This window comes from Vicia villosa, linkage group LG5, assembly GCF_029867415.1.
Source record: "Vicia villosa cultivar HV-30 ecotype Madison, WI linkage group LG5, Vvil1.0, whole genome shotgun sequence".
NCBI lineage: Eukaryota > Viridiplantae > Streptophyta > Magnoliopsida > Fabales > Fabaceae > Vicia > Vicia villosa.
In genome coordinates, this window is record NC_081184.1 from 25,987,820 (window position 1) to 26,056,461 (window position 68,642).

Genomic DNA, 68,642 nt, shown 5'->3' on the forward strand with positions numbered 1-68,642 from the left:
GTTTAATTTTAACTTCTTAGAGTGTTCATGGCAAAATAAAAGGCAACATGTGTTAATGTATAACTAGATGTGAAATTACCTGACATTCCTGAAAATATACAAATCCTTTACAAATTGAGAAGAATGTCCATGCGATGTTCGCAATAAGATTTTAAAAGAAGCATGGAATATGTGAACCAGCCGTGCGACTTATAACCATTGGACAAAGCCAGTCGTAAGAAGATATTAGAACTACCAAAACGAATTTAAAATTAAGAATGAAGTACATGGTTATTGCTCCATGAAGTATGATAACATGTCAGAATAGCAGTTTTACAGTGATTTTGCGAACAACACCGAGCATGAACCTATAGCCCCAAACACTACAACAAAAGAAAATGGCAATAGCATATTCCACGGAGAGTGTTGGTTATTTGTTTGCTAATAAACCGAACTACTGGTGTGCAGGTATGTTCCTTTATGTTTTATGCCGATTTTTTGCTATTGTATCTTTCTGTTTTCTGATATGCTTTAGAAGAATTGCTGCTATTGTTTGTTAATTTGGCTTTCTAAACTATTTATTAGGGTCTTTGAAATTTATTATCTTAGGGTCTTGCTTGGTATATTATGAGTAATAATTTTTGTCTAAACTATTGCTTCTATTAATGTTGAAAGAAATGTAAACCTTTCGCGTCGGTTTTGCACTTCCATCTCTTCTTAAATCTCTCCAAAGTTAACAAAGAAACCATTTTGAGAAGAATACTGGCCACCAAATTTGTGGCACAATCGTACCAATGCAGTAAATGGCGTAATGCTGGCCCAATTTCAGCCGGAAACTATTAGAGTTTTGTGTCTCTAGTTAATGAGACCAGGTTTAGTCGATATCCAGTTTCAGGAATTCAGTCTGATGCAGAACCAGTGTTCCAAGTGCAGCGTTGATCTCATTCGTGTCGGTTCTATTTTCTGTCATTCTGACATTGTGCTGCGGGAGTGTTCTTTCCATGCAGCTGAGGTTCGGAGCGACTGCGGTATCGATTGAGACCGACTTTGAATTTTGGTATTTATCAGTCCGTTTAGATTGTGTCTTGTGTTGCAGCCCAATGATTCATGTTTTTGGAGTTATGGTTGGTTCGAGGCTGGTATTCTGATGTATTGGCGTCGGTTCGCTAGATGTTCCATGTTTGTTTTGTACCTCTTGCTGTGTTCACTTTAGGTTGCTATGTCTAATTTTACTTCAGTTCAATTTTCCTGTATTTTAGGTCTGCAGTTTTAACGTCTAATGCAGTGGTCTGGTGTATTTTAGTTCTAATGGTTTTTGTTGTTTTAATTTGGAATGTTGTAAACTTTTATGGAGGCATTTCTTGTGCCTTTCTATTTTAATATATTACTTCTTTTGGCCTTTTCAAAAAAAAGAAAAGAAAAGTGAGATCAAGTTAACAATTATGCCAAGTGGGCTATGTGTATTACGCATGTTGAATCCATGGTGTTTACATATGATGTTAATGAACTTTAAGTTCTGAAATATATATACCCTAATTGAGTCATATTTCATCAAAGTAGGAGTAGTTGTTCATTTTTTATCTACAATAGTTTGATTTTAACTTCTTAGAGTGTTCATGGCAAAAGAAAAGGCAACATGTGTTAATGTATAACTAGATGTGAAATTACCTGACATTCCTAAAATTATATTAATCCATTACAAATTGAGAAGAATGTCCATGCGATGTTCGCAATAAGATTTTAAAAGAAGCATGGAATATGTGAACCAGTCGTGCGACTTATAACCATTGGACAAAGCCAGTCGTAAGAAGATATTAGAACTACCCAAAATGAATTTAAAATTAAGAATGAAGTACATGGTTATTGCTCCATGAAGTATGATAACATGTCAGAATAGCAGTTTTACAGTGATTTTGCGAACAACACCGAGCATGAACCTATAGCCCCAAACACTACAACAAAAGAAAATGGCAATAGCATATTCCACGGAGAGTGTTGGTTATTTGTTTTCTAATAAACCGAAATATTGATGCGCAGGTATGTTCCTTTATGTTTTATGCCGATTTTTTGCTATTGTATCTTTCTGTTTTTTGATTTGCTTTAGAAAAGTTGCTGCTAATGTTTGTTAATTTGGCTTTCTAAACTGTTTATTAGGGTCTTTGAAATTTATTTTCTTATGTTCTTGCTTGGTAAATTATGAGTAATAATTTTTGTTTAAACTATTGCTTCTATTAATAATTAAAGAAATGCAAACCTTTCGCGTCGGTTTTGCACTTCCAACTCTTCTTAAATCTCTCCATTGTTAACAAAGAAACCCTTATGAGAAAAATATTGGCCACCAATTTTATGGCACATTCGTACCAATGCAGCTAATGGCGCAATACTGGCCCGATTTCAGCCGGAAACTATTAGAGTTTTGTGTCTCTAGTTGATGAAACCAGGTTTAGTCGACATCCAGTTTCAGGAATTCATTCTGATGCACAACCTGTATTCCAAGCGCAGCGTTGATCTGATTCGTGTCGGTTCTATTTTCCGTCATTCTGACATTGTGCTGCGGGAGTGTTCTTTCCATGCAGGTGAGGTTCGGAACGACTGCGGTATCGATTGAGACCGGCTTTGAATTTTGGTATTTATCAGTCCGTTTAGATTGTGTCTTGTGCTGCAGCCCTATGATTCATGTTTTTGGAGTTATGGTTGGTTCGAGGCTGGTATTCTGATGTATTGGCGTCGGTTCGCTAGATGTTCCATGTTTGTTTTGTACCTCTTGTTGTGTTCACTTTAGGGGGTTATGTCTAATTTTACTTCAGTTCCATTTTCCTGCATTTTAGGTCTGCATTTTAACGTCTAATGCAGTGGTCTGGTGTATTTTAGTTCTAATGGATTATGTTGTTTTAATTTGGAATGTTGTAAACTTTTATGGAGGTATTTCTTGTGCCTTTCTATTTTAATATATTACTTCTTTTGTCCTCTTCAAAAAAAAGAAAAGAAAAGTGAGATCAAGTTAACAATTATGTCAAGTGGGCTATGTGTATTACGCATTTTGAATCCATGGTGTTTACATATGATGTTTATGAACTTTAAGTTCTGAAATATATATACCCTAATTGAGTCATATTTCATCAAAGTATGAGTAGTTGTTCATTTTTTATCTACAATAGTTTAATTTTAACTTCTTAGAGTGTTCATGGCAAAATAAAAGGCAACATGTGTTAATGTATAACTAGATGTGAAATTACCTGACATTCCTGAAAATATACAAATCCTTTACAAATTGAGAAGAATGTCCATGCGATGTTCGCAATAAGATTTTAAAAGAAGCATGGAATATGTGAACCAGCCGTGCGACTTATAACCATTGGACAAAGCCAGTCGTAAGAAGATATTAGAACTACCAAAACGAATTTAAAATTAAGAATGAAGTACATGGTTATTGCTCCATGAAGTATGATAACATGTCAGAATAGCAGTTTTACAGTGATTTTGCGAACAACACCGAGCATGAACCTATAGCCCCAAACACTACAACAAAAGAAAATGGCAATAGCATATTCCACGGAGAGTGTTGGTTATTTGTTTGCTAATAAACCGAACTACTGGTGTGCAGGTATGTTCCTTTATGTTTTATGCCGATTTTTTGCTATTGTATCTTTCTGTTTTCTGATATGCTTTAGAAGAATTGCTGCTATTGTTTGTTAATTTGGCTTTCTAAACTATTTATTAGGGTCTTTGAAATTTATTATCTTAGGGTCTTGCTTGGTATATTATGAGTAATAATTTTTGTCTAAACTATTGCTTCTATTAATGTTGAAAGAAATGTAAACCTTTCGCGTCGGTTTTGCACTTCCATCTCTTCTTAAATCTCTCCAAAGTTAACAAAGAAACCATTTTGAGAAGAATACTGGCCACCAAATTTGTGGCACAATCGTACCAATGCAGTAAATGGCGTAATGCTGGCCCAATTTCAGCCGGAAACTATTGGAGTTTTGTGTCTCTAGTTAATGAGACCAGGTTTAGTCGATATCCAGTTTCAGGAATTCAGTCTGATGCAGAACCAGTGTTCCAAGCGCATTGTTGATCTGATTCGTGTCGGTTGTATTCTCTGTCATTCTGACATTGCGCTGCGGGAGTGTTCTTTCCATGCAGCTGAGGTTCGGAGCGACTGCGGTATCGATTGAGACCGGCTTTGAATTTTGGTATTTATCAGTCCGTTTAGATTGTGTCTTGTGCTGCAGCCCAATGATTCATGTTTTTGGAGTTATGGTTGGTTCGAGGCTGGTATTCTGATGTATTGGCGTCGGTTCGCTAGATGTTCCATGTTTGTTTTGTACCTCTTGCTGTGTTCACTTTAGGTTGCTATGTCTAATTTTACTTCAGTTCAATTTTCCTGCATTTTAGGTCTGCAGTTTTAACGTCTAATGCAGTGGTCTGGTGTATTTCAGTTCTAATGGTTTTTGTTGTTTTAATTTGGAATGTTGTAAACTTTTATGGAGGCATTTCGTGTGCCTTTCTATTTTAATATATTACTTCTTTTGGCCTTTTCAAAAAAAAGAAAAGAAAAGTGAGATCAAGTTAACAATTATGTCAAGTGGGCTATGTGTATTACGCATGTTGAATCCATGGTGTTTACATATGATGTTTATGAACTTTAAGTTCTGAAATATATATACCCTAATTGAGTCATATTTCATCAAAGTATGAGTAGTTGTTCATTTTTTATCTACAATAGTTTGATTTTAACTTCTTAGAGTGTTCATGGCAAAAGAAAAGGCAACATGTGTTAATGTATAACTAGATGTGAAATTACCTGACATTCCTGAAATTATATAAATCCATTACAAATTGAGAAGAATGTCCATGCGATGTTCGCAATAAGATTTTAAATGAAGCATGGAATATGTGAACCAGTCGTGCGACTTATAACCATTGGACAAAGCCAGTCGTAAGAAGATATTAGAACTACCCAAAATGAATTTAAAATTAAGAATGAAGTACATGGTTATTGCTCCATGAAGTATGATAACATGTCAGAATAACAGTTTTACAGTGATTTTGCGAACAACACCGAGCATGAACCTATAGCCCCAAACACTACAACAAAAGAAAATGGCAATAGCATATTCCACGGAGAGTGTTGGTTATTTGTTTTCTAATAAACCGAAATATTGATGCGCAGGTATGTTCCTTTATGTTTTATGCCGATTTTTTGCTATTGTATCTTTCTGTTTTTTGATTTGCTTTAGAAAAGTTGCTGCTAATGTTTGTTAATTTGGCTTTCTAAACTGTTTATTAGGGTCTTTGAAATTTATTTTCTTATGTTCTTGCTTGGTAAATTATGAGTAATAATTTTTGTTTAAACTATTGCTTCTATTAATAATTAAAGAAATGCAAACCTTTCGCGTCGGTTTTGCACTTCCAACTCTTCTTAAATCTCTCCATTGTTAACAAAGAAACCCTTATGAGAAAAGTATTGGCCACCAATTTTATGGCACATTCGTACCAATGCAGCTAATGGCGCAATACTGGCCCGATTTCAGCCGGAAACTATTAGAGTTTTGTGTCTCTAGTTGATGAAACCAGGTTTAGTCGACATCCAGTTTCAGGAATTCATTCTGATGCACAACCTGTATTCCAAGCGCAGCGTTGATCTGATTCGTGTCGGTTCTATTTTCCGTCATTCTGACATTGTGCTGCGGGAGTGTTCTTTCCATGCAGGTGAGGTTCGGAACGACTGCGGTATCGATTGAGACCGGCTTTGAATTTTGGTATTTATCAGTCCGTTTAGATTGTGTCTTGTGCTGCAGCCCTATGATTCATGTTTTTGGAGTTATGGTTGGTTCGAGGCTGGTATTCTGATGTATTGGCGTCGGTTCGCTAGATGTTCCATGTTTGTTTTGTACCTCTTGTTGTGTTCACTTTAGGGGGTTATGTCTAATTTTACTTCAGTTCCATTTTCCTGCATTTTAGGTCTGCATTTTAACGTCTAATGCAGTGGTCTGGTGTATTTTAGTTCTAATGGATTATGTTGTTTTAATTTGGAATGTTGTAAACTTTTATGGAGGTATTTCTTGTGCCTTTCTATTTTAATATATTACTTCTTTTGTCCTCTTCAAAAAAAAGAAAAGAAAAGTGAGATCAAGTTAACAATTATGTCAAGTGGGCTATGTGTATTACGCATTTTGAATCCATGGTGTTTACATATGATGTTTATGAACTTTAAGTTCTGAAATATATATACCCTAATTGAGTCATATTTCATCAAAGTATGAGTAGTTGTTCATTTTTTATCTACAATAGTTTAATTTTAACTTCTTAGAGTGTTCATGGCAAAATAAAAGGCAACATGTGTTAATGTATAACTAGATGTGAAATTACCTGACATTCCTGAAAATATACAAATCCTTTACAAATTGAGAAGAATGTCCATGCGATGTTCGCAATAAGATTTTAAAAGAAGCATGGAATATGTGAACCAGCCGTGCGACTTATAACCATTGGACAAAGCCAGTCGTAAGAAGATATTAGAACTACCAAAACGAATTTAAAATTAAGAATGAAGTACATGGTTATTGCTCCATGAAGTATGATAACATGTCAGAATAGCAGTTTTACAGTGATTTTGCGAACAACACCGAGCATGAACCTATAGCCCCAAACACTACAACAAAAGAAAATGGCAATAGCATATTCCACGGAGAGTGTTGGTTATTTGTTTGCTAATAAACCGAACTACTGGTGTGCAGGTATGTTCCTTTATGTTTTATGCCGATTTTTTGCTATTGTATCTTTCTGTTTTCTGATATGCTTTAGAAGAATTGCTGCTATTGTTTGTTAATTTGGCTTTCTAAACTATTTATTAGGGTCTTTGAAATTTATTATCTTAGGTTCTTGCTTGGTATATTATGAGTAATAATTTTTGTCTAAACTATTGCTTCTATTAATGTTGAAAGAAATGTAAACCTTTCGCGTCGGTTTTGCACTTCCATCTCTTCTTAAATCTCTCCAAAGTTAACAAAGAAACCATTTTGAGAAGAATACTGGCCACCAAATTTGTGGCACAATCGTACCAATGCAGTAAATGGCGTAATGCTGGCCCAATTTTAGCCGGAAACTATTGGAGTTTTGTGTCTCTAGTTAATGAGACCAGGTTTAGTCGATATCCAGTTTCAGGAATTCAGTCTGATGCAGAACCAGTGTTCCAAGCGCAGTGTTGATCTGATTCGTGTCGGTTGTATTCTCTGTCATTCTGACATTGCGCTGCGGGAGTGTTCTTTCCATGCAGCTGAGGTTCGGAGCGACTGCGGTATCGATTGAGACCGGCTTTGAATTTTGGTATTTATCAGTCCGTTTAGATTGTGTCTTGTGCTGCAGCCCAATGATTCATGTTTTTGGAGTTATGGTTGGTTCGAGGCTGGTATTCTGATGTATTTGCGTCGGTTCGCTAGATGTTCCATGTTTGTTTTGTACCTCTTGCTGTGTTCACTTTAGGTTGCTATGTCTAATTTTACTTCAGTTCAATTTTCCTGCATTTTAGGTCTGCAGTTTTAACGTCTAATGCAGTGGTCTGGTGTATTTCAGTTCTAATGGTTTTTGTTGTTTTAATTTGGAATGTTGTAAACTTTTATGGAGGCATTTCGTGTGCCTTTCTATTTTAATATATTACTTCTTTTGGCCTTTTCAAAAAAAAGAAAAGAAAAGTGAGATCAAGTTAACAATTATGTCAAGTGGGCTATGTGTATTACGCATGTTGAATCCATGGTGTTTACATATGATGTTTATGAACTTTAAGTTCTGAAATATATATACCCTAATTGAGTCATATTTCATCAAAGTATGAGTAGTTGTTCATTTTTTATCTACAATAGTTTGATTTTAACTTCTTAGAGTGTACATGGCAAAAGAAAAGGCAACATGTGTTAATGTATAACTAGATGTGAAATTACCTGACATTCCTGAAATTATATAAATCCATTACAAATTGAGAAGAATGTCCATGCGATGTTCGCAATAAGATTTTAAATGAAGCATGGAATATGTGAACCAGTCGTGCGACTTATAACCATTGGACAAAGCCAGTCGTAAGAAGATATTAGAACTACCCAAAATGAATTTAAAATTAAGAATGAAGTACATGGTTATTGCTCCATGAAGTATGATAACATGTCAGAATAACAGTTTTACAGTGATTTTGCGAACAACACCGAGCATGAACCTATAGCCCCAAACTCTACAACAAAAGAAAATGGCAATAGCATATTCCACGGAGAGTGTTGGTTATTTGTTTTCTAATAAACCGAAATATTGATACGCAGGTATGTTCCTTTATGTTTTATGCCGATTTTTTGCTATTGTATCTTTCTGTTTTTTGATTTGCTTTAGAAAAGTTGCTGCTAATATTTGTTAATTTGGCTTTCTAAACTGTTTATTAGGGTCTTTGAAATTTATTATCTTAGGTTCTTGCTTGGTAAATTATGAGTAATAATTTTTGTCTAAACTATTGCTTCTATTAATGTTGAAAGAAATGTAAACCTTTCGCGTCGGTTTTGCACTTCCATCTCTTCTTAAATCTCTCCAAAGTTAACAAAGAAACCATTTTGAGAAGAATACTGGCCACCAAATTTGTGGCACAATCGTACCAATACAGTAAATGGCGTAATGCTGGCCCAATTTCAGCCGGAAACTATTGGAGTTTTGTGTCTCTAGTTAATGAAACCAGGTTTAGTCGACATCGAGTTTCAGGAATTCAGTCTGATGCAGAACTTGTGTTCCAAGCGCAGCGTTGATCTGATTCGTGTCGGTTCTATTTTCTGTCATTCTGACATTGTGCTGCGGGAGTGTTCTTTCCATGCAGGAATTTGGAATGTTGTAAACTTTTATGGAGGCATTTCTTGTGCCTTTCTATTTTAATATATTACTTCTTTTGGCCTTTTCAAAAAAAAGAAAAGAAAAGTGAGATCAAGTTAACAATTATGTCAAGTGGGCTATGTGTATTAAGCATGTTGAATCCATGGTGTTTACATATGATGTTTATGAACTTTAAGTTCTGAAATATATATACCCTAACTGAGTCATATTTCATCAAAGTATGAGTAGTTGTTCATTTTTTTATCTACAATAGTTTAATTTTAACTTCTTAGAGTGTTCATGGCAAAATAAGAGGCAACATGTGTTAATGTATAACTAGATGTGAAATTACCTGACATTCCTTAAAATATACAAATCCTTTACAAATTGAGAAGAATGTCCATGCGATGTTCGCAATAAGATTTTAAAAGAAGCATGGAATATGTGAACCAGCCGTGCGACTTATAACTATTGGACAAAGCCAGTCGTAAGAAGATATTAGAACTACCAAAACGAATTTAAAATTAAGAATGAAGTACATCTTTATTGCTCCATGAAGTATGATAACATGTCAGAATAGCAGTTTTACAGTGATTTTGCGAACAACACCGAGCATGAACCTATAGCCGCAAACACTACAACAAAAGAAAATGGCAATAGCATATTCCACGGAGAGTGTTGGTTATTTGTTTGCTAATAAACCGAACTACTAGTGCGCAAGTATGTTCCTTTATGTTTTATGCCGATGTTTTGCTGCTGTATCTTTCTGTTTTCTGATTTGCTTTAGAAGACTTGCTGCTATTGTTTGTTGATTTGGCTTTCTAAACTGTTTATTAGGGTCTTTGAAACTTGTTATCTTAGGTTCTAGCTTGGTATATTATGAGTAATAAATTTCGTCTGAACTATTGATTATATTAATGTTGAAATAAATGAAAACCTTTCGCGTCGGTTTTGCACTTCCATCTCTTCTTAAATCTCTCCAATGTTAACAAAGATACCCTTTTGAGAAAAATATTAGCCACCAATTTTATAGCACATTCGTACCAGTGCAGCTAATGGCGCAATGCTGGCCCGATTTCAGCCGGAAACTATTGGAGTTTTGTGTCTCTGGTTGATGAAACCTTGTTTAGTCGACATCCAGTTTCAGGAATTCAGTCTGATGCAGAACCTGTGTTCCAAGCGCAGCGTTGATCTGATTCGTGTCGGTTCTATTTTCCGTCATTCTGACATTGTGCTGCGGGAGTGTTCTTTCCATGCAGCTGAGGTTCGGAGCGACTGCGGTATCGATTGAGACCGGCTTTGAATTTTGGTATTTATGAGTCCGTTTAGATTGTGTCTTGTGCTGCAGCCCAATGATTCATGTTTTTGGAGTTATGGTTGGTTCGAGGCTAGTATTCTGATGTGTTGGCGTCGGTTCGCAAGATGTTCCATGTTTGTTTTGTACCTCTTGCTGTGTTCTGTTTAGGGGGTTGTTTCTAATTTTACTTCAGTTCCATTTTCCTGCATTTTAGGTCTGCAGTTTTAACGTCTAATGCAGTGGTCTGGTGTATTTTAGTTCTAGAGGTTTTTGTTGTTTTAATTTGCAATGTTGTAAACTTTTACGGAGGCATTTCTTGTGCCTTTCTATTTTAATATATTACTTCTTTTGGCCTCTTCAAAAAAAGAAAAAGAAAAGTGAGATCAAGTTAACAATTATGTCAAGTGGGCTATGTGTATTACGCATGTTGAATCCATGGTGTTTACATATGATGTTTATGAACTTTAAGTTCTGAAATATATATACCCTATTTGAGTCATATTTCATGAAAGTATGAGTAGTTGTTCATTTTTTATCTACAATAGTTTGATTTTAACTTCTTAGAGTGTTCATGGCAAAAGAAAAGGCAACATGTGTTAATGTATAACTAGATGTGAAATTACCTGACATTCCTAAAAAAATATATAAATCCTGTACAAATTGAGAAGAATTTCCATGCGATGTTCACAATAAGAATTTAAAAGAAGCATGGAATATGTGAATCAGCTGTGCAATTGATAACCATTGGACAAAGCCAGTCGTAAGAAGATATTAGAACTACAAAAATGAATTTAAAATTAAGAATGAAGTACATGGTTATTGCTCCATGAAGCATGATAACATGTCAGAATAGCAGTTTTACAGTGATTTTGCGAACAACACCGAGCATGAACCTATAGCCCCAAACACTACAACATAAGAAAATGGCAATAGCATATTCCATGGAGAGTGTTGGTTATTTGTATGCTATTAAACCAAACTACTATTGCGCAGGTATGTTCCTTTATGTTTTATGCCGATGTTTTGCTACTGTATCTTTCTGTTTTCTGATTTGCTTTAGAAGACTTGCTGCTATTGTTTGTTGATTTGGCTTTCTAAAGTGTTTATTAGGGTATTTGAAACTTGTTATCTTAGGTTCTAGCTTGGTAAATTATGAATAATAAATTTCGTCTGAACTATTGCTTCTATTAATGTTGAAATAAATGAAAACCTTTCGCGTCGGTTTTGCACTTCTATCTCTTCTTAAATCTCTCCAATGTTAACAAAGATACCCTTATGAGAAAAATATTGGCCACCAATTTTATGGCACATTCGTACCAATGCAGCTAATGGCGCAATGCTGGCCCGATTTCAGGCGGAAACTATTGGAGTTTTGTGTCTCTGGTTGATGAAACCTGGTTTAGTCGACATCTAGTTTCAGGAATTCAGTCTGATGCAGAACATGTGTTCCAAGCGCAGCGTTGATCTGATTCGTGTTGGCTCTATTTTCTGTCATTCTGACATTGTGCTGCGGGAGTGTTCTTTCCATGCATGTGAGGTTTGGAGCGACTGTTGTATTAACTAAAATCGGCTTTGAATTTGGGTATTTATCAGTCCGTTTAGATTGTATCTTGTGTTACAGCCCAATGATTCATGTTTTTGGAGTTATGGTTGGTTCGAGGCTGGTATTCTGATGTGTTGACGTCGTTTCACAAGATGTTCCATGTTTGTTTTGTAGCTCCTGGTGTGTTCTGTTTAGGGGGCTGTTTCTAATTTTACTTCTGTTCTATTTGCCTGCATTTTAGGTCTGCAGTTTAAACGTATAATGCAGTGGTCTGGTGTATTTTAGTTCTAGAGGTTTTTCCTGTTTTAATTTGGAATGTTTTAAACTTTTATAGAGGCATTTCTTGTGCCTCTCTATTTTAATATATTACTTCTTTTGGCCTCTTCAAAAAAAAAGAGAAGAAGAAAAGTGAGATCAAGTTAACAATTATGTCAAGTGGGCTATGTGTATTACGCATGTTGAATCCGTGGTGTTTACATATGATGTTTATGAACTTTAAGTTATGAAATATATACCATAATTAAGTTATATTTCATCAAAGTAGGAGTAGTTGTTCATTATTTATCTACAATAGTTTGATTTTAACTTCTTAGAGTGTTCATGGCAAAAGAAAAGGCAACATGTGTTAATGTATAACTAGATGTGAAATTACCGGACATTCCTTAAAATATATAAATCCTGTACAAATTGAGAAGAATCTCCATGCGATGTTGACAATTAGAATTTAAAAGAAGCATGGAATATGTGAACCAGTTGTGCGATTGATAACCATTGGACAATGCCAGTCGTAAGAAGAGATTAGAAATGCCAAAATGAATTTAAAATTAGGAATGAAGTACATGGTTATTGCTCCATGAAGTGATAACATGTCATAATAGCAGTTTTACAGTGATTTAGCGAACAACACCGAGCATGAACCTATATCCCCAGACACTATAGCATATGAAAATGGCAATAGCATATTCCATGGAGAGTGTTGGTTATTTGTATGCTATTAAACCATACTACTGGTGCGCAGGTATGTTCCTTTATGTTTTAGGCCGATGTTTTGCTGTTGTATCTTTCTGTTTTCTGATTTGCTTTAGAAGACTTGTTGCTATTGTTTGTTAATTTGGCTTTCTAAACTGTTTATTAGAGTCTTTGAAACTTATTATCTTAGGTTATAGCTTGGTAAATTATGAGTAATAAATTTCGTCTGAACTATTGATTCTATTAATGTTGAAAGAAATGTAAACCTTTCACGTCGGAAATGCACTTCCATCTCTTCTTAAATCTCTCCAATGTTAACAAAGAAACCCTTTTGAGAAGAGTAGTGGCCACCAATTTCGTGGCACATTCGTACCAATGCAGCTTATGGCGCAATGCTGGCCTGATTTCAGCCAGAAACTATCAGAGTTTTGTGTCTCTAGTTTATGAAATCTGGTTTAGTCGACATCCAGTTTCAGGAATTCAGTCTGATGAAGAACTCGTGTTCCAAGCGCAGCGTTGATCTGATTCGTGTCGGTTTTATTTCTGTCATTCTGACATTGTGCTGCGGGAGTGTTCTTTCCATGCAGGTGAGGTTTGGAACGACTGCTGTATCGAATGAAACTGGCTTTTAATTTTGGTATTTACCTGTCCGTTTAGATTGTGTCTTGTGTTGCAGCCTAATGACTCGTGTTTTTGGAGTTATGGTTGGTTCGAGGCTGGTATTCTGATGTGTTGGCGTTGGTTAGCTAGATGTTCCATGTTTGTTTTGTAGCTCCTGTTGTGTTCAATTTAGGGAGTTGTGTCTAATTTTACTTCAGTTCCATTTGCTTGCATTTTAGGTCTGTTGTTTTAACGTCTAATGCAGTGGTCTGGTGTATTTTAGTTCTAGAGGTTTTTGCTATTTTGATTTGGAATGTTGTAAACTTTTATAGAGGCATTTCTTTTGCCTTTCTATTTTAATATATTACTTCTTTTGGCCTCTTCAAAAAAAAGAAGAAGAAAAGTGAGATCAAGTTAACAATTATGACAAGTGGGCTACGTGTATTACGTATGTTGAATCCGTGGTGTTTACATATGATGTTTATGAACTTTAAGTTCTGAAATATATACCATAATTAAGTCATATTTCATCAAAGTAGGAGTATTTGTTCATTTTTTATCTACAATAGTTTGATTTTAACTTCTTAGAGTGTTAATGGCAAAAGAAAAGGCAACATGTGTTAATGTATAACTAGATGTGAAATTACCGGACATTCCTTAAAATATATAAATCCTGTACAAATTGAGAAGAATGTTCATGCGATGTTCACAATAAGAATTTAAAAGAAGCATGGAATATGTGAACCAGCTATGCGATTGATAACCATTGGACAAAGCCTGTCATAAGAAGAGATTAGAACTGTCAAAACGAATTTAAAATTTGGAATGAAGTACATGGTTATTGCTCCATGAAGTGATAACATGACAGAATAGCAGTTTTACAGTGATTTAGAGAACAACACCGAGCATGAACCTATAGCCCCAGACACTACAACATAAGAAAATGGCAATAGCATATTCCATGGAGAGTGTTAGTTATTTGTATGCTATTAAACCGAACTATTGGTGCGCAGGTACGTTCCTTTATGTTTTATGTCAATATTTTGCTGCTGTATCTTTCTGTTTTCTGATTTTCTTATGAAGACTTGATGCTATTGTTTGTTGATCTGGCTTTCTAAACTGTTTATTAGGGTCTTTGAAACTTATTATCTTAGGTTCTTGCTTGGTAAATTATGAGTAATAATTTTCGTCTGAACTATTGCTTCTATTAATGTTGAAAGAAATGTAAACCTTTCTCGTCAGTTTTGCACTTCCATCTCTTCTTAAATCTCTCCAATGTTATCATAGAAACCCTTTTGAGAAGAATAGTGGCCACCTATTTGATGCAAACTCCGTTCTACAGTATTCTGTTTGGACAGGTTTTATTGCATTGGCACATATTGTTCACTTGTCCGTAACACAACCATCCTGTAGTTCTATAGAGAAATTTCGTGCCTGGAACAAAGTTATTTCTAAATTAGTTATTAAAAAATGGCTAACATATTCCGAACAGTTGAGTTTTTAGATATAGAGATCTGTTTACAATTATTGGAAACTTTTGCAAACTCAGCTAATAAGAGAATAGACTGCAGGTGATTGATTATAACATCCACTCAGCTTTTAGTGTTATTGCAAATTTGATGTTTCTCTTCCAGAACTTTTTTGTCATTTGACTTGTCATAGTTATAAATATATTTCTTCTATGATACTATAGATAATCAATTGGATAAAACTGTCCACTTGGTATAAATTATAACCCACCATGAAATGAATCTAGCTGAGCTTTTTGTATACCATTAATATAACTAAAAGCTTATTGTATTCGAGCAGGTTGCTCTGTTGCTTCCAGGAATGGGATCGGCTTTAAGCGATGTTTTCAGAATGGTAATGACATAGAGATTACTGAGTCATTTATATTTTTTATTTATCTTTTATTTCCTCTATAACATGATCTAACCATACTATTATAATAATATGATAGGCGAATACCCGATGGGAGAAAAGGCAATTAAACTTCTTGGTAAGAACTTGCTAACATTCACCTTATTTTATTAACAATATAGGAAAGAAATATTTGGAGGCTCCACAATTTAAGATAATTCAACATTTATCTTAACAGTTCCTTCCCGTTACTTGATTTCCAGCATTTGATACAGATTCCTTGGTTAAATTAGGTGTTAGGAATGTTGATAGTTTCATTTGATGCTCCTCAGGTGACAACACCAACACTAGAGATGTTTAGTCTTCTCCTTGCTCATGCAATGGGAGTGACTTTCATCATATGCACAAAAGTAGTTGTCGAGAATTAAGCAGACAAAGTTCTAATATAATGATATGAGAATGAATTATAACATAAGCTAACTTAATAGGTAAGAATAGAAACTTTGGTACCCAATACAACTATAACATGGAAATGAAAATCCAACAACAGATCTCACATCAGAGGTACTTCTTACTGCTGCTAATTACAAGCATAAATTTTAGAAGAAACACTCACACACATTCATATAATTGTTTGAGCTGACAGCTTATTAGCATCTTTATTCATATCACTTCATTTGGAAGTTGCTTTTCTCCAAAAGCATACCACCCCATGAAAACTCCACTGATTAATGTAACAAAAACTTTGATGATTTAAGATGCATCAAAATGACCTAAAATATAAGCATAGCTTTCCGCGTATGAGTGAATATTGCACCAACAAGAATCATTACAGCTACAACACAAGCAAACACCATAAAACCGAACAACCCGAGCGAGGACGGCCAGATGGAAAGCCGATGATCGTGTTGTTTTTGCAGTGGCTGGACACTGATACTTAATAATAGGCTTGTCCATATGTTGTATAAAATACCTAGAAAGACAGTAGTTGAGACTATAAATGATAAAATACATCTCACGATTTCCTTACGTATATGCTGATTGTACTTGTAGGTATAGTCTTGCTAAAGCTTTGTGTCTCTTGGTGCGTATATATTGTACCAATCGAAACCAAACACAGGAGCAACACATGATCCATTGTTATCCAGTAATGCTATTTTGTTTCACTTTTTCAAACAAGTTCTTTCGATCTTACTTCCAACGAATGTTGTAAAACTGATTGGTGAACACTCTTTTAAAGCACTCAGTAAATAACACTGCATAGCATGAAACAACATAAATAAATAATAATTGCATTTCATATATATAATACGGTGAACTGACTTTTTATCGAGATGTTGCGGTAAAGCATGAGTCGCCACCGACTTTTGTTTTATCCAAACAAGTTAGAAAGGCTAAAAGAAACAGGAAAAACCTTTTAAATAAAATAGGGTTCGGGGGTAATTATGCAAAGGGAAGGTGTAAGGCACCCATTGCATCCATGGTTTTCCATGGGCTCTTAATTGCTTTGCTCTTTGTTTGAAAAGAAATGTAGAAGAAAAAAGAATAGGGACTTTAGCTCGTAAATGAGTGTAGCCCTTTTGAAGGATTATAAGAAAGAATATAAAAAGTTTAGAGCAAGGCAAAGCAAATAGGGGCAATTACCTTAAACTTAGATGATAGGTTTCTTTTAGCCTTTCAGGATGAAAGGGTCTATCCATGCCATGAGGGGGCAGGAAACCTTTTGTTTGGATGTAAACGGGTCATCGCATTATCGTTCGCCATAGGACTGACCCATGCCATAGAGAGACAGGTAGTCTAAGGGGAAGGATCAGAATAGCCTTTTTCGTAGGCAGCCAAAGGATACCTCAACCTTTTCGAAGGCAACTTACGAGGGTCGAGATCATGTATATCGAAGGCAGCATCATTAGGGACCATGATCTTTAATCGAGGCAACATGGCTGAGGTATCCTCGTATTCGAGGGACTGGCTATTCTGCAAAGAAACACAAGGCAACAAGGCAACAGGCAACAGACAACAGGCAACAGGCAACAGGCAACAGAGAGGTTTACCCAAAAGTGTGTGTGTGCACCAATCACGTGATTATATTCAGTTATACTATCTTGTAAATAGGTGATTCTAATTCAATTAACAAGTTGCACTCCCTGGAATTACTAACCCCAACAATTAATATTAACAGTGAGAATGGGGGAAGGGAAATTGCAACCAGCGGAGGAGAGGGGAATTGAAACCAGCGGGATAAAAATAAGACAAATAGGTTTGAAACAAGTAATAATATAATTGAGATTAGGGTTTAGAGTTACCGATACTCGATGCTTTGGCAATTGATAAACCCTGAAAAGGTGGGAAAAATGGCAAACAAAAATAGGGTGAGTGCATTATCGGTTCGGAGGCGAACATTGTTAACCCTAAAAATAAAAAGATAAAGAAATTCAAAATAAATAACATATAAGTACTTAGCTTTGAATTTGATCTGACATGGTTGGCGGTCGGAGGAAACCTCGGGGCTAACCTTAGCTTCGGATTCTGAAGGTTGATGGGCAAAGATTTGCCTTGAGCCTTAAGCATTGACCCTGACCATCTGAGAATTGACAGCAAAATGACAAACAGTGAGTGTATGACCATTCTTCATTAACAGAGCAGAACGAATATTTAAAAAGAATAAAGGAAAAATAATATTGTATTAAATATAAAAGAAATAATAAAATTAATCGGGACCTTTATGAAAGGCGTGGCGCACAGTCGGAAGGTATCTGAAGTTTGCCCTGAAAAGAATGCACAAAGAAATATTTTTTCAGTGTATGGCAAATTCTCGTAAACCCTGATTCGGGCGTAAATTGACTAAGTTTAATAGAAAAAATAAAATCAATTTACTTAATCATTGGTTTTCAACCTAATTAATTAAATCAGTGACAATAAAATTTCGACTAAATATTTAGCCCCAATGTATTTTAATCAATTAATTAGCAAATTTAAACAAATGATTTAAATAAATTAAATTAATTTAAAGAAACAAATAAAATGAGTAATAAGTAAAATAAATATATTTATATTTTAATACATTTTTGTAAAAAAAACATAAGTTTGAAATAAGTCTTGTAAAAAAAAATAAAAGGATTTTATTATTAAAAAAAAAATGTAAAAAAAAAGGGAAACAAGTTAAGAAAAACAGAAAACTCAGCTCGGATTCAGTGAGGCACGCGCATGAGAGTCCATGGTGGTTCTTCAGTCTTCGTATGTGTTGGATTAGAATTGCCCAGATCTGAGTGGTTGATTTCGTGAGGGTGCGTGATGGTCCCTCGTTACCGAGACACATGGAACTTGCATGGTGAATCCTTTGAAACAAAATAAAACAAAAGGTCAGGGATGGGGATCGAACCCATGCCCCTTGAGTGAACAATGAAGCGTCTCTCCACCGGTGCTGCGCTTGTTAGTTGATATAAACGTGACATGAATATAATATAACATAAAAACAAGTTATGAAAATTTGAAAAGAAAGAGAATTCGCGCTCAGAGCCTTCGTCTTCCTCGTGAAGGTTTTTTCAAGAACATCTACTTTTGCCCACGATTTTGAAGCGTGGCCACATCCCTGCGAAAATCAAATCCGTCATAAAAACACAATAAATCGCGGCCAACGACCCAGATCTATTGGAACATACAAATCAAATTAAGGTTTCTTTAATGGGGAGAAATGATCAATTGAAGAAGATGAAGATTAAAGAATGAATAGAAATAATAGAGAGAGAGTAATTGAGGGTGAGATAGTGAATTGGCATTAACAACAACATAGGAGTAGTGAGCTCCTTATATAGTACAAGTTACAAAATGATTGGAATGATTTAAAACACCCTAAAACAAACAGAAAAACAGTTGGGCTTCAGTGTAACCGGTTACGGAAAACAGCGTAACCGGTTACGCAAACGCAACATCTACAGTAAATCTGTTTTACGGGTTCGTAACCGGTTACGGTAACAGGCGTAACCGGTTACGCCAACTGAAGTGCTAAAAACAGCAGTTTCAACACACCACCTCACTTCAGTTGGTCCAAGTCCACCATGCTCAGCTTCCTTCTCAGCCTCTTGAACACCTCATTGGTCACACCCTTGGTCAATATGTCAGCTACTTGATCTTCGCTTCGACAATACCCCAATCGTAACTTTCCATCGCTCACTAACTCCCTCAAATAATGAAACCGCATCTCTATGTGCTTGCTTCTTCCATGTGCAATCGGATTCTTCGCAAGGTTGATCGCGGAGACATTGTCGACAAGGAGAGTAATAGCCTCACCCTCACTACTATTAAGCTCCTTCAATAGATTCATAAGCCACATGGCTTGGCAAGCACACAACGATGCCGCAATATACTCGGCCTCACAAGATGAGAGTGCTACCACCGGTTCCTTTTTTGAACACCAAGAGATTGGGGTTCTACCTAGCATAAAGATGTATCCAGCTGTTGACTTTCTATCATCCTTATCACCACACCAATTGGAATCGGTGAAACCAAGTAAATCACACTTTCGGCTCGTATCCGATGCCGGAAAGAGAATTCCACAACCAAGAGTCCCTTTAATATATCTAAGGATCCTCTTGATAGCTGCCATATGAGATACCTTTGGTCTCTCCATGAATCTACTCGCAATACCGACACTAAATGCCAAGTCCGGTCGCGTATTGCACAAATACCGCAATGATCCAATCAATCTTCGATATTGAGTTGGATCAACATCTTGCTCATCCTCACTTTTGGACAGCTGTAGCCTTGCTTCACATGGTGTAATGGCAACATTGCAATGTTCCATTTCACACCTCTTCAAGATCTCAAGTGCATACCTCCTTTAGTGCATGAGCAGTCCCGTTTTTGACCTTTGGAACTCTATGCCAAGGAAGTATTTCATGATTCCAAGGTCCGTCATCTCAAACTCACTCATGAGTTCCTTCTTGAACCTTGAAATACTCTCCTCACAGCTGCCGGTAATCAAAAGATCATCCACATATAAGCAAAGAATTATCACTCCATCCTTAGCATTTGATCTCACATATACACCATGTTCGGACACACACCGCTTGAAATCAATGTCAATAAGGAAGCCATCTATGCGTTTGTTCCAAGCTCTTGGAGCTTGTTTCAAACCATACAAGGCTTTATGCAACTTGTAGTATCTCATCTCTTGATTCTTTACTTCAAAACCAGGGGGCTGTCCAACATAAACTTCCTCATCAAGTGGACCGTTCAAAAACGCAGATTTGACGTCCATTTGATAAACGCTCCAATTGTTGTTGTTTGCAATACCAACAACCAATCGGATGGTCTCAAGTCTAGCCACAAGAGCAAACACCTCCTCAAAGTCTATTCCTTCACGTTGCAAAAACCCTTTCGCTACTAATCGAGCCTTATACTTGATTATCTCGCCCTTCGGATTTGCTTTCACTTTAAAAACCCAACGGACACCAATTGGCATTTTACCATGAGGTAGATCAACTAACTCCCAAGTACCATTTTTCTCGATTGATTCCAGCTCCTCTTTCATTGCACAAATCCATTTTGGATCCCTTAGAGCCTCCTCCGTATTCACCGGTTCGGATTCGGCCATAAGCGCAAAATGAACGAAATCACCTTCATTATTAACTTCGTTATCTTGGAATCTCTCACATTCTTGGAGTCTAGAAGGCAACACTCTTTGCCTTGTTGATCTTCTACGGTGTCCTTCAGTTTGAACATCATTCGGAGGCTGCGGAACTGTTTCGGGACTGACTGGATCATCAAAAAGTACAGCAGTTGGGATTCTGTTCTGCTCGTAACCGGTTACGCCTGTATGTACTGGCTGGCCGTAACCGGTTACGCTGTTCCCTGCAGAATTCTGACTCTGTTTTTCCTGTCCGTAACCGGTTACGCCAGTTTGTATTGGCTGGCCGTAACCGGTTACGCTGAGACTGCTGCTGTTATTTTCTTCAAAAGTAACATCTCGACTAATTTGAATCTTCCGATTTCTCGCATCGAACAGTTTGTAACCTCCTGTAGAGTGATATCCAACGAATATCATTTCTTCTCCTTTATCGTCCAACTTCTTTCTCAATTGTCCCGGCACATGTTTATAAGCCACCGAACCGAATACACGCAAATGACTTAGATTCGGTTTGAATCCACACCAAGCCTCTTCCGGTGTAAGCTTTTCAAGCTTCTTTGTAGGACAACGATTCAATAAGTATGTGGCTGTAGAGACCGCTTCTCCCCATAGTTCCTTTGGTAGGCTTTTACCGCTTAACATGCTTCGAACCATGTTCATAATCGAACGATTTTTCCTCTCGGCAATACCATTTTGCTGCGGCGTATAGGGTGGTACAACCTCACGCACTATACCCTCATCATCACAATACTTCCCAAACGCAACCGAGGTATACTCACCTCCACCGTCCGTTTTGAGAACTTTCAACTTGCGACCGCATTGCCTCTCCGCCATGGACTTAAACCTCTTGAATACATCAAACACCTCATCCTTTCTCTTGATGACGTAAGTCCACAACTTTCTACTAAAATCGTCAATGAATGTGACAAAATATCGATTGCCACCAAATGTGTCCACTTGCATAGGTCCACAAACATCGGAATACACCACCTCAAGGTGTGCATTGGTCCTATGACCTGCATCCTTGCTAAAACTTCCTTTGTGTTGTTTTCCTTTCACACATTCCTCACACAACTCAGCTGGAATGTTAATGTGTGGCAGCCCGGTAACCATACCTTCTTGTTGCAACGCTTTGAGATCACAAAAATTCAAGTGACCGAGACGATAATGCCATAACCACTCCTCTCTACTTGCAGCTGTAGCTAAGCACCTATGCTCCAATACTTTCAGCTCAACCTTGAAAGTCCTATTGGTAGCCATGGGAGCCTTTAGGATCAACACTCCACTAGCATCAACAACCCGCAAGATCTTATCTTCCAACCGTATATTGTAACCTTTTTCGAGCAATTGACCAATACTCAAAAGATTACACTTAATACCTGGAATATATAGCACATCCTTAATCATAGAATGTCCACCATCCTTTTTCTCGATCAACACATCACCGACACCTTCGGCCATGAGAGTGGAATCGTCCGCAAACTTCACTTTGTTTTTCGCCACTTGATTGATTTGCACAAACCAATCTCTTCTTCCCGTCATATGCGTTGAACATCCGGAGTCTAAGTACCACTCCTCTTTGCCTTGAGTTCCATCACGAACCGAAATCATCACATTTTGTTCCGAACTCAAAACTGTCGCTTTTTCTGCACTGCTGCAGCTGCTGTCCCGTGACTTGCAGCTGCTGTCCAGCACCTCTGTCATGCCTTCGCACTCATCGGTAATCATCATTAAGAGTGTGGCTTCATCATCCACCTCTTGCCTAGCAACCTTGGCTTCATCCCCTTTAGTTTCAAGCTGTTTAGCACCACACTTTGCTTGAATATGCCCAAGTTTCCTGCATTTCCAGCATTGTATTTTGTTCATGTCTCTTGGTTTTCCACCTCTCGCGTTGCTTAGATCACCATAACTGTTTGAGCTGCTGCTCTCACCCTTTTGTCCCTTCGAATGTTTAGGTTCACCATCGCCTTGCTTCCCTTTCGAAGGCCATTTCCCTTTCGAACCTTTACTCCTTTCATTGAAACGAGCTTGCAAAGCTAATTCCGCCTTTGCTTTATCGCTTCCTCTCTCGTCCATTCTTTGTTCATGTGCTTCTAGGGAACTTTGAAGCTCATCCTTGCTCAGCGACGTAAGGTCCTTCGACTCTTCAATAGCAACCACAATGTTGTCGAATCTTGACGTCAACGAACGTAAGATTTTTGACACAACATTCTGCTCTAAGATCGTTTCCCCACACGACTTGATTTGATTCACTAAGCGCGTAATGCGCGTCACATAATCGTTGATCGTTTCCTTCTCTTCCATTTGCGTTAACTCGAATTGCCTCTTGTGAGTTTGTAACCTCACAATCTTTGCCTTCGCATCCCCAGCATATGCTTTCTCAAGAATTAACCAAGCTTGCCTCGCGGACTCGCAATCACCGACCTTTTCGAAGTTATCACCATCGACGCAAGAGTGTATCAAGAAGAGAGCTTTGTAATCTTTCTTCTTCTCTTCCCTGAAAGTGGCTTGATGTGCAGCTGTAGGTTCAGCCCCAAGAGGTGTGACTCCATTGTTGACGATATCGAGAACTTCTTGATATCCAAACAAGACCTTCATTTGCTTAGACCACTTGTCGTAATTCTTCGAATCAAGAATCGGTAAATTGGATGGGATTCGATCATTGGTACTCATTGTTGCAGCGGAATCGGATCAGAACCAGAGCTCTTGATGCCAAATGTTGGAACATACAAATCAAATTAAGGTTTCTTTAATGGGGAGAAATGATCAATTGAAGAAGATGAAGATTAAAGAATGAATAGAAATAATAGAGAGAGAGTAATTGAGGGTGAGATAGTGAATTGGCATTAACAACAACATAGGAGTAGTGAGCTCCTTATATAGTACAAGTTACAAAATGATTGGAATGATTTAAAACACCCTAAAACAAATAGAAAAACAGTTGGGCTTCAGTGTAACCGGTTACGGCAAACAGCGTAACCGGTTACGCAAACGCAACATCTACAGTAAATCTGTTTTACGGGTTCGTAACCGGTTACGGTAACAGGCGTAACCGGTTACGCCAACTGAAGTGCTAAAAACAGCAGTTTCAACAAGATCGACTATAAACGGTGCCACAAATCTAATGATCCCATTTATTTTGTCTGAAATCGCCCCTATACGAAACCCCCATTTGAGAAACAAGGAACCCTAGAAATGGCGTTTTGTAATCCCTGCATCAAAACTCAAGGCCAACAATCCAGAAAGTTTCTACACATCTATGTGAACACAAATATGCAATTAACATGTATTCATGATGCGTAAATTCACGGAATCGAATCAAACAAAATAAAAGAAAACCGTGAGGAATATGAGGGTGCTCCGGCCACTTCAGGATCTGATAACGAATGGAAAAGCTCCAGGGACACTCGAAGAACGTTTATGAATCACCAAATCCTCTTGAATTCTCTTGCAAGATTGAATCCGAAATTGATTTTTCTTTAAATCTTCAAGAACTCAATTAGGGTTCTTATTGCTTAGAAAAACCAACCCTTTGCCTCTAGAATGACTAGATACTTATAGGTAAATGAAATAGGTTAACAAATATGGAGAGAATCTACTTGAATCTTGATTTGCAAGTTGTGAAATTTTGATTGAAATTTGGTTCATAATCTTTCTATTTTGGTCCAAATTTTGATTCAATATCACCACACCCAATTTGCACGAATTATATTGATAAAATCACTTTAATGATGATTGAATTTGATCCATATAGTATCTCTAATCAAATATTTGATTTTTCTTTGATTTTCTTAATTTTAATCATCTTTTAAATGAATAAAAATCCATATAAAATCAAATAAAGCTCAATAATTCGTGGGAGTTGGATGGGATGTCTTTGATAACTTGGGAAACAAGATTGGGCCATAAAACGTTGGACTCCTTTGCAAAAAAAATCAATTTGAAGCCTTTTGTTTCACATTTTCCCTCTCAAAATCGACCAACTCTGACAAGGCATATCTCCCTCAATTTTTAGGGTATGTAGGAGTTCTAGGACTTTTTGGAAACCTCAAGGTGTCCTCTACAAGCCACTTTGGAAGCTTTTTTCAATTTGAAGAATTTATCTTGATGATATAGGCTTTGAAAAAAAACTGCTTTTGGTTGACTTTCAAAAAGGACCTATAATGTTTTGATCCATATCTCTCAAATGAAGCATTTTTAGACTTGGCATGTGAGAGACAAAATTGTAGAGAATTCAGTTTCCTTCAAAATGAGATTTGGATGGAAAATTTCTGACGTTCCATGTGAGAGTTATGGCTAGTCAAAGTTCAGTTGACTTTCTCCTATACAAACCTTAATTTGGGAACCTTTTGATTTGTTGATTTTCGATCTTTCTTTGATGAACCATGATCAATTCTTGATCAAATGGTGAATGATACTTCAATATGAGGATCTTGACAAAAAATCAGGAGTTTTGACTTTACTTTGACCACAGTTGCCTTCTAGGTTAACTTAGTCGACTGTTGACTTTCTGAACAATTGAGTGACCAATCCTTTGAATTGAGACTTGATACTTGTCATGGAAATGATATGAGATATATTGAGCCATATGAGATGCCTTGGAGCCATTGATTCACTGATTTTCCTTTTAATAAGTCAAACCCTAATTTATGAGCCTTGCATAGGAGAATGTGTCTAGGAGTTTTAGATATTGATTTGAACTTGTATAAGAGAAGTAGTGTGGGCAAATTTTGGGGTATGACAATATATAGCATATTTGATTGTAAGCCGGATTATGCCACTCTGCATCTTTAGAATGAAAAATTCACATAGCATAAAACTACTACTAATGGAATGATAAATCTCATATCAGTATCAGAATCATTAAACATTACAAAACAAATAAGAGTAAGATATTTGTGACAAAAAACAATTAGATTCGAAGGTGAATAAGATAAGTTACCGAATTATCTTCATTGTTATGAGGAAGACGAGCCGCTTGGTGAAGGGGTGAATCGATGCTACTACAAACCAGTTTATCACAGGTTTGTTGTTCTCATCGGGTTGGCACATGGTACTGAGGCATGTTGCTTGGCTTTTATTTATCTGAAAGTTGAGATCTGAACATGTTGGTTTTAGTAGTGCATATAACAGTTTTTCTTGTAGATTGTGGTAATGGAAAACAGGATGATGAAGATGGAAGACTTTAGGTGTATAGAATACTATGTTATTTTAGCTTTTAACATTTTATGAATTTGTATAATCTATATCATTGCTTGTGTACTTTATACCAAAGCACATAGTCAGAAATATTCGCTATATTTTATCACTATAGCTGTATTGTATTAGCAGTTTCCAAAATCAATCATATCTGTTCGTGGACTGCTAAGAGCCTACCATCTGCGTGTTCACTTGCTACCATAGCTTGGACTCTTACACTTATTGCCATGGGGTAATCTACTCTCTATGATCTATTTTCTTCACTTTATGCACTATAATTATAGTGATCTAACAAGAGTTCAATTTTCTGCAGCTTTGCGTGGAAAGAGATTGAGCTTTAAATTAGAAACGCGCGTCTGGTAAGCTAAGAAAAAAAATCATCTGACAACTTTTATTCTCTCCCTTGGTGAAATAGAGTGTTCCGTAGGTGCATCTACGGAACAATCTGTTTTTTTAATTCATGTCATTTTCATGACGAAACTCCATGTTTAAAGACATACATTTTCCAGATTCAGTAATGCAATTTAAAGACAACAATAGGTAGACCAATAAAAATACAATATATAAATAATTTCGGTCAAAGTGTCGAGTACATCATCAAATACAAACAAAAATAAAATATAAATACATCATCAAATATAACTACTGAGTATGCCGTGCGTCCTCCCGCGTACCATCATGGGCATCCCCTTCGAATCCACGAAGGGATCTGCTGGCTCTACCCATAGCATCAAGTGTCCCACGGGTCCTAGCACGATGTCGATGGTAGGGAAATGCACTCTCTGCCATCTTGATCATATCATCCAACACACGCCTAGAAGCAGTACCCTCAGGGAATAAACCCTCTACAATGGCTCCGATGCCCCTGTCAGCTATCTGACGACACAGAGGAAAAAGATCCTCAGTGTGGTCCAACTGAGCCTGATGCGCACGGAGAATCTCCTCGTGGGCTGGTATGGGAGAAACTCCCTCTACAGCTGGAAGCATGTATGGATGTGAGACTATATAGTACCATGTGATGTACCTCTCGGCACAACTCCAATTGTGCTCTGCTAGCGTCGCCCGTGCCTCCTCAGGGACCATGTGATGCTCCCATTCTGCAAAGACCTCATCTAACTGCCTACGGGTCATGGTGATGAGAGCTGAAACATGAGGATCGCGAGGTATCTTCTGCTCTCCAAACTGACGCATGACGCACTCCAGAAGGTAGCGTATGTTAGAACAAGATTTGTTCTGGTCAATATTCTATGTTTTGATGATAAAATTATATATGAATTTTGTATAAGACAATGTGGTACTCTAATCCTTTGCATTTTCCATTTCAGGAAATATATAAAGAGTATGCACAAAGAAGCGCTCAGAGAATCCTCCTGTTATGGACAATAGCTTTGATGCTTCTTCTGCTGGACCTTCTGTCTCTGTTCTGATAAACACTATGAAGGCTCTTCAACAGAATCAAGCTGATTTGGCTACCCGTCTGGACAAGCACGAGGATACTCATGATGAGTTCAGATCCTTCATCAAGGATCAGAAGGAAGACACTGCTGAGATTAAGAACCTTCTGGCCGTCTTAGCTTCTAGGCTTAGCCAGTCGTAGTCTGTCTTTTGTCTTAGCCTGTTTTCTTTGTTTTTGCATCTGCTTCTATCTTTTTGTATCTTCTGATTAATCAATGAAATTTTATCTTCTTCATTCTGTGTGTCTTTTTTATCTGAATCTTTTATGCTTTTTGATGTTATGACAAAAGGGGGAGCAACATGATAATTGAATTGATTTATTATATCAGTTGCTGGGATTAAGTCTCAACATTCCTAACATTATTTGCAAGTTTTATGTCTTTGATAGTTTTTGCAGGAATGAGACATTCTGAAAAATCTCAACATGAGAAGAAAATACATGGGGAAAAGCAATTCTAAGAAGAAACGTGTTCTTAGAGAATTGAAGCAAGCTTAGTGCTCTGAAGCTTCAAGATCAAAAGCAAGAAGAATGCTCTGATAACATTCAAGAATGCTCTGATACATTTAAGAATGTTATGATTCAATTGATTACAAAGGAGAAATTCAAAGCTCTGAAGCTGTCCTATGGAAGCAAGAAGCAGAAGCTCTGAATGTTCTGATGCTCTATTCAAAGTGAAAGTCTCGACTGAAATGGAAAAATACTCAGGGAAGTCTTTTATTTATAAATTCTTCTAGTATTTATTTCAGGGGGAGATTGTTAATCTTAGGGGGAGACATATTCACATATTCGGATTATATGCTTATGCTATATCTGTGAAATTGTCTTGTGTCATCTGATATTCTAGTTACAAATTCATATCAATTATATATGTTTTTGTCATCATCAAAAAGGAGGAGATTGTTAGAACAAGATTTGTTCTCATCAATATTCTATGTTTTGATGATAACATTATATATGAATTTTTTATAAGACAATGTGGTACTCTAATCCTTTGCATTTTCCATTTCAGGAAATATATAAAGAGTATGCACAAAGCAGCACTCAGAAGCACTGACTCAGAAGGTTCTGGATGGCTACATCAGAACATGGTCTGGCAAGACATCAGAAGATAGTCAAGCTGAATCAGAACATGAACTATGAAGCATCAGAAGAACATGAAGTCAGAAGACAAGATGATGCTCTGCACCAAGCTGTTGACTCTGAAATTCAAACGTTGTTATCTACAAATCTGAGTCCAGAAGCAAGTACAAGATGAAAGGCTATTAAGTCTAATCTCTGACTGACAAAAGGAACATTAGAAGCTACAAAAGGCAAAGTCAGTAAAAGCAGCAAAAGCATGGCTCGAGGTAGTTGACAAAAGTGTGAAACATTAAATGCATCGATGTACTATTCACACAAAGCATTAAATGCAACCCAACGGTCATCTTCTCTCAACGCCTATATATAGAAGTTCTGATCAGAAGCAGCAAAAAACACTTGCGCAAAATACTGAAACGCTGTCAAATTCAAAGCTCACGAATTTCATCTTCAACCTCACAAACTCTTGGAATATTTAGTGAGTGTTAAGCTTAGAACTTAAGATAAATATCACAGTTGTTATTATAGCTTTATTAGAAGCAAAACATACTCTTGTAAACATTATTTTACATTGTTTGTAAAAGGTTCCTAGAGTGATCAATTTGTGATCAGTAGACTCTAGAAGACTTAGAAGTTTTCTAAGTGGTGATTTCCTAGAGTGATCAAGTTGTGATCTCTATACTCTAAATGACTTAGAATTTTTCTAAGTGGATAACCATTGTAATCAGTTGGATTAGTGGATTAAATCCTCAGTTGAGGTAAATCAATCTAAGGGGGTGGACTGGAGTAGTTTCGTTAACAACGAACCAGGATAAAAATAATTGTGTTCTTTGTTCTTATCTTACAAGTTTTTAAAGTCACACTTATTCAAACCCCCCTTTCTAAGTGTTTTTCTATCCTTCAGCGTACAACAATCATCGAGCTGGCGACCAACCATCCAGAATACATACATATCTCATCAAACGGATCCGCCACTCGGTGCTCATCATAGCAGCAGTACCTGTTGTCCTCAGCGGCCATGCGGTCAAGAGAGCACCTGTAGGGATCCGGCACCTGGTTCCCTCTAAGGGGGGTGAAAGCACTGGCACGTGGCATGACCTCAGTGTACTCCTCTACCTCTCCCTAGCCAATAATGTCTAGGAAGTGTTATAGTATCCAACCCTAAAAAAACACGGTTATTTTCAATTACAATAAAAAACTATAAAAAAGTAGAAAAGTGTAAGATTATTACCAACAAAAGAGTACAACTGCCTGCAACTGTCCTTGCCTTCCACAGACATCCCTCTCCAAGTCTATGACAATTGTACGCCATTACAGCCGCTCCCTAGTTGTACTCATGGATACATGTTATATCCGATAAGTACGTCAGGTAGACGATGTATGTGTACGTCGAGCTCGTGTCCACAAAGAGCTGAGTGCCTATCAAATATAGGAAGTAGCATCTCAGCGCCCGCTCTGTGTGTGTAGCCTGCTCTAACTCATCCCCCTCAGCCTGTAGTTCCGCAGTGAGCTCCGCATCATACTGTCTCTGCAGGAACCTAAACCTGACGTGGGCCCCTCGTGTCCTCTCCACCTCCTCAAGGGCGTCATCGGGATCAGCCCCCAGCTCAGCAATCAACATATCCTGAGCTTCCGCCTTCGTCAGCCAACTGTGACAAAGGAGGGTACCCCTGATAGGAAGATGAAGTAGGCATGCCACATCATCTAGGGTGATGGTAATCTCACCGTGGGGTGGATGAAATGAGGATGTCTCAGGATGCCATCTCTCCGCAAAGGCCGCAAGCATACCATTATGTATGGTATCGTAGCCGAGCACGCAAAGGTCCCTCATGCCTGAAGCTGCCAATACCTCCTGAAACCATGGCTCGTCAGAATGTGCGAGATCTTTAATCTTCCGCCCATGGTCGTAGAACCTCTGGGGATCCCTACTCTAAAATTTTTAAAAATGTAAAACGGTTAGTAATAAGCTAGGTAAAAAATGATGCAAATAAAAAGTAACTAACAAATAAAATGTACCTCTCCATCCCATATATGTCTAGCTGCATGCTCGTCATACCTTGTCAAAAGGGATGCGTCTACAGGACCCCCAAGGTACCAAATAGGCTCCGTCACCAGCTCATCCTCGTGGCCTTGCGTAGGTGGCACATTCGATCCTACATCAGGAGTAGAAGTAGAAATAGTGCCAAGACGACGTCTGCGGGGTGGTGGCATCTGTGAGGAATCCTCATGATCGTCCCGAGGCCTCCGTGGTGTAATAGTAGAGGGGGCAGTAGATGCTGAAGGCCCGACTGGGACGGGTGAAGGAGTAGGCCCTGTAACACCCTTCTAAACCCCGCGGAAATTTTTAAACAATTATATCAGAGTAAAACATAAACACAAGGGTGCCACAATTATATAAAATAAATAAACCAATCATGGTCAAGTCATGCTTCATTAGGAAACGGTTCACCAAATTGTAATTATGTTTATCACAACGGAATAAGAAACATTATCAAATACATCCAATGGAATCATAATCCAACACCAATAAAGTAGATTAATTTCATAAAAACTCTTTATCTATCGTTCCCCAGTGTTACAGATCAGAGCATGACCGACACGACCCAACATAAACGGATAACTCTATGAGTCATCCTCACCAAGCACTAATGCCGCTACTCCTCAATCTGAAAATGATAACATGTAAGGGTGAGTCTCATTCTCAATTAGTAAATATTATGCAATTCATAAGCAGCAAGCATCATAATATACCGTTCACCCAATTATACATATTCAGATTCACATCCATTATTAATTCACACAATAATAGATTACAACACACACTACAAAAATCCATACAATCATATTATGACAAAATGCATATGACACAACTGACACTATGCATGTGGTACCAATAAACCGTGGAATCAATCCACCTAACCGATCTATGCCTCATCGAGATACGGCCCACCGACACAATTTCCACACAATGGGAAATATGTCCACCAACGATCCAAACATCACCGGGATCCAACATCAATGCATATGAATGAATGAAACACATATAACATACTTAAAACACACCGAATCACGATGAACAACTCATCTCAACACCACATCACCGATTAAGTATGTACATGTTTTCAACATCATTCAAATAGTCATGCATCCATCACAATCATAATAACAAGTCACAACCAATTCATCATCACATCAAACACATTGTCATACTTATCTCATATGCACACAATGTCCAATTCTCATCAAGTAATTAAATCGAGTTTTTACAGAAATAAAGTCGGATAATACCAATATTCATCATTCATTATATAAAACATTTAATTACTTGCACAACGCCCAAAACGGCACTAAGAAATGATTCACGGATCAAAAGATACGTTATTTTGAAGTTTGGGAAAATTCACACACAGCAAGGTTCGCTCAGCGGAGCAAGGCAGAAACGAAATCCTTCAGACCCCCGCTCAGCGGACCTCAAGCGACGTCAAACAGGAGCGAACTACATTGGGACCTCCGCTCAGCGGACTTGCGATTTCAGCAAACCCCAAGTCTGCGACAGACCCTGCGATTTCACTCCCTTTTCACCCAAAAACGATTCCAGACATCACATACAGGCATATAATCATCATAAATTCAATTATACACCATAAAACATCATCCAAACTCATTATTAACCAAATAGTTCACACAATTATCATCAATTCAATCCAATTTTAACACCCTAACCTAACAATCCCAATATCTAATTGAACCAAACCATACATCAATCTACCTATCACCTAAGACCACATAAGAGATACTAAAAGGAAGAGTCCCCCCTTACCTCGATGAATTTCTTGAATGCTCTCCTTCCGGTTTCACGTTCTTGTCTCTTCCTCTTCTCTTGCTCTTTTCACGTGTTCTTCCTTTTTCCCCCAAATGGTTCTTTTTTCTAATTTTATGAAAAATAAAATAAAATAAATTAACCATGACTTAGTAAAAGGCCTAACCAATTAGCACCCCTCTTTTACTATCACCACACCATAAGCCCAATAACTCTTACTCCATCATTTTCCAATTAAATCCAATTTAAATTCTAAAATTCCAATTATTTAATTTAAATCCAAATTAATTTAATAAACTGAAATTATGGGTGTTACAAGCCCGGCTGAAGCGGGTGATGGAGAAGGTATGGCTGAGGCGGGTGTATCAGATGCCGTAGGTGAATCTGGTGGAACAACTGCTCCATCAGTGACCTACGATACTACACGCGACCGTTCTCGTCGGACGGATGCGTGCTGTGCGGTCCTCCCATGAATGTCTCTATCTGGGCCGTGGGTCATGATGTCTATATTATGATAAAAAAAACTCGATTTAGATACTGTGTATTTATAAATAAACATCAAAATAAAAACAAAAAATTACTCTTCCGTAGATGGATCTATGAAAGTATGTTATTTACAAAACACTGGATTTTTCCGTAGATGCATCTACGAAAGTACCTTTGTTCCAAAAGCATTGGGTGCTTCCGTAGATGAATCTACGGAAAGCCCCAACGTTCATCTCTTCCGTAGATGGATCTACGGAAAGCCCCAACGTTCATCTCTTCCGTAGATGGATCTACGGAAGCAGCTGAAACTCAGAAACGCAACAATGGCGTCTGAGTCAGTCCAGCCACTACAAAACCTATTTTTGTTGGCTTGATCATCCGTTTAAAACGTCAAACAAACCCTAAATTGTCTCTAAACATTACTGCTAAACCTATCAATTTCAAAACTACTATAAATTAATGAAATTCGAAAAACTTACCGATTAAAGTTGACGTAGATGATGCTAAACCTTGTTTGAAGTTGATGTTGACAAGGGATTTGAAGTAGAACTTGAAAGAGATTTGAAGGTGAGAGAGTACCAGGAGAGTTTGTGTTTGTGTTTGAGTTTGAAATGAAGAGAATGAGGGAGGGGAAAGGTCTGACGCGAGCTATAACACCAAATCTTTCCGTAGATGCATCTACGGAACAAAAAAAAAAGTGTTTTCAGAAATGCATCTACGGAACAAAAAAAAAGTGTTTTCAGAAATGCATCTACGGAAGTATGAAAGCAAAATAGACAATTCGATGGTGCGTAAGAGGGAGATAAATTTTCTTAATTAAAAGAGATACTAGTATTAAATTTTGGGAAGAGAAAATAAGAAAAAAAAAAATTGCGCAAAGGATACAAATCCCGTTTTTCCGCCACCGGAGTTGAACACACCGCAAATTCGCCGTCGGATGCAGAGTCACCCCACTCTTCACTCCACCCATCTCTTCATTTCCCCAAAAATCCAAAACCTAAAACCCATCTCTCTCTCCTTTTCCGCTTCATCCACGGTAATCACTTCCTCTTCTTTCCCCATAATTCCATTCCTTCGTTTAGGGTTTTCTTACTGTTTTTCTCATACCTAAATCCAATCCTTATCATTTTCTAATCACCTGAAAGTTGAGTTTTTTGTGAATATTTGTCTCTCTATGATTCAATTCTGTTATTGTTATTATTTTTTCTATGTTTGTTGCCTAAGATTGTTGTGTAGTTTGTGAACAAGCACTCTCAAGCCATGATTATTTTGTTTGTTTACAACTTCAGATATAGATATAGGTATAGGTATAGTTCAAATTCAAATTCGATTCCAACGGCGCGGAATTTAGGTATTTTAGTTTCATGGTTCAGTACTAGTTCATTGTCTCCAATTGTTAAACCTATCAATTGGAACACTACCCATAGTTTTGTTAGGGGGAACCCTCTACTTTCGCTTGTGGAGAGATGCAAGTCACTTGTCCAGTTGAAACAAATTCAGGCTCAAATGGTGTTTACGGGATTGATTGATAACGGTTTTGCTGCGAGTCGTCTTGTTGCGTTTTGCGCTTTATCGGATTCGCGGGATCTTGATTATTGTACTAAGATATTGTATCGAATCAAAGAGCATAATGCGTTTTCGTGGAATGCGATGATTAGGGGTTATGTGGAGAGTGGAGATGTTGAAGGAGGTTTTATGTTGTACAAGAGGATGTTGAGAGGTGGGATGTTGAAGCCGGATAATCATACTTACCCGTTGTTGCTTAAAGCTTGTTGTTGTCAGTCTTTAAATTATGTCGGTCTTGGTGTACTTGGGCATGTGTTGAAGTTTGGGTTTGAATGTGATGTGTTTATTCACAATGCGTCGATCACTATGTTACTTTCATCTGGAGAGTTGAGTGTGGCGTATGATGTGTTTAACAAAAGTCGTGTGAGAGACCTGGTAACCTGGAATTCTATGATTACTGGATGTGTTAAAAGGGGACTGGTAAATGAGGCTATAAAAATTTATCGGGAAATGGAGGCGAAGAGAGTGAAACCAAACGAGATTACAATGATTGGGATGATTTCTTCTTGTTCTCAGTTGCAGGATTTGAATCTTGGCAGAGAGTTTCATTGTTACATCGAAGAACACGATCTCGAGTTGACAATTCCACTCACCAATGCACTTATGGACATGTATGTGAAGTGCGGGGAAGTGTTGGCTGCGCGAGCTCTATTTGATAACATGCCACAGAAGACCCTTGTTTCATGGACTATAATGGTTTTGGGATATGCAAGATTTGGCTTTTTAGATGTTGCTCGGGAGATTTTATATAAAATTCCAGAAAAGAGTGTTGTGCCATGGAATGCCATCATCAGTGGATGTGTCCAGGCCAAGCATAGTAAAGAGGCATTGGCTTTATTCCATGAAATGCAAATTAGTATGGTAGAACCCGATAAAGTGACCATGGTTAACTGCCTGTCTGCATGCTCACAACTAGGAGCACTTGATGTTGGTATATGGATTCACCGTTATATTGAAAAACATAATCTTTCTCTAGACGTCGCCTTAGGAACTGCACTAGTCGACATGTATGCCAAGTGCGGAAATATTGCAAGGGCACTCCAGGTTTTCGAAGAGATTCCTCAAAGAAATTGTTTAACCTGGACAGCCATCATTTGTGGTTTAGCACTTCATGGGAATGCTCAGGTTGCTATATCCTATTTCTTGAAAATGATTAATATTGGAATAATGCCTGACGAGATCACCTTTCTTGGTGTGTTATCAGCTTGTTGTCATGGAGGTTTAGTTGAAGAAGGCCGCAAATACTTTTCTGAAATGAGCTCTAAATTCCATCTATCCCCTAAGCTTAAACACTACTCATGCATGGTGGACCTTTTAGGAAGGGCTGGTCATTTGGAGGAAGCAGAAAAACTCCTTCAAAATATGCCAATGCCAGCCGATGCTGCTGTGTTGGGTGCTCTATTCTTTGCTTGCCGTGTTCATGGAAATGTTCAAATTGGAGAGAGGGTGGCCCTTAAGCTTCTTGAGATTGATCCTCATGACAGTGGAAACTATGTTCTGCTTGCTAGCATGTACAGTGAGGCAAAAATGTGGAAGGAGGCAAGGAGCGCAAGGATAATAATGAAGGAGAAAGGAGTAGAGAAGACTCCCGGTTGCAGCTCAGTTGAGATCAATGGCATTGTGCATGAATTTATGGTGAGGGATGCATCACATCCCCAGTCTGAGTGGATTTATGAATGTTTGGTTTCTCTGACAAAGCAACTGGAGCTTCTCGAATTTACATGATGTTCCGGCTTATGGAGATAATCTCTTTTCCTAAACTTGTCAGAATGTTTGCCATGTATCTGCTCATTTAATTTTTTAATTTTTTTCCCTGGACATCTTGGAGCAAGTTTTCTCATTCTATTGATCAGGCATCCTTTCAATCTTCTTTTGTCATTTTATACCTCTATTTTTTTTTTCTGTACAAAAAAAAGTATATTGATTATTATATTTGTGGCCATGTTTCAATGTCTTAGTTGAAAAACACAGATTTTTCCCTGCTCATTGCCAAATTTCTCTTGATTAAGGTTCTACATGATTTTCATATTCTCTTCTCCTGTACGAGTGTCATTTTTTTTTTTTTTTTGTGAGAAAGGAGGAACAAAGTCCGGAATCAATTAATCACACGAGTGCCATTATACTTTAGAGTTTTGATGAATACTCAAGTTTCCTGGCTGCCTTATCATTTCAAAGACTTCTGTTTTCCTTTCTATTGAGTAGCGTCAATTTTTTTATTACACTGCAAGAATATGTTGAACAAGTCTGGGTTCCACTCTTCATTTTCTTTTGTTAAGAATTCAACTTCCATTAAGTTGGTTATCATGGAGCAAATAATGAAAATGTAGAATATCCAATGTCTGTAGAGATTAAACCGCACGTGTTATATGATTTTGATTTGCAGAATTATTTTGGTGTTTCCCTTGGTTTTTTTGCCACTAGTTTTTTTCCTTGCTTAATAGTTTCCTGCTTACGATTGTCAATTCTTCTACCCTACTTATGGCTTGGTTCAGACCTGCACATATGCTGTAAAGCTTTAACACGGTCAATAATTGATATAATATATACTTCAATAAGTTGGAGTTTGGAATCCTATGTTAAATGACTTTATGACTTTGTTCAATGCTATGCTAGAATAGAACATGTCAACTTACAAAGAAGATTTGATCATACATAGATAGAACTCTCTGCTCTTGTATATTTCTGATATGAATTTTGATCGCTTTTGCATTTCAAATAGTTTATTTTTTCCAATATAGAGAATACAAAGGCCAAAAGAAAAATTATTTAAACCATTTTGAAATTTCATATTGTTTATACTTGTTTCTTCTTGTTGATCAGCTATAGGATTTCAGTTTCAATACATTGATTCCTATGTATTTATTTACTTAATACTATATACTTGTCTGTCATGTTAACAGATCTGCAATCTTGGGTTCGGGTCATAGGAGCTGGGAGTAACCTGACATTCTGAATGTTGTCTGGACATTGACCAGAGCAATCCAGTATTGGAATTGATAAAAAGTAGTTACAAATAAATTAATCAACAACAACAATGGTAAGGCGGCAAAAGTCTTTGATTGCTGCTACGTACTCGGTCCTTTTTCTTTTTTTTATTACCTTTGAGTGAATTGAGCCATTTAAATTTACTAACATCTGATTTTTCTTTCCAATGATAGGCTTCACACAAAACTGCCCAAATTCGCCTTGTTAGTTCACATGACGAGGTTTATGAACCATGTGATGACTCTTTTGCACTGGTCGACGCTCTTCTAGCCGATCGCACTAACCTATTGGAACATCATCCAACATTGTGTATGGAAATAGGCTGTGGAAGTGGATACGTTATTACTTCCCTGGCTCTTATTCTTGGGCAGGAAGGCAATGGTGTAAACTACATTGCAACTGATATCAACCCACATGCAGTGAAGGTGACGCACGAGACAATGGAAGCACACGGAGTTCATGCAGAACTGATAATAACCGATATTGCATCGGGACTTGAGAACCGACTAGCAGGTATGGTTGATGTAATGGTTGTGAACCCTCCTTATGTGCCTACACCTGAAGACGAAGTGGGGTCTGAAGGGATTACCTCATCTTGGGCTGGTGGTGAGAATGGAAGGAGTGTGATTGATAGAATTTTGCCTGTTGCAGACAATCTTTTATCGAAAAAAGGATGGTTGTATATGGTTACTCTCACAGCAAATAATCCTTATGAGATTTGCGCTGAAATGAGAAAGAAAGGATATGCTTCTAAGATTGTTGTTCAAAGATCAACAGAGGAAGAAAGTCTCCATATCATCAAGTTCTGGAAGGATTTAGATAATGAAATAGAAGAAATAAATAACCAATCTCCTACTGGGTTCATGGGATCTTTGCTTGCACAAGTCCCTCTACTTTCATTATGGAGAGGCAACAATAATGACAACAGTTCTTGAATTTGGCCAATGTTACTGGATTGTTTTTATTTATTGATTGTCTTGGTAACTAACTGTGCTTTCCACACCTCTCAGTATCACTTGGAAATAACATGTTTGGAAGAATAATAATTGAATTTTGTAAGTGTTATTTTATTCGAGGTAAAGATACATACAGTTTAGGATTATGCTTCTGAAAGCATGGTATTTCAGAGTTAAACGTGTTTGGACAAATTAATATTAGAATGATTGGTATTTCTAAAGAGTCATTGTGTTACAGAAATATGCAGAGGTGGGAAATTGTTTTCTAAAAGAATATGTAGTGTAGAGTGAACCAAATGAATATGCTTTTAGCAAATTCTAAACAAATAAAAAAAAGTTAAACATATTCTGATTCAAAAACCACCATAGATATTATTAACAGTTGTCACATGTGTATGCAACTTTGATTACAAAATGTGAAAGATTGGATTGAGATGTTGTAATTAAACATACTTTCCGCGAGAAGAATGCTTGTGCGAATTTTCTTGCTAATTATGGGATGCTAAATTGTGATCTTACAAGATATGACAATACTTTTGCCAAATAAAATTCTTAACACTTTCTCAAACGATGATGCAAGGAGATTGGTAGATAGTGCTTAATTTTTTTAGTTTTAATTTTTTCCATTCTTAGGCAATTATAAACAAACAAAAAAAAGAAAGAAAGAAAAGAAAATTGACAATTGAAATTAGTTCTTTTTAGGTAATATCTCAATCCACCTCTTGAATCTCTTAGTCATTTGATGAAATTTTAATTATGCACTCTGATTCCGTAGATACACATTAGGAAGCACATTTTTTAAATAAAATTTGGTTTTTTCCTGAGGTGCATCTACAGAAGCATAAAAAAATGTAGTGAACGTTGGAAAAATTCAAATTAATTTAGTTAAGGAAATCTTTCATAGATATATCTATGGAACGTGTTAAAAACAGAGTGTTCCGTAGATGCACCTATGAAATATTCTGGTATATTTTAAATCAACTACGTTTCACTCTAAAACTCAGTTTTTATAACAAAAATGGAACATCAAATTATAGTACATCAGAGTAGTGCAATTTAAAGGCAATGTAATATAGTACACCAAAAGAATACATCGTATAAATCATCCAAATAGTGTCATATACATAATCAAAATAAAGTACATAAATGTAATTAAAATACAGACATCAATAAAATCATAGGCATCACTATTGTGTCTGCCGGACAACATCCTTCTCCTCTCCTCTGCCTCTGGCCCCGCCTTTGCGTCCACCACGTCGTCTGCTCGCTACTCTGCCTCTACCGTCAAGTGCACCACCTGTCCTGGCACGATGTCGACGGTACGAAAGTGCTTCATCTGCCACCCTAATGATACCATCCGTTACACGCTTGTGATCATACCCCAAGGGAAGAAACCATCGGCAATGTCTGTCCGAGTCATGTAAAGTATCTCACGACAGCGAGGAAGAACATCGTTAGTGTGGTCCAACTAAGACTGATGAGTTTGCAAGATCTCCTGATGGGTTGGTCTAAGTGGTGATCCCGCTGTAGTAGGGATCATGTAGGAGTGTGACACCGTGAAGTACCAAGTAATGTACCCGTCGACGCAAATCTAGTCTACCTCTAATTTGGTCGCCCGAGTCTCATCAGGAACCATGTGATGCTCAAAGTCTGCAAAGACCTCATCTATCTTCCGACGTGTCATCACGATATGAGCATAGACAAAAGGGTGACGAGGTATTGTCTCACAGTAGCCGAACTGCCGCATGACGCGCTTCGGAAGATAACGAACATCGATGGTCAAACTGGAAGCCAACCATCCAGAATATAGGGCAACATCATCCTATGAGACCGTTTCACGGTGAGCAACGTAGCAATCGTATAGGATGTCCTCGGCAACCATGCGGTCAAGATAGTTTCTGTAAGGATCCGACACCTAGTTCTCTCTGAGGGGGACAAAGGCACTTGCACGCGCCATGGCCTCAGTGTAGCCAGACACCTCTCCCTAGCCAATGATCATGGAGAAGTATTGTAATATTAACCCTGGAATGAAAATAAAAAACACAGGATCAACATTACTACCACAATAGAATGAACGACTTTGAGAAAAGTATAAGGATATAAGATTGTTACCACTAAGAGTGAACGACTGCCTGCCACAGTCATTGTCTTCCATAGGCATCCCTCTCCGAGTCTATAGTAGTTGTACGTCAGTGTTGCCGCTTCCCAGTTGTACTCATGGATCTGTGCGACATTTGATAAGTACCACATGTAAACGACATATGTGTACGAGGAGCTCATGTCCACAAATAGATTAGTGCCTAACAAAAATAAGAAGTAAATCTCAATACACGCTGTCTGAGTATCTCCACCTTTACTGGGTCACCAGCAGCCTGCTGTGTTGTAAGGAGCTCGACATCATATCTCCGGGTCAAGATGTGAAATCTCACGTGTGCGCCTCGGATCCTCCCCACCTCCTTAAGCGCGTCCTCAGGATCAGCCCCGAGCTCCTCAATCAGAGCCTCCCCCGCTTCCTTATTCGTCATCCTACTGTAACCAATGAGGGTACTCCGAATAGGTATATGCAAGAGGCATGCAATGTCGTCCAAAGTGATGGTAACCTCACCATGAGGCAGATGGAATGACGACGTCTCTGGATGCCACCTCTTTGCAAATGCCATCAACATCCCATTATGTATGGTGAAGTACCCGATCTGACAAAGGTCCTTCTGCCCATAAGCTGTGAGGACATCCTGAAAATACGGCTTCGTAGGCTGCTGTAGAGACCGTGGTTGTAGAACTTATAGGGATGCCTATATTGAAATTTTCGAAAGAAAACACTATAATAATAAGCAAAGTTAGAAATAATAAATTTTCACTGAGGACAAAAATGTAATAAGTCTAAGAAATTTTACTTCTCTGTTCCAAACATGTCTGGCTGTATGATCTGCATACTATGTCAACATGGATAAATCTGAAGGACCCCCTGGGTAGACCACATGCGCATCTGCCTCCTCGGGCAATGGGTCAACACCATCACGAGGTGGCACGGGAGATCCAACATCAGTCGGAGGTGGCACCGAAGTTGAAGAAGTATTCTGACGATGTCTGTGGGTGGAGGGCGCCTGTGAGGAACTCTCACCATCATCCCAACGCCTCAGAGATGAAGAAGTATATGTGGAAGGCCCCTGTCCACTATGCTTCGGGTGAATCTGCGTCGTGGCCCCATCTGTTACGTCTGCTGAAATGGAGGTGTCAGGTACATTTGTTGGAACGACAGATCCATTTGTCATCTATGAGACTACCTGCATCGGTACACCTCGCACGAAGATATGATGTGCAATTCTCCCACATATAAGTCGGTCTGACTGGTCGGCCATAAAGTTTGCATTGTATTACAAATAAAGTCAAATTAGATACATTTAACTTATAAAAAGAAGAAAAAAAATCAAATTTAATTCCATAGGTGCAATTATGGAAATCTTCCGTAGGTGTATCTATAGAAGCACTTAACATTTCAAAAAACTGGGGTTGTTCCGTAGGTGCATCTACGGAACTACCGAACATTTCATTTGTTCTGTAGATGCACCTACAAAACATTCTGAAACTTCAAAAATGCAACAATGGCGTCTGTTACTGTTCCAGCCACTAAAAAACTCCATTTTGATGGCTTGAGTGTCCGTTTTACACATAAAAAAAATACCTATGTTGTCTCTAAACTACGTTTCTAAAACTAACTAATGATTTCTACAGCTAAAAGTGTATTCAAATTCTATTACGGAAAACACTCGAAAATAACTTGAAAACTAAAAAACTTACCGATTAAATTGAGTTTTGAAGTTGTTGGAATGTGTTGATCATTGATGTTAACATTCACCGCCGAACTCGAGAGAAAACAATGCAATTTGGTGGAAGTTTGATTTTTGAGGTCGAGAGAGATTAAGAGAGTAAAGATGAAAAATGTAAGAATGAGGGAAGAGAAGCAGTTTGGCGCGAATATAAGATCAAATACTTCCGTAAATGCATAACTGGAAAAATTCCGTAGATTCATCTACGGTGCAAATGAACTTTGACAAAAAAAAATGTGTCTTCGGAGATATATCTACGGAAGCAGGAGACAGTTTTGATAACGCGCGTGGTGCATAAGAGGCCGAAGTGGTGGATTAAGAGCTTTTTTTTTTTTTTTAACCCAAATTAACATCTCATTTTTTAAGCATTATTTTCTTTCAAAGTATTTTTTTAAAACATTAATATTAATATATATATTAAGATTGTTACTGTATTCTTTTTTCCTTCATATTTACTGTATATGATTATTGAAAATTGAAATAAAAGGTATAAAAGTGAAAATCACAATTAAAAATCTCAATTTTTATTTTTATTTATAAAAGTGAAAATCACAATTAAAAATCTCAATTGTGAATGCATTTTTGAATTTGATGTCTATATAAAGCACACGGAAAATTTGCGAGCCAAAAAAGCGAAGAAGAAGAAATTGCAAAGGTAACAAACAGAAAAGAGTGGGAAAAATGGAAATTGGTATGCTACCAATCTCTGCATCAAAGAGAGGAAAACTCTTAGCCGCCGGTTACACAACACTCCACGCCATTTCTCGCACTTCCACCACCATCCTTGCTCGAGGTTCCAATTCCAAACCTCCTTTTTAATTTTCCTTTTATTTAGGGATTGTTTTGCAATATCAAAAATATGAGGGACTAAATTGATACGAATCTGCAATTAGGTTTTTGCTCTTTTTGTAGTTCTAATTTTTTTTTATCACATTACTTGATTTTTACAGATATAGAAGTTTCTGAGAGTGAAGCTTCAGAGATTATGAAATTTGCAACTAAAACTAGGGTTTTGGATGGATCAAGTGGGAGTAACACTAACATTATTGATGGTATGTGTTGATTCTCTCTAGCACGTTTAATTTATTCATTTTTTTCCAATTATTATCGGTATTGCAGTGTCAGTGTCGTTTTTGGTGTGTCTGTGCTTCATAGATGTATAGAAACTTCAACATCTTGAGCCAATCGTATTCAACTAAAATTTGTATATTCCCTCGTGTATACCGAATTATCAATTTTTTCTGTTTTGTGTTTTCTCCATTTCCTGTTTTTTTGTCGAGCAGGTGGTCAGACTGCTTGGGATATGCTCAATGAGGAGAGATTTTCTTCTCTCATTACCACTTCTTGTGTTGATCTAGATAACATACTTGGTGGAGGAATTAGTTGCAAAGAAGTTACTGAAATAGGCGAGTAACTCTTTAGTTTGAATATGCATTACTCTTAATTGTCGCTTCCAATTAAATGTACGATAGTTGTTTTTTAGCCTTAATAGTTTGGAGTTTTTCTTCCCTTTTTTGAGTTACAATATAATTATATGTTTATTTATGTAGGTGGAGTCCCGGGCATCGGTAAAACCCAAATAGGGTATGCTTTGTCGTTCCAGTTTTCTATATCATATTATCATGTTGTTCTTTTTTTTCTAGCCTGCATTGTGAAATATTTACCAATCATTGATTATTTGATGCAAATGAGAAGAACAATGAATCATCTTCAAGATGCTTTGACATCTTAATTTAAATTTTGTAATTTGAAGTAATAAGTGATGTTTGCTTTTGCAGGATTCAACTTGCGGTAAATGTTCAGATTCCACTAGACTATGGTGGTCTAGGTGGGAAGGCAATATACATTGGTAAAAGCCTTAATTGTATCCTAATGGCTAATGCCTAATACTCATGCATCATTTGATAAAATTAACTTCTTGTGCTTGTTTGATACTTAGACACCGAGGGAAGCTTTATGGTTGAACGTGTTCTACAAATTGCGGAAGCATGCATAGAAGACATGTCCGAATATAGCCACCACTTTCACAAAGATAATCAAGCTTATGGAGTTAAAATGCACCCGAATAGTATCTTGGAAAATATATTCTATTTTCGTGTTTGCAGCTATACTGAACAAATTGCTTTGGTGAATTACTTGGACAAATTCGTCACGGAACATAAAGATGTAAGAATGGTTTTAATGAATTGAATTGGTATTGTAGTGAACATCTTGAACACAAAAGTTCATTTTATTTTGCCATATTCCTTGGCATCTTACTTGACTTGGATTGTAGCCAACGAAAGTACTCCTGTTTTGTTCTCTTTTCTTCTGCTTTTAGTTGAGATTGTTTTAGTGAAACTTAAGTATTCCCTAATGATATACTGTTAGTACATTATTGTAGGTAAAGATCATCATTATCGACAGTGTTACTTTCCATTTCCGCCAAGACTTTGACGACATGGCTCTCCGAACTCGATTACTCGGTGAAATGTCTTTAAAGTTGATGAAGCTTGCAAGAAACTTTTCTTTGGCGGTAAGATTCAATTCATTTTGCTTGCTAGAACGTTTATTTTTATTGAATTTATCTTTGATTGCAGCGATGCGAGGTTTCTAAAATTTGCATGGATAGCTATCTGAGTTTTTGCTTTATTTGAAGGTTTTTTCTGTCCGTGCCTTCAATTCCATGCTTTGGTTTGCGTTGAACCAGTGTTGTCAATCGCGTATAGTGGAAAATAGCATTCTGTTAAACTTCTGCTACACAATAGTGCTGTAATGCCACTATTTGACAATATTTTGTACTAAATAGCATATCGCCAAACGATAGCGGTTTATCCAAACTCCCCTATGCTATAGAGGTATAATGGGCCAGTTTGTTTGAGCTTTAAAAAAATAGATTTTTTCTTTGTATTTTTTAAAATAGATTTTCTAAAACTGTTTTTCAAAATATTACAAGTTTTTTTATATTCGTTTTTTCTAAAATGAAACACTAATTTTGACTTCTTATAACATAAACATACATAATTGAAGACCAAAACTTTGTCAAAATCATAATTTTTTTAAAAAGTCGTATTTCAAAAATGATTTTTATGAAAATCTATTTGAAATAGCTTCAAAATTAAGTGATTTTTTTGAAATTTTGATATCCAATTTTTTTCCCCATAAATAGATGAAATACCTAAAATCACATTTTAAGAATAACTATTCAAACAAAATTTTCATTTGAAGCTTTTATAAAAAGTTTCTTTGAAAAATAAATTTTCACAAAATTTAATAACACTATAAAAATCATTTTAAAAAAAAGCCAAAACAAACGGGCCCAATGTTGCCATAATTTCTATTTATCAACACAACATTTAGCTTGAACTCACTGGAATGTTCCAAATTCTGCTGGAAATGGCAGTTAGGAATAGGATTTCCTGCTAAGCCTCTCTAATGCTAAGTTAGTGAGAAGGTCAAAACAGAGCCTTTTAATGAAAGAGAACATAAAAACTAAAAGAGTAGTAACTTGTTTATATAGAGATATGAAAGTGACATCTTGACTTGGTAGTTGTGGAATGTGATTCCATCGTCAATCTTGGCAATGCCACGCACCAAAAGAATTCTTTAAAGCATGTTTGGATTTACTTATTTGAACTTATCTATTGATATAAACACTTGTGATACTGTTTGAGATAGCTTATAGAATCTACATATGACATGTCTATAAGTTGTTTTTCGCTTATTTTAGTAAGCTCTCCAGATTAGCTTATGAAAACAACTTATCACTTATATGAAAATAATTTAGTTTATTTTCTTATAAGCACTTATATAATAAACACTTGTGTTGCAAGCGCTTAATGAAGTTGTTTATACTCTATCCAACTTCCTTTGCTTTATATAGCATGTTTGGGTTCGCGAATCAATTCCAACTTAGCTTTATAACGAATTATGCGTTTGCTTTCTCTATTATCTTCTTTCTGCCTCCTTAGGTTTCAATTGTAAACTTGAAGGTTCTGTTGAATCTCTGGCAGGTTGTTATGTTAAATCAAGTTACAATCAAGCATATTGAAGGTTCAATTCAATTGACCCTTGCACTAGGTAAGTTTTACTTAGCTTTCACATCTCACTTAGTGTATTTTTCGCTTCACTTTTGGAAAAAAAACAAAATTGATTTGAGAGGTGTAAAATTGATTTTGACATGTTTAGATGTTCTCAAATATAATGCTGAACAGGTGATAGCTGGTCGCATTCTTGCACAAACCGGATCATCTTATATTGGAATGGCGATGAAAGACATGCATATATTGACAAGTCTCCTTCTCTTAAATCAGCTTCAGCACCATATTCTGTGACTTCTAGGGGGATACGTAATTGTAATTCTACTTCCAACAGTAAAAGAATCAAGACAGTGTAAGATTTTGAGTAAGTAGATAATGGAACATGCTTCTTTTTTTGGCTTTTCTACTATACTGGCTTCTGTGTAAGCCTCAAAGCACAGTGAACTTTGTTTTGGTTATTGGTTATGGAATTTGGTTCCATTAAACTGAGTAAAATGTAAATGAAAAATCAAGAATTGTTATTTTTGTAAACGCAATGTTTGTTTTTTTTTTTTCCTTCCGAATATTGGTAGCTAGAATAATGGTTGCTAGTAGTAATACATACCAAATGACATGTTAATAAACCACTCTTTTTGATAATACTGAAAACAAAAAACTCAAAAGGTAAACAAATTAATAATATCTAACATTAAAAAACAATAAATCAAGAAAAGTCTTTAGTACAGCAATTATAGGGCCTGTTTGTTTCAGCTTTAAAAAAATGGATTTTTTCTTTGTATTTTTGAAAATAGATTTTGCAAAACCGTTTTTCAAAATATTACAAGTTTTTTTATATTCGTTTTTTCTAAAATGAAACACTAATTTTCACATCCTAGAACATAAACATAGATTATTGAAGATCAAAACTTTGTCAAAATCGCAATTTTTTCAAAAAGTTGTATTTCAAAAATGATTTTTATAAAAATCTATTTGAAATAGCTTCAAAATTAAGTGATTTTTTGAAATTTTGATATTCAAATTTTTTCTCCATAAATAGATGAAATACCTAAAATCACATTTTAAGAATAACTATTCAAACAAAATTTTCATTTGAAGCTTTTATAAAAAGTTTCTTTGTAAAATTTTTTTTCACAAAATTTTATAACACTATAAAAATCATTTTTAAAAAAAGCCAAAACAAACGGGCCCATAAAGTTACTCAACTAGAGAATAATCTACTTCATATTTTTGATTACAACACCAATCATATTCACTCAGCCATGATTGCAATGAGTCTCGTCTTGTCCTTGGAAACTCCATATATTTTTGATCCCATTCTTTATCCCAATTATACACACTATATTTGTTAAAATGAAAGTCAACTTCATACACAGAGTTACTCTCATATCCCCACCTATTTGGGTTGCTCAATGACTTACAGCATTTTCCCTTAACATGAAACAATGCAATGTCACCCAAGCTTTTCAATGCAACATACCTCATGGTTAACCAGTCTATCTTGTAAACTGCCCTGTCAAGCCTGCCAAATCTAACAGGATTTAATCCAACCACTAAAAGTTGCTCGTCATAGTTAACCAAGTAAAGGTTTGAAAAGGTGACTATATTGGGAGTATTCTTCAGTTTTCGAAATTTAATAATTGCCGAATTTAAACTGACTACACCTATTCTGCCCTTGTTAGTCACAGCATATATTATGTTATTCAAAACCATAATGTCATGAATCATCTCTCGCTTTCCTTTTCTGAAATAAGTAACCCAACTATTATTTCGAGACTGATAGGCATACAAACTGCCATACTTTTTGCATAAAACCAATAACACAAATTCCTCAGAGCATTTTTGAAAAGCAAGCAAGCCATGAAACTGATCAATGGTGTAATCAAATCCAAAGAGTGATGATGAATTGATTACCTTCTTTATCCTTGTAAATGGATTGATTAGGAGACATGTTGAATTAGTTTTAATAATAAAATATCCACTAGAATAACCAACATACATAGGGCGAGTGAGTTTGGCGTAACTCACCATCTTCCTCATCATCTTCTTCAAGTTATAAACCTTTTTATTGGGTAGGCTAATAAAGCAATTTGGTCGTCCCCTGCGAGGATAACCCGAAATCTCAACAAGAAATGGTTCTTGAGATGACAAGAAATTTGATTTATAAAAAGTCCTCCAATTCTTGCATACACCATAAAATTGAAAGAGCTCCTCAAAATCAAGTTTTTGCGAAATGGCATCCAGCACATCCCAAGGAAGTTGACAGATCTCTCCTAACTTCTCATTTTTTCCTTTGTATCACAATAATAATAATGACAATGTTAGTATTCATTCTGAAACTATTTATATAACAGAGACACCCTAAACATGATACCGAACGACAGTGACACCAACGCGACACCCTAAACATTTTTTATTTTCTTTTGATTATAGAAGATAATATTTATGAAACAGATACACCCTAAACATGATACCGAATAATACTGACACCGACACACCAACATCTATAATAATTTAAAAAATAAAAAAAATTAAAGATAATCACAAATTTCAGTGTAGGTGCCGTCGATTTACATAGTAACATAGCACAACATGGTTAAAAATATTAATTATAAATTAGTAGTCCTAACCAGTGGTGTCACGTGGAAATGTGATTCGATGTTCCTTTGGCATGAATTTGTTGAATTCCACAACTAAATCTACATGTCCTTTAAACAAGCTCTTGACTTTTGCTTTGAGTCCACTTATATGAAGAGAGTTCTTGTGAATTCTCTTAGCACTGAAATCTCTTAGGACTTTTATAAATCGATCATAATTTTTCTTGTCATATTTAAATGCAACTTTTACTGCCTTTAGAAACCCTAATGCATCATCAGTGTCACATCTTCTAGAGTTCTTCATTGAGAAAATAATTCATTCAGTTTAGTTCATTCCAATTGAAAACAAAAGTAACAAAAATATAAATGATTCTATACATACCGTTGTTTTCGAACTCTGATTTTTATTTGCACAATTGAGCAGTTGCAGCAAGGGTTTAGAAAGAGACATGAAGAAAATAACAGTTGGTATAGATTAATAGTTTCACGCCCAAAGGAGAAGAAGATAACAGATGTAAAATCTATGAACCACTTTGAGTGACTTTGTGGAGCCAAACCTACTTATATATATATAAGTTAGTGAAGAAGTGGATATATGGGTTGGTGTTTTTTTTTTTTTTTTGGAATTAGGGCTTGGAATCAAAAGCTTTTATTTTTATTTTTAGGGTTAAATACGTTTATAGTCCCTATAAATAACCGACACTGTATTTTTAGTTTCTATAAAATTTTTCTTCAATGAATGGTCCTTCTAAAAGTTTTATGTATGCAATTTCAGTCCTGTTATTTTCTAAAATTTTAAAAATTGATTAATTATCCTTTAATTTTTAAATTTTTGAATAATTTTTTTTATATTTGTTTAGAATACTGTAAAATATTTATTTACCAAGTTTTAGAATTTTATAAAACGAGAAGAATTAAATATGAATTTTTCAAATTTCAAAAAATAGTGATAAAAGTAATGAAAATCTCAACTTAAAAATTAAATTTTGAGTTTTTTTTTTTTCAGGAACTTTTTAAAACATTATGAACATGTCTGCAAAATAATCATTCTAAAATACACATTGATTTGACAGCAGAGACTGAAATTACATGTATAAATATTTTAGAAGGACGATTCATTGAAGAAAAATTTTATAGAGACTAAAAATGCAGGGTCGCATATTTATAGGGACTAAAAACGTATTTATTAACCCTTATTTTTATTATATTTTGTTGAAATATATTATGCTAAATAAAAAATTGTTTTTTATTTAAGTAAAAAAACAAATATATTGATTTAATAGCACATTTGCAAATATTTTAAAGAGGGAGTGATTGTGTTTGTGTACAAAAGCAAAACAATTAAATGTTTTTCCAATTTTTTTAGCTGGAAGAGTTCAAAACTGAAAACGTAGCGGGAAACCCTAAAACTTGAAACTGATGGTTCCAAAACCGAAGTTCAAACCAGGCGACACGGTGGAAGTCAGCATCGACCGTGGCGGCGGCGTCTACGGCTCATGGTTCACCGCTACCATCATAAGGTGGATCTCCTCGGACAAAATTTTGATCCAATACCGTTACCTCTACGTAGCACAGACAGTTGTCCGTCTTCACCAGATCCGACCAGTGCCGACGCCGGATACCATCTGGGAATTGAAATCCGGCGACAAAGTGGAGGCGTTCCGTAAATTGCGGTGGTGGGAGGGCCACGTCGTCAAAGATTTAGAGAATGGAAAGTTCAGTGTGCGTTTTACTGACTCGGAGAAGTTTCAATGTCCAAAATACCTTCTTAGGGTTCCTCGCCAGTGGATCAATCAGACTTGGGTTCCCCCAATCACCCTCGAATCAATCCAAAACTATAAGGTAAACATGCATCGTAATAAGTCGTCTCTGTATCTATGACACAGACACAGACACTTGTGATAACGTTGAATTCTTTTATCTTTTTATATTATTATCAGTATCTATGTATCAGTGTCAGAGTCCGTGCTTATCATGCTTACATGTATCTGTTTAAATTGTTTATCCGATCAGAAACTAAAGATGGCAATGAAAAGAGATATTATCAGTGAATTGCCCGACACCATGTTGCTCCACATAATGAGCTTGCTAGAAACACGAGACGCGGTTCGGACATGCATCTTGTCGACGCGATGGAAGGATCTTTGTAAACGTCTCACTACTCTCATATATACTCTACCGAGACTCCGACCCGAGAACCGAGTCAAAAATTTCAAGAGATTTAAGTGTTGGGTTATCTCTACTAGAGATCAATCATGTCCCCTACTTAATCTTACTATTGAAACTTGTTTTCAAGAAAATGAGAAACACCTTTATAAACTTGTAAAACATACTCTTTCTAACAATCTTCAACACTTGAAAATTACATGCATCCAACTTTTAAATGCAAATCTAAGTTTTCCCCTTTAATATTAGCCTCTCACTCTCTCACATTTCTCAACCTTTCTGTTAGCGAGGGTGGAGAGAAAATAAACTGTCCGAAATCTCTTCGATTACCTGCATTAAGAACCCTGCATCTCGAATGTGTCAGCTTTGTTGCAACTGATAATCACTCTGCTGACCCCTTTTCAAACTGCACTATGTTAGATGTTTTGGGGCTCAGGAATTGTTGTTTGAATGAGGATGCACAAGTCTTTTGCATATCGAATCATACACTTTCCAGTTTAACTGTGTTTTGCGTAGAAACTCACCAATTATGTCTTTCTACTCCAAATCTTAGTTCTTTCACTATCTTAGACCATTCTGTTTTCTATCAACGTTTGTCATCAACGTGCGATCTTTCTCTTCTGCATCAAGTTAATATCAATAGCCTTAGATGCAGAGGCAAATTTCCAAACTTGTTAACATGGCTGCAAGTGCTCGCCACCAACGTAAAGATTTTGACATTCAATGATGCTGCTGTTTGTACAATACTATATGTAAGTCGTTTTAGTACTTTCACCTTTTTATTTATTTATTTTGTTTAATGTAGACGATATCTCTGCAATCATGCAAAATATAAATTTAAACCTTTCGAAATTTCACTCTAATTGTGCAGGACCTCGAATATCCCACTTCAAAGAAAGCTCAGCCTCCATGCTTTGAAAGATTGGAGTCGTTGACAGTGTTTTTGAACTACAAGTATCAATTTCATGACGATGAAATATTCATGTTAGCAGATCATTTGTTTCAAAATACTACTCCCATCCCTAAAGTTTATATTAGAATTAGTAGATAACTTTCAAAACATTACTCCAATGCCTAAAGTTTATATTAGAACATTTGTTTTACAAACGATATTGATGATTTTGAGGGTTGATGCCTCAACCTTTTTTTCTTATTTGTTTTAATATTGTTTATTCAGTACATGTTGACTAGATAACATTTGGCAAGAAAAAAAATCTTTTTAAAAATTTTAATTAATAATTTTTAAGAATTTAAAAGACATGTACTAACAGTGTAAAATAACTTTACATTTTCGTTCAATAATAAACCTACAATCTACCATATTATTTAAATAATTTTAAAATATAAAAATAATTTGATAGAATGCACAATATTTATTCGTTGCTGGTGTAAAATTATTTTACACAAATTAATTTACACTTTAAGTGCATTTTCTATCTTCTCAATTTTTAATTAGAAAATAGATTATGGAACATAAATGTTTGTTGACGTCTTTATGCTATATAACTTTATGCAACAGTAACGAAGAAGATGGAGGTTTTATAAAAATAAAATTTGAGGAAAATTGAAAGTCTAATGGATGTGGTTTGACTTTAGTTGGTTGTGCATATGGATTAAATGTTGGAACTTGGCCATTCAAATATGTTGTGAAATGAAATAAGTGCCAACTTATGAAAGATTATTTCTAATGTCTTGAAAACTTGTTCATCGACCATCTCTTGATTCTATTTAAAATGATTGAATAAATATTAGATTGAAAATTTGAAATAAGTAATTCTTAAAATGTCTTTAAAACGTTTCATTCTTATTAGGGAGTGAAAAACGGGCATATTCCCTCTGTTAAAGTCGACATAAAAAAGTCTAGAAAAAAAAGGGCGGGATGGAATATTTGAGTACGCGAGTTTAAAACTATGGTCCGCCCCGTGCTAAATGTGAGAATGGAATTGGGTGGGCCTGCGGACAATGTACTTTATAAGCCTAAATAAAAATACAAAAAAGTCACTAGTCAGTATCTCTCTAAAAAATCTTTTTTTTTTAAAAATTTTCTTTCACTAAAAGTTTAGTCGAAGTGCTTTTCGAGAAAGTCCTTTTGTGAGTGAGGAAATTGTAATTCTGAAAATGTAGTTTTGTAAGTTCACAAGGGAAGTTTCTAGGTTGAATATTTTATCCACTTATGAATCATTTGTTTGGGTTCGAAGCTAAACCCGTAAAAAGTTTTGGTTTGAGATTTGTGTGATCAAGTCTCTGTTTAAGTTTGAGATCAGCCAAATGTTAAAATCTCATAGGTTCTTGGTTAGCCGTGATAAAACCAAGATTATGTTCAAGCTTAGCCTGGTATTAAAAGCTTGGTAAGATTCGAGAGAAGCCCGTGATAAAATCTCTCAGCTTGTTGGTTAGCCTGTGATAAAACCAAGATTAGATTCAAGCATAGCCTGGTATTAAAAGCTGGGTAAAGGTTCGAGATAAGCTCGTGATAGAATCTTCCAAGTTCTTGGTTAGCCCGTGATAAAACTAAGATTTGACTCGTGAGCAAAACTCGGTATTAAAAACTCTTCAAGGTTCAAGATTAATCCGTAGTAAAATCTTTGTTTAGAAGCTTTAAGACTAACAACTCCAAAATTCTTGAAGAAAGAGGTTTAACCATTTCGATCCATCATTTAGAAGGAAGACTCGCCGCTTCACTCCCCAGTTTATTGTTTCGTTGAAATTTAGTCATAAATTTTATTTTCCTTGCATAATGGGATTCATGAGCTATACCTACTAAAAACTCTCAAGTTTAATTGGATGCTCTCAAGATCAATTTTCGGGACATAACTAAGTCGTTTTTGACTGAATTTGTATAATTCCCGTTGTTTTTATTTTATCCCTTAAATTTTTTATTTCTGTAGTTTATATTCTACAATTTTATTTTCAACTACATATTTATAACCTTTTCTAAAAATGTTTTCAAACTTTGATCTGGACCTGAAAAGTTTTTCAAATCCAAGTTTTTTAGAAACATATAATTCACCTCCTCTTGTGTGTGAAGTCACATGTCAAGCACCAAGGACAATAAAAGAGAAAAAGAAGAATCCCCAAAGAAGAGTTAGTCCTCTAAGAAGACGGTTGATGTCGTAGCTGGCAGAAAAGGAAAGGAAACATGTAGTGAAGAAGACGAGGGATGTAAGGGAAATCATCCATATATGACCTCTATAACCAGTGGGACCCCTAATTAAGGTTAAACTTGTAACACCCCATATTTTCTACTTTTAGTTTAATTGGAAATTAAATTATTATTTGGAATTATTCGGTATTTTGTGGAATTATTTAGAAAGAATTATGAGATGGGCTATTGGGCCAAGTGTAGTGTTAGTAAAGAGGGGGTGCTATGTTAGTAAAGCCCTTTACAAATTAAAATGTTATTTTTCATAAATAATAAGGAAAATTGGGAGAAAGGAAAAAGGAACGTGAAAAGCAGAGCAGAGGAGATGAGAGATTGGAAAGCTGGTACGTGAAGAGGAACAAAGAGGAAAAGAACCAATCAAGAATCTTTGGCTAAGGTAAGGGGGGACTCTCTGGTTATCATCTATTATCGTGTTCTTAGATAATAATATTGATTAGGGATGTTGTTGAGTCAATTGGATTATATGGTAGGTTTGGGGAGGTTATGAATCGATGAAAATTGCATGGATTATTGATTGATTTATGTGTTGTTTTGATGTGTGATGATGAATAATGATGCAATTGATGATTAACTGCCTGTATATGATGTTTGGAGTTAGTTTTGGACTTAAATTGGGCGAGATCGCAGGATCTGACGCAGACCCGAAAGTCTGTGAAATCGCCAGTTCGTGCCGCGTCCCAGTGTTGGCGCCGCGAAGGCGTACTTATTTTCTCGTTTCGCGTCGCGTGCATATGTTGCGCCGCGAACTCGTTTGTGTGGTTCAGGTCGCGCCGTGAACCTTGGTTGCGCCGCGTGCTGTAGCGATCGTTGTTTTCTTGGAAAAGTTAAATGATGTGTAACTTTCGAACCGTAGGTCTGTTTTTAGTGTCGTTTCGAGCACGATGAATCTTACGAGATGGTCTACGTGTTTAAATGATGGAATGAGGTGTGAATCCAAATATTTTTAAATATGATTTTTATTTCTTGGTGAATGATGTATTGTACATATATGTGATGAGATGTGTTAAATACATGCTATGTTGAAATATTAATCATGTGACGATTTGTTTAATTGGATGATGTATTGTTGACATATATGATGAAATGTGACAATATAAGATGTTGTTTTGAAAAACATTATGATGTGATGATTTGTTGAGAATTATATGATGATGATTGATTGTTGTGGAATGATGTGGATACATGTGTGTTCTTCTTATTGATGATGATGATTGATGTGGACACATGTACGTTCTTTAATGATGATGATGATGATTGATTGTATTTGAATGATGCTAATGTATATAAACATACTTTGATGATGATGATGATGTTGATGATGATGATGAAATGAGTATTTGACGATGTTACTCATTAGACTTGACGATGGTATAAGTATGTTCATGTATGTTTGCATTCATTCATGTTCATTGATGATACTGTATCCATAAGGGTGTGTTGGACCAGTGAAGGGCATGATTCCCATTGTGTGGAATCTGTGCTGGCAGGGCCGTATCTTGATGATGTTGGATCGGTCATGGGTTATTCCCATTTGATGAGGTTGGTACCACATGCATAGTGTCAGTTCATACATATGCATACTTTTATAACATGATTGGAAGTATTCCAGTGTTATAAATATTGATGATGTGTTGGTTGCGTGTTTTGTTGAATTAATGTTGAGTATAATTGTCAGTTTGAAAGATGTGTTCTGTTAGCATTTGTGTAAATGATGAACGTTCCTGATAATCTGAATATGATGAAATTGGGTGAATGATATAACTATGATGTGTTGTTATTTAAGATGCAATAACATTTGTTAACTGTGATGAGACTCACCCTTACTGTTGACATTTTCAGATTGAGGATAGTTGCTTTCGACTTGGTGAGGATTAGCTCATAAGTCAGTGTATTAGTGTAGCGTCAGGTGTCATGCTCTGATATTGTAACACTGGGGGAACGCTAGTTTAAAGTTTATGATGATACTCTATCGTGTTGTTATTGTATTAATTCTGTGGGATATTGCATAGATGATGTTATGCTTATCCGTATGATGAATTTTCCGATGTGTTAACATGAGATGTTTATGTATTATGATGAATTGTTCCTTTGTGAACGCATGACAATGAAGTTATGATAGATTTGTTTTAATTGGAATTGTGGCACCCTTGTTTTCATGTTTTACTCTGAATTATTTTATTAATTTCCGCGGGGTTTAGAAGGGTGTTACAATAGTGGTATCAGAGCAGGTCGGTCCGTCCGGCCAATTGTCGAGTCAGTTGAGTTGCACGACAGTTGAATACTGTCGGCGTATTATCCCTTGGTACGCGACATGTGAGTGAATCATTGTCGGTACTTGTTTGTTTGTTGCGGGAGTTGGATTGAAACAAGTGGGGGAGAAGCTTTGCTTCTCGGTTATGTTTCAGTTGTAAGATGATTGATTCAGTAGGCTATTGTTGGCAACAGTGCAAGTGTTGTTGGAGTTTGTTGTTTCCCGAATTGAAGGTGACTTGGAATTAAGATTTGACTGGTAATTGAGTTGGAACATCTTGAAAGAAGATGATTAGAAGTATTTCGTGATTAATTGTAGGAGAGGAAAATTAGAAAGTTGCGATGTGTCAGCTCTGCTGGTGTGCTGCGAAGTTGTCAGTTGAGTAGCCTTGCGTCTCGGAAGAGGTTCAGTTACGAGTTTGCAAGGAGGATTGCTGTCGTGATGTTTCAGAAAGCGGACTTCGGCAGGGGAATGTGTCACTTAAGTTATAAGAATGTTTGGAAGTGAAGAGATACGATGAGGGGCTGTTTGGAATGTGATCGAGTTGAAGAGAATGAGTTTTCGAGTGAGATTTTCGTAAGCAAAACGCAGGAAAATTGCTGAATAGCTGCAGAACTTCGAAAATTCATAACTGGAGTTCTGGACATCCGAATTGAGTTCCGTTTGAAGCGTCGGAAATCTAACGAGATGAACTTTGTTATACAAATAGTTGCAGCAACTGTAACGTATTTAATTGCGATAGAATGACGTCGGAAAGAGGTGAAGTTACGGTTACTCTTGTTCTTATAACTAGACTTGTTTATTGGTACTGCACGGGATGTCAGTGTCAGTGTTGAACGGATTGAAGGAATAATTAGAAGGTTTGTTGAGAAGTAATTTTAAGAATTGTATGTACCATTTGAAGAGTTTTGGGAATACCGTATAGAGCGTCGCTGCATGATGTCGATGTTGCATTTCGGATAACGACGAAAAATTCATATCTTGGGTTCCGAGTGTCAGATTGACGTGTCGTTTGAATCTACGAAGAGGAGAGATTATGTTCTACCTTATGGGAGAGTTATAAATACAGTAGATTGATCCTATAAGGAGATATTGTGAAGTCGATTAAGGAAGCGTGAAACTTGTTGAATAGGAATGCCGACTACCATGATTGTTTGAAACAAAATTGAGTGGAACATGTTGTTGATGAGATGTTCGGTAATAAAGATGGTTTGAGGGCCGATGGATTTTAGTGAGAAGTGAATTAGTTGTAAAGATGGGAAAACTTTAGAACTCTTGGAATCGTATTTGTGATGGCGAAGTAACGATAAGTATAAAAGAAGAATTTTAGAGGATTTCTGACACCTATTGATGTGAGGAAGACTTCGTTGAGATTCCGAGTGGAATGATATTTGGACGTGAAGCATGTCATGGAATTTGGATTAAAACCACGAGTTATGAATATGGTCTTGGTCTTGCAGGTTAGTTGTATGGTTCAGGATTCGAAGTGTTTAGTGATCATAAGAGTTGAAGTACCTCTTTGGTCAGAAAGGGGCTTAATATGAGGCAGCAGAGATGGTTAGAGTATATATTTTTTAGGATTAAGATTTTGGTTTGAATTACCATCCTGGTAAGAAAAATGTTGAGATATTGTGTTGCGTAGGAAGTCTTTAAATATGTCGGTGCTAATGGTGAAGGAGTTGGATTTAATTGGACAATTTAGAGACTTGAGTTGGTATGTGAAGGTGATCCTAATAGTGTTATTTTGGGTATGCTAAGGCTGACTAGTGGTATTCTTGACGAGATTAGAGAAGGTCAGAAAGATGATGTTGAGTTGATCGATAGGTTGACTTTGAATTACCAAGGTAAAGGCGGTGAATTCAGAATCGACGGGAATAATATAATGAGGCTGAGTGATTGGATTTGTGTTTCTGATGTTTTGAGCTTCGGAAGAATATTCTAGAAGAAGGACACCGTAGTGGATTATTGAACTATGACGATGTTAATGAGTTTGGGTGCAAACTCTGAAATGGACACTATTATGTAGTAACGACGGTTTATGCTTAAATATGATTTTCAACTATCTATTGACAAATTTAGGACTTGATCACCCTAAATCTCTTGTTGGTAGTAGATGGAATCATATAGATGAGATGAGCTTGTTTTGTTACCTTAATGGTATAAGATGTGATGAATGCGAAGCCGTGGGAATAATCACTCACTATGTTGTGTGAATTTATGAAGAGGTGAATATGAAAGAGTGCAACATGATGGACAAATGACTTAAGACGAGTAATCATAGTCGCACAGCGAAAGTGTGATGTGGAGTAGTGTTATGAGTACTACTCGTGGGAAGTGAGGAATTAATATGTCAGGAGCTTACATAGAGAATATGTGTTGATCTATATGTTGGATTTAGAATCCAGTGGATGTAAGGATGTCGTGTCGAAGAATTATAACTCTTTTGAATAATTGCCGAGATGATGAATATGCTAATACGGTTGTACGTAGTTAACGAGTATGTATTCGGCGAAATTAAAACGAAGAATTGATACTATATGATGCTGTAATAATTTTGTGTTGTTATTAAGGTGATATTGTAGATTCCAGATATAATGAGTAATTACACTCTATGAAGGACGAAGTGGATTTCATTCTTAAAAGAGAGTGGGACTCAGTTGGGCTATTTTGTAAGCAATGGTATATTGATGCTAACGAGTGTGACTATAATTAAAGTAAATCAGGAATTGGTTTTCGTTGGATGCGAGTAAGGATTGCTAAGTGGAATATTAGTACCATGAATAATGAGGAATGATTCTTGGACGAATGAGTAAAGAGAGTCGGAATCGGGTGAAACTCAGAAATCTATTTGGTATAGATGATTGTGATGTGTAATCAGAGTAGTGCGGAAAAAGCGGAATGTAACGTGTTGGATAATTACTGGTGTGACTTAAGAGGAGTCAGATAATTGGAATTCAATGGTATAGGAATATGAGTATTGAGTTTCTTGAAGGAAGCGGTTGGTGAAAAGTGTAAGTATTACCTTATCACTCAGATGGAAAAGTGTGTCTGAGGATGATAAGTTTGGTAGATGGTATGCATCCCTACAGTGTTGATCAGTGTGATCACACTATGGATTGTGTAATTGTATTACTCAATTCTTAAGCGTATTATATAGGTTGTACCTCAATGTTCTATTGTTAACCTTTTGGAGATATAGCGAGTGGTATCCTTTTGGATGGTCAAATGAGACGTAAGAACTGGGATTTGAATGTATGAAACATGTTTCCTGTTGGTTATGTCAGATGGATTTTTGAGGATTGACTGATGGTAATGTTAATTGAGAGCTGGAAAGTCAGGTGAATGACTCTTATACGAGCTGGTTACTTGAGGTATGTTTTCGAGGACGAAAACTCTTTTAGTGGGGGAGAGTTGTAACACCCCATATTTTCTAATTTTAATTTAATTGGAAATTAAATTATTATTTGGAATTATTTGGTATTTTGTGGAATTATTTAGAAAGAATTATGAGATGGGCTATTGGGCCAAATGTAGTGTTAGTAAAGAGGGGGTGCTATGCCCTTTACTAATTAAAATGTTATTTTTCATAAATAATAAGGAAAATTGGGAGAAAGGAAAAAGGAACGTGAAAAGCAGAGCAGAGGAGATGAGAGATTGGAAAGCTGGTACGTGAAGAGGAACAAAGAGGAAAAGAACCAATCAAGAATCTTTGGCTAAGGTAAGGGGGACTCTTTGGTTATCATCTATTATCGTGTTCTTAGATAATAATATTGATTAGGGATGTTGTTGAGTCAATTGGATTATATGGTAGGTTTGGGGAGGTTATGAATCGATGAAAATTGCATGGATTATTGATTGATTTATGTGTTGTTTTGATGTGTGATGATGAATAATGATGCAATTGATGATTAACTGCCTGTATATGATGTTTGGAGTTAGTTTTGGACTCAAATTGGGCGAGATCGCAGGATCTGATGCAGACTCGAAAGTCTGTGAAATCGCCAGTTCGCGCCGCGTCCTAGTGTTGGCGCCGCGAAGGCGTACTTATTTTCTCGTTTCGCGCCGCGTGCATATGTTGCGCCGCGAACTCGTTTGTGTGGTTCAGGTCGCGCCGCGAACCTTGGTTGCGCCGCGTGCTGTAGCGATGGTTGTTTTCTTGGAAAAGTTAAATGATGTGTATCTTTCGAACCGTAGGTCTGTTTTTAGTGTCGTTTCGAGCACGATGAATCTTACGAGATGGTCTACGTGTTTAAATGATGGAATGTGGTGTGAATCCAAATATTTTTAAATATGATTTTTATTTCTTGGTGAATGATGTATTGTACATATATGTGATGAGATGTGTTAAATACATGATATGTTGAAATATTAATCATGTGACGATTTGTTTAATTGGATGATGTATTGTTGACATATATGATGAAATGTGACAATATAAGATGTTGTTTTGAAAAACATTATGATGTGATGATTTGTTGAGAATTATATGATGATGATTGATTGTTGTGGAATGATGTGGATACATGTGTGTTCTTCTTATTGATGATGATGATTGATGTGGACACATGTACGTTCTTTAATGATTATGATGATGATTGATTGTATTTGAATGATGCTAATTTATATAAACATACTTTGATGATGATGATGATGTTGATGATGATGATGAAATGAGTATTTGACGATGTTACTCATTAGACTTGACGATGGTATAAGTATGTTCATGTATGTTTGCATTCATTCATGTTCATTGATGATACTGTATCCATAAGGGTGTGTTGGATCAGTGAAGGGCATGATTCCCATTGTGTGGAATCTGTGCTGGCAGGGCCGTATCTTGATGATGTTGGATCGGTTATGGGTTATTCCCATTTGATGAGGTTGGTACCACATGCATAGTGTCAGTTCATACATATGCATACTTTTATGACATGATTGGAAGTATTCCAGTGTTATAAATATTGATGATGTGTTGGTTGCGTGTTTTGTTAAATTAATGTTGAGTATAATTGTCTGTTTGAAAGATGTGTTCTGTTGGCATTTGTGTAAGTGATGGACGTTCTTGATAATCTGAATATGATGAAATTGGGTGAATGATATAACTATGATGTGTTGTTATTTAAGATGCAATAACATTTGTTAACTGTGATGAGACTCACCCTTACTGTTGACATTTTCAGATTGAGGATAGCTGCTTTCGACTTGGTGAGGATTAGCTCATAAGTCAGTGTATTAGTGTAGCGTCAGGTGTCATGCTCTGATATTGTAACACTGGGGGAACGCTAGTTTAGAGTTTATGATGATACTCTATCGTGTTGTTATTGTATTAATTCTGTGGGATATTGCATAGATGATGTTATACTTATCCGTATGATGAATTTTCTGCTGTGTTAACATGAGATGTTTATGTATTATGATGAATTGTTCCTTTGTGAAAGCATGACAATGAAGTTATGATAGATTTGTTTTAATTGGAATTATGGCACCCTTGTTTTCATGTTTTACTCTGAATTATTTTATTAATTTCCGCGGGGTTTAGAAGGGTGTTACAATAGTGGTATCAGAGCAGGTCGGTCCGTCCGACCAATTATCGAGTCAGTTGAGTTGCACGACAGTTGAATAATGCCGGCGTATCATCCCTTGGTACGCGACATGTGAGTGAATCATTGTCGGTACTTGTTTGTTTGTTGCGGGAGTTGGATTGAAACATGTGGGGGAGAAGCTTTGCTTCTCGGTTATGTTTCAGTTGTAAGATGATTGATTCAGTAGGCTATTGTTGGCAACAGCGCAAGCGTTGTTGGAGTTTGTTGTTTCCCGAATTGAAGGTGACTTGGAATTAAGATTTGACTGGTAATTGAGTTGGAACATCTTGAAAGAAGATGATTAGAAGTATTTCGTGATTAATTGTAGGAGAGGAAAATTAGAAAGTTGCGATGTGTCAGCTCTGCTGGCATGCTGCGAAGTTGTCAGTTGAGTAGCCTTGCGTCTCGGAAGAGGTTCAGTTACGAGTTTGCAAGGAGGATTGCTGTCGTGATGTTTCAGAAAGCGGACTTCGGCGGGGAATGTGTCTCTTAAGTTATAAGAATGTTTGGAAGTGAAGAGATACGATGAGGGGTTGTTTGGAATGTGATCGAGTTGAAGAGAATGAGTTTTCGAGTGAGATTTTCGTAAGCAAAACGCAGGAAAATTGCTGAATAGCTGCAGAACTTCGAAAATTCATAACTGGAGTTCTGGACATCCGAATTGAGTTCCGTTTGAAGCATCGGAAATCTAACGAGATGAACTTTGTTATAAAAATAGTTGCAGCAGATGTAACGTATTTAATTGCGATAGAATGACGTCAGAAAGAGGTGAAGTTACGGTTACTCTTGTTCTTATAACTAGACTTGTTTATTGGTACTGCACGAGATGTCAGTGTCAGTGTTGAACGGATTGTAGGAATAATTAGAAGGTTTGTTGAGAAGTAATTTTAAGAATTGTATGTACCATTTGAAGAGTTTTGGGAATACCGTATAGAGCGTCGCTGCATGATGTCGATGTTGCATTTTGGATAACGATGGAAAATTCATATATTGGGTTCCGAGTGTCAGATTGACGTGTCGTTTGAACCTACGAAGAGGAGAGATTATGTTCTACCTTATGAAGGAGTTATAAATACAGTAGATTGATCCTATAAGGATATATTGTGAAGTCGGTTAAGGAAGCGTGAAACTTGTTGAATAGGAATGCCTACTACCGTTATTGTTTGAAACACAATTGAGTGGAACATGTTGTTGATGAGATGTTCGGTAATAAAGATGGTTTGAGGGCCGATGGATTTTAGTGAGAAGTGAATTAGTAGTAAATATGGGATAAACTTTAGAACTCTTGGAATCGTATTTGTGATGGCAAAGTAACGATAAGTATAAAAGAAGAATTTTAGAGGATTTCTGACACCTATTGATGTGAGGAAGACTTCGTTGAGATTCTGAGTGGAATGATATTTGGACGTGAAGGATGTCATGGAATTTGGATTAAAACCACGAGTTATGAATGTGGTCTTGGTCTTGCAGGTTAGTTGTATGGTTCAGGATTCGAAGTGTTTAGTGATCATAAGAGTTGAAGTACCTCTTTGGTCAGAAAGGGGCTTAATATGAGGCAGCAGAGATGGTTAGAGTATATTTTTTTTAGGATTAAGATTTTGGTTGAATTACCATCCTGGTAAGAAAAATGTTGAGATATTGTGTTGCGTAGGAAGTCTTTAAATATGTCGGTGCTAATGGTGAAGGAGTTGGATTTAATTGGACAATTTAGAGACTTGAGTTGGTATGTGAAGGTGATCCTAATAGTGTTAGTTTGGGTATGCTAAGGCTGACTAGTGGTATTCTTGACGAGATTAGAGAAGGTCAGAAAGATGATGTTGAGTTGATCGATAGGTTGACTTTGAATTACCAAGGTAAAGGCGGTGAATTCAGAATCGACGGGAATAATATAATGAGGCTGAGTGATTGGATTTGTGTTTCTGATGTTTTGAGCTTCGGAAGAATATTCTAGAAGAAGGACACCGTAGTGGATTATTGAACTATGACGATGTTAATGAGTTTGGGTGCAAACTCTGAAATGGACACTATTATGTAGTAACGACGGTTTATGCTTAAATATGATTTTCAACTATCTATTGACAAATTTAGGACTTGATCACCCTAAATCTCTTGTTGGTAGTAGATGGAATCATATAGATGAGATGAGCTTGTTTTGTTACCTTAATGGTATAAGATGTGATGAATGCGAAGCCGTGGGAATAATCACTCACTATGTTGTGTGAATTTATGAAGAGGTGAATATGAAAGAGTGCAACATGATGGACAAATGACTTAAGACGAGTAATCAGAGTCGCACAGCGAAAGTGTGATGTGGAGTAGTGTTATGAGTACTACTCGTGGGAAGTGAGGAATTAATATGTCAGGAGCTTACATAGAGAATATGTGTTGATCTATATGTTGGATTTAGAATCCAGTGGATGTAAGGATGTCGTGTCGAAGAATTATAACTCTTTTGAATAATTGCCGAGATGATGAATATGTTATTACGGTTGTACGTAGTTAACGAGTATGTATTCGGCGAAATTAAAACGAAAAATTGATACTATATGATGCTGTAATAATTTTGTGTTGTTATTAAGGTGATATTGTAGATTCCAGATATAATGAGTAATTACACTCTATGAAGGACGAAGTGGATTTAATTCTTAAAAGAGAGTGGGACTCAGTTGGGCTATTTTGTAAGCAATGGAATATTGATGCTAATGAGTGTGACTATAATAAAAGTAAATAAGGAATTGGTTTTCGTTGGATGCGAGTAAGGATAGCTAAGTGGAAGATTAGTACCATGAATGATGAGGAATGATTCTTGGACGAATGAGTAAAGAGAGTCGGAATCGGGTGAAACTCAGAAATCTATTTGGTATAGATGATTGTGATGAGTAATCAGAGTAGTGCGGAAAAAGCGGAATGTAACGTGTTGGACAATTACTGGTGTGACTTAAGAGGAGTCATATAATTGGAATTCAATGGTATAGGAATATGAGTATTGAGTTTCTTGAAGGAAGCGGTTGGTGAAAAGTGTAAGTATTACCTTATCACTCAGATGGAAAAGTGTGTCTGAGGATGATAAGTTCGGTAGATGGTATGCATCCCTACAGTGTTGATCAGTGTGATCACACTATGGATTGTGTAATTGTATTACTCAGTTGTTAAGCGTATTATATAGGTTATACCTCAATGTTCTATTGTTGTTAACCTTTTGGAGATATAGCAAGTGGTATCCTTTTGGATGGTCAAATGAGACGTAAGAACTGGGATTTGAATGTATGAAACATGTTTCCTGTTGGTTATGTCAGATGGATTTTTGAGGATTGACTGATGGTAATGTTAATTGAGAGTTGGAAAGTCAGGTGAATGACTCTTATATGAGCTAGTTACTTGAGGTATGTTTTCGAGGACGAAAACTCTTTTAGTGGGGGAGAGTTGTAACACCCCATATTTTCTAATTTTAATTTAATTGGAAATTAAATTATCATTTGGAATTATTCGGTATTTTGTGGAATTATTTAGAAAGAATTATGAGATGGGCTATTGGGCCAAGTGTAGTGTTAGTAAAGAGGGGGTGCTATGCCCTTTACTAATTAAAATGTTATTTTTCATAAATAATAAGGAAAATTGGGAGAAAGGAAAAAGGAACGTGAAAAGTAGAGCAGAGGAGATGAGAGATTGGAAAGCTGGTACGTGAAGAGGAACAAAGAGGAAAAGAACCAATCAAGAATCTTTGGCTAAGGTAAGGGGGACTCTCTGGTTATCATCTATTATCGTGTTCTTAGAAAATAATATTGAATAGGGATGTTGTTGAGTCAATTGGATTATATGGTAGGTTTGGGGAGGTTATGAATCGATGAAAATTGCATGGATTATTGATTGATTTATGTGTTGTTTTGATGTGTGATGATGAATAACGATGCAATTGATGATTAACTGCATGTATATGATGTTTGGAGTTAGTTTTGGACTCAAATTGGGCGAGATCGCAGGATCTGACGCAGACTCGAAAGTCTGTGAAATCGCCAGTTCGCGCCGCGTCCGAGTGTTGGCGCCGCGAAGGCGTACTTATTTTCTCGTTTCGCGCCGCGTGCATATGTTGCGCCGCGAACTCGTTTGTGTGGTTCAGGTCGCGCCGCGAACCTTGGTTGCGCCGCGTGCTGTAGCGATGGTTGTTTTCTTGGAAAAGTTAAATGATGTGTAACTTTCGAACCGTAGGTCTGTTTTTAGTGTCGTTTTGAGCACGATGAATCTTACGAGATGGTCTACGTGTTTAAATGATGGAATGAGGTGTGAATCCAAATATTTTTAAATATGATTTTTATTTCTTGGTGAATGATGTATTGTACATATATGTGATGAGATGTGTTAAATACATGCTATGTTGAAATATTAATCATGTGACGATTTGTTTAATTGGATGATGTATTGTTGACATATATGATGAATTGTGACAATATAAGATGTTGTTTTGAAAAACATTATGATGTGATGATTTGTTGAGAATTATATGAAGATGATTGATTGTTGTGGAATGATGTGGATACATGTGTGTTCTTCTTATTGATGATGATGATTGATGTGGACACATGTACGTTCTTTAATGATTATGATGATGATTGATTGTATTTGAATGATGCTAATGTATATAAACATACTTTGATGATGATGATGATGTTGATGATGATGATGAAATGAGTATTTGACGATGTTATTCATTAGACTTGACGATGGTATAAGTATGTTCATGTATGTTTGCATTCATTCATGTTCATTGATGATACTGTGTCCATAAGGGTGTGTTGGATCAGTAAAGGGCATGATTCCCATTGTGTGAAATCTGTGCTGGCAGGGCCGTATCTTGATGATGTTGGATTGGTCATGGGTTATTTCCATTTGATGAGGTTGGTACCACATGCATAGTGTCAGTTCATACATATGCATACTTTTATAACATGATTGGAAGTATTCCAGTGTTATAAATATTGATGATGTGTTGGTTGCGTGTTTTGTGGAATTAATGTTGAGTATAATTGTCTGTTTGAAAGATGTGTTCTGTTGGCATTTGCGTAAATGATGGACGTTCCTGATAATCTGAATATGATGAAATTGGGTGAATGATATAACTATGATGTGTTGTTATTTAAGATGCAATAACATTTGTTAACTGTGATGAGACTCACCCTTACTGTTGACATTTTCAGATTGAGGATAACTGCTTTCGACTTGTTGAGGATTAGCTCATAAGTCAGTGTATTAGTGTAGCGTCAGGTGTCATGCTCTGATATTGTAACACTGGGGGAACGCTAGTTTAGAGTTTATGATGATACTCTATCGTGTTGTTATTGTATTAATTCTTGTGGGATATTGCATAAATGATGTTATGCTTATCCGTATGATGAATTTTCCGTTGTGTTAACATGAGATGTTTATGTATTATGATGAATTGTTCCTTTGTGAAAGCATGACAATGAAGTTATGATAGATTTTGTTTTAATTGGAATTGTGGCACCCTTGTTTTCATGTTTTACTCTGAATTATTTTATTAATTTCCGCGGGGTTTAAAAGGGTGTTCCAATAGTGGTATCAGAGCAGGTCGGTCTGTCCGGCCAATTGTCGAGTCAGTTGAGTTGCACGACAATTGAATACTGTCGGCGTATTATCCCTTGGTACGCGACATGTGAGTGAATCACTGTCGGTACTTGTTTGTTTGTTGCGGGAGTTGGATTGAAACAAGTGGGGGAGAAGCTTTGCTTCTCGGTTATGTTTTAGTTGTAAGATGATTGATTCAGTTGGCTATTGTTGGCAACAGTGCGAAGCGTTGTTGGAGTTTGTTGTTTCCCGAAGTTGAAGGTGACTTGGATTTAAGATTTGACTGGTAATTAAGTTGGAACATCTTGAAAGAAGATGATTAGAAGTATTTCGTGATTAATTGTAGGAGAGGAAAATTAGAAAGTTGTGATGTGTCAGCTCTGCTGGTGTGCTGCGAAGTTGTCAGTTGAGTAGCCTTGCGTCCTCGGAAGAGGTTCAGTTACGAGTTTGCAGAGGAGGGATTGCTGTCGTGATGTTTCAGAAAGCGGACTTCGGCGGGGGAATGTGTCCTCTTAAGTTATAAGAATGTTTGGAAGTGAAGAGATACGATGAGGGGCTGTTTGGAATGTGATCGAAGTTGAAGAGAATGAGTTTTCGAGTGAGATTTTCGTAAGCAAAACGCAGGGAAAATTGCTGAATAGCTGCAGAACTTCGAAAATTCATAACTGGAGGTTCTGGACATCCGAATTGAGTTTCGGTTTAAAGCGTCGGAAATCTAACGAGATGAACTTTGTTAATAAAAATAGTTGCAGCATCTGTAACATATTTAATTGCGATAGAATGACGTCGGAAAGAGGTGAAGTTACGGTTACTCTTGTTCTTATAACTAGACTTGTTTATTGGTACTGCACGGGATGTCAGTGTCAGTGTTGAACGGATTGAAGGAATAATTAGAAGGTTTGTTGAGAAGTAATTTTAAGAATTGTAGTGTACCATTTGAAGAGTTTTGGGAATACCGTATAGAGCGTCGCTGCATGATGTCGATGTTGCATTTCGGATAACGACGGAAAATTCATATCTTGGGTTCCGGAGTGTCAGATTGACGTGTCGTTTGAATCTACGAAGAGGAGAGATTATGTTCTACCTTATGAAGGAGTTATAAATACAGTAGATTGATCCTATAAGGATATATTGTGAAGTCGTTAAGGAAGCGTGAAACTGTTGAATAGGATGCCTACTACCGTTATTGTTTGAAACACA

General features: G+C 36.6%; 3 protein-coding genes and 2 pseudogenes across 3 annotated transcripts; 3 read left to right on the top strand and 2 right to left on the bottom strand.

Annotated features, from left to right (window-relative positions):
• Positions 1-29,771: 29,771 nt before the first annotated feature.
• On the bottom strand, positions 29,772-30,658 carry LOC131604396 (protein MAIN-LIKE 1-like). The gene is made up of 2 exons (XM_058876839.1): positions 30,464-30,658; positions 29,772-30,377 (listed from the first exon to the last, which is right to left on the bottom strand). The coding sequence occupies exons 1-2, from the start codon at positions 30,656-30,658 to the stop codon at positions 29,772-29,774; spliced, it is 801 nt and encodes a 266-aa protein (XP_058732822.1).
• A 3,138-nt stretch (positions 30,659-33,796) lies between these two features.
• On the top strand, positions 33,797-38,483 carry LOC131601477 (pentatricopeptide repeat-containing protein At2g22410, mitochondrial-like; annotated as a pseudogene).
• A 4,117-nt stretch (positions 38,484-42,600) lies between these two features.
• Positions 42,601-46,838, top strand: LOC131606413 (DNA repair protein RAD51 homolog 3-like). The gene is made up of 9 exons (XM_058878644.1): positions 42,601-42,880; positions 43,038-43,139; positions 43,371-43,493; positions 43,638-43,671; positions 43,866-43,936; positions 44,027-44,253; positions 44,471-44,602; positions 46,080-46,146; positions 46,281-46,838. Exons 1-9 carry the CDS (start codon positions 42,769-42,771, stop codon positions 46,460-46,462), a joined length of 1,050 nt encoding a protein of 349 aa, XP_058734627.1. The 5' UTR covers positions 42,601-42,768; the 3' UTR covers positions 46,463-46,838.
• A 462-nt stretch (positions 46,839-47,300) lies between these two features.
• On the bottom strand, positions 47,301-48,134 carry LOC131604397 (uncharacterized). The gene has a single exon (XM_058876840.1). The coding sequence runs from the start codon at positions 48,132-48,134 to the stop codon at positions 47,301-47,303; it is 834 nt and encodes a 277-aa protein (XP_058732823.1).
• A 1,984-nt stretch (positions 48,135-50,118) lies between these two features.
• LOC131604399 (F-box/FBD/LRR-repeat protein At1g78750-like) lies at positions 50,119-51,917 on the top strand (annotated as a pseudogene).
• Positions 51,918-68,642: the final 16,725 nt, after the last annotated feature.

Bases quoted from the DNA above. Each gene is read 5' to 3' on its own strand.
- LOC131604396 (XM_058876839.1), bottom strand. From the start codon at position 30,658: ATGCCACCACCCCGCAGACGTCGTCTTGGCACTATTTCTACTTCTACT. The intron at 30,378-30,463 runs GTACATTTTATT...TAAAAATTTTAG, and splicing joins GACATATATGGGATGGAGAG to AGTAGGGATCCCCAGAGGTT.
- LOC131606413 (XM_058878644.1), top strand. From the start codon at position 42,769: ATGGAAATTGGTATGCTACCAATCTCTGCATCAAAGAGAGGAAAACTC. The intron at 42,881-43,037 runs GTTCCAATTCCA...TGATTTTTACAG, and splicing joins CACCACCATCCTTGCTCGAG to ATATAGAAGTTTCTGAGAGT. The intron at 43,672-43,865 runs GTATGCTTTGTC...TTGCTTTTGCAG, and splicing joins ATCGGTAAAACCCAAATAGG to GATTCAACTTGCGGTAAATG.
- LOC131604397 (XM_058876840.1), bottom strand. From the start codon at position 48,134: ATGGTGAGTTACGCCAAACTCACTCGCCCTATGTATGTTGGTTATTCT.